The sequence below is a fragment of the Pleurodeles waltl genome, chromosome 3_2 (genome assembly GCF_031143425.1).
Source record: "Pleurodeles waltl isolate 20211129_DDA chromosome 3_2, aPleWal1.hap1.20221129, whole genome shotgun sequence".
NCBI classification, from domain to species: domain Eukaryota; kingdom Metazoa; phylum Chordata; class Amphibia; order Caudata; family Salamandridae; genus Pleurodeles; species Pleurodeles waltl.
In genome coordinates this window covers 45002587-45074675 of record NC_090441.1, presented here as the reverse complement: position 1 = coordinate 45074675, position 72089 = coordinate 45002587, and the positions used below count along the sequence as shown (strand labels likewise).

The following is a 72089-nucleotide window of genomic DNA, read 5'->3' as shown; positions in this document are numbered from 1 at the left end:
GTGCCCTCAACAGCATGAGGTGAGTCTCCTGTAGTAGTGCTATATGTACCTTAAGGTATGAATAGATAGAGTACCTGCACATGAGTGTGTGTATGCCTCTCACGTTCCAAGTGAGGACGTTAGTGGGGGCCATGGTCGAGGGAGCAAAAGATCTTTGAGTCTACTACTTCTCAAAGCAACGAGCATGACAGGATGTTCTATGAGTCTCTGGTGGGGATGAGTATAATAGGGATCCAGATACCAGTCAGTAACCAATTAACCTAGTAAAAAAAAATCAACAGTCGCAGTTTTAACACAATGAAATACCATCCGAGCAGAGGGACAACAGGTATTCGCCCAAACCATCTTACTCGCCTATTCAGCACAACTAGCGTGTTAAAAGAAGGTACCCGCAAGTGAAGGGGTAAGAGGGGGCTTTTGCTAAATCCAGTAGGCCCTGCGGCAGCGCCCCATTGCTTCTTATGTGTGGATAGAGGCCGGGCAGCTGCTCAGCGTAATTCACAGTTGCTTCACAGGAGACCCCCTGGGGCAATGCGTTAAGTGGGAGAGGACGAGTCCAACCCAGGGACGCAGCAAAGCCGCAAAGCGCATAGCACGTCCTAAGCCAACAATTCCACAGTACAAGAACAGTAAGTGTCAGAAAATACAGAATACAGCATCACCCGAAGTCTAAATCACGTCCTATGCCGTCTGAGGCGTAACGGTAGAGGAGGCCATGGACCCCATGTCTGAAAGATTTCCATCGAAAAGGTCACTGTCTGCATCTGATCCATTGAGTTTTTTGTCACTATCTGAGATGGTCATTGGCTCCCTGATAGCCGCTGCTGTCTGCAGAGCGTGTCGTTGTTCCTGAAAAATCTGTTACAAGTCTGGGGCATGGCCTGTCACCCAGGGGATGGTCTGCGGCGTCGGTGGCTCCTACGTCTGCGAGGTTTTGGGTTCCATTGTTCCGCTCGCTGTGCCGTAAACAAATTTGGTTGACCAACCCCGTTGATTCTAGCCATTCCCACACTGCTTCGGGGGTATTGGAAAAATGTGTTTTCTCTTGTACTGCAACCCTCAGTCTAGCAGGGAAGAGGAGGGAGTATGTCAGGCCAAGTGCTCGTAGTTTACGTTTCACAGGCATGTAGGATCCCCTTTGTCTTTGCACTGTAATAGTGTAGTCTGGAAACATGATGACCTTAGCATTGTCTTTGGAGGACAGGGAGCGAGTGCACTAAGGGCAGAATGTTGTCTCTGCCTATGAAGTGCAGCAGGCGGAACTGGAATGGTGTCAGATCTGCCCCCAGGGTCTCATCGGAACGCAGTGGGCACATTCGCCTGAAATGAAAAGAATGGCATAAGAGTGTCTGCTGGGACCAGATCCCATATCCATTTATCTACACAGGAGACAGCATCGTCACCTTCAGTTCCCTCCGGAACGCCCACCACGCGAATGTTGTTCTGCCTTGTGTGTCCCTCTGCGTCTTCTGCTCGGCGTTCCAGTGCCGTGACCCTGTTGATTAATTCTCGCGGTGAGGCATCTATTTGATTAGTCTTGGGGTAAGATCGGTCAAGGTACCGTCCAGTAATTTAGTTTTGTCCACCAATTTACGGTGATCTGTATATAATAGATTGAGGTCACTGGCTACATTGTCTATTTTAATTTCCAGCAACGTTCACGTCTGATCAAGTGCTGCATTTATACGCTCCACTGCTGCCGGTACCACATCTAGTTTGTGACCAGTGGAGACAAGTGCTTCAAGTCTTGATGCCTGTGAGCTGCTCACTGACCCAGAGCGAAGGCGGCCCATTGCAATGGCAACAGGGACCTGGTTGTCCCAAGCTGCAGTATCAGATGAGCAGTGATGCAGCAGAGTTGTTATACTTTGTTGGGTGTACAGCCTTTACCACTATGGGTGTCTCAGCCAACCTCACTAGGGTCACTGCGTTATGGCAAGTCGTGCACAGGTGCTATTTCACTGCGGGTGCACTTCGTCAGGGAAGGGGGGCCCCACAGTACAGAAAGTCTAGTATGCTGAGAGCCCGCTTCTCTGTGCCTCATGGTCTTCTGCAGGCACAAAAGCACGAGCAGCTCCCCACTCCAGTGGCTCCTGCGTCCAAGCGGCCTCCGCCGTCTCTGCGCTGTTCTCTCCCACCCAGGTGGGCGCGCGACCAAGGCTCACCTCTCACCGCAGTGCCAGATATCGCCAGGGGTCCTTCTTCCAGGAGCCATTCTCACCGGACCTGGAGCTTCCTTAAGGCTGTGGTAATTTTCTGGGGTGTTTTGTGCCTCTTAGCCGCCTCCAAGTTTGTGCGGCTTGAGGTTCATTCTGCAGGGGAAGGGGGGGAAGGTGTATCGAGAATGCGGCACTAGGTCATGGCCGGTAACGCGGTTATTAGCTGCCCAGCCCCTCAGGGGCCTCCTGCTGCATTGGTTCATGAGGGAGTGGTGGAGAGGTGGGGAGGAAAGGGGGAGCGGAGGCACGGAGCCTGCATGCGGGACCAGGAGCATGTCACGGCTCCTATTTCTGACAAGACCCCAGCGTGCAAGTCCCCTCGTAGGCTGCACCCATCCCGCACTACCACAATCCCCCAGGAGTCCACTCACTGGTCTTCCAGGGACCTCCGGCTGCCCGTCTCACCGCCACGGGTCCTGGGAAGGGTCCCCGTCCAGCCTCCACCTTGCAGTTGCCCAACACAGTGTCTCCCATTGCCTCTGTCGGCTGCACACATGCAGGCCTCACCGCTCCTTGCAGTCGGCGGTTGTGTCTAGCGTCTCCCGCCTTCGGCCGGCCACAATCTGCTACCTGGGATATCGCCACACCTGTCTGTCCTGCAGTGCCGCGCAGCCCACTGGCCTGCGAATAAATGTTGGATTAGTGGGGCGCTACCGCGGAGCTCCTTCAAACTTCGACCGCCATCTTGGCCAGCCAAGCCACGTCCCCCAAGTCAGTCTAAGTTTGAGGGCATGACTATGGGAGAATGCCTTCTTTTGGTGATGGTGTGTTGCGTGGAAGGGTTGGACAGGATGTGAGTAGTGAATGACATGTATAAGATAGCATTGCCAGAGACAGATGGGGGTCAATACAAGGTGTAGTGAGGAATTTAAAGATGAGGATTCACTTAAGTGGCTTCTAATGGGTGTGGTTAAGGAGTGAGTGAGTGTTTAGAAGTGAATGGTCAGAAAGAAATTGACTAAAGACCAATGATTGTGTAAGGTTATTGACACTGACATTGAGATCACCTAGAATGACAATGGCTTTTGGGGAACAGCGGTTCTAAAATGGTATAAAGCCCAACAAAGAATATTTTAGTTACTCAGGGTAGTGATGCTAATGGAATGGAATTTTCAGAATGAATGATGAGGAGTATCTTACAGAGGTGGCGTGGTTGTGGCAGACCTTCTGGAAAGGAGGCCATCTCTACTGCCTTTGCTGATGTATTAATGTATTTAGAATCAATCCTTGTTTCTGTAATACCTGTGAAGTGTAAAGCAGGGGTGAGGCTATCCAAGTGATCAGTGATGAAGGTGTTTTTGTTGCATATTCACCAAGCCTTCCATAGGCAGAGATATACACTGGCAAATAGTAAAGGGATCTAAGTGAGGAAGCATATTTGATAGACAGTGAGTCGCTGTGGAAAGGTCATTTCATCTGGTTACTTAACAGCTTATTCTAACAGTGCTTTAACTTTTTATGTGCCTCTGAGTTGTAGTCTCTGTTGGACATGACCTGAGATATGACCCAATTGGTCTGGTGCCTTTGAGGTTGACTGAGCTGTGCATTGCCCAGCATGGGAGTGGGTAACTGAAAGTAATGTGCACTCTTGTGGAGCTATGATATCCCTGTTTGTCTTGTTTGGACCCTGTTGGGTAAATGCCTGTGTTCTTTTGGAAGCTGATGTATAGCTTGTCGAGAGTGTATTCTGCCGTGAGCATGGTGATACCCCGCAATGCAACAACTCTGTGTAGTGCTTGACGTATGTGCGGTGTTCTGTCGAATGTGTTTTCTTGGATGCCGATTTTGCATTTTTTAATGGTCAGTATAGTGATAGAGATGGTCCATGGTGTGGGATGTGAGGGCAATGATCTGTCTTATTTGTTCTGTTGGATTATACAAATTAAGTAAGTGGTGGCAGCACTTTATACTGTATTGCGGATCTGGTTATATTAAGTATAGAGCACTGAATGAAATACTGTGAAGTACAATATTAGTGATATAAAGAGTTGAGACATTATGGGGCTCATTCGGACTCTGGCGGGCGGCGACCCCGTCGAAAGACCGCGGGGGTCATTTCGACTTTCCTGCTGGGCCGGCGGGCGACCGCCAAAAGATCGCCCGCCGGCCCAGCGGGAAAGGCCCTGCAACAATGAAGCCGGCTCCGAATGGAGCCGGTGGAGTTGCAGGGGTGCGACGGGTGCAGTTGCACCCGTCGCGATTTTCACTGTCTGCAATGCAGACAGTGAAAATCCTTGTGGGGCCCTGTTAGGGGGCCCCTGCACTGCCCATGCGAGTGGCATGGGCAGTGCAGGGGCCCCCAGGGGCCCCACGACACCCGTTCCCGCCATCCTGTTTCTGGCGGTGAAAACTGCCAGAAACAGGCTGGCGGGAAGGGGGTCGGAATCCATGGAGGATTCCCCCAGCCGGGGGAAAACCGCCGGACCCGGCTGGGCGACAAGCCGCGGTCTGAATACTGAATGAAGCACCGCCAGCCTGTTGGCGGTGCTTCAGCCGGCCTCCATGACCGCCAGGGTCAGAATGAGGCCCTATGTATTGCTTTCAGCAGTAACAGTTCAATTTATGCAGTTCCTTATTTTTGACAATTATCCATCTTCTGAGGATTTGTATTACCAAGGAAGAATGTCATACTTCAAGTATTCCCTTGAAAGAGTAAAAATGTTTGTTTAGTATGTATATGTGCTTACCTTTAAAGTATGCATGCGTTTACTCCCACTGTAGGCAGAGATGTCACCTTGAAGTTGTCCTGGTAGAAGTATAACACATGAAGCATGCCCTCAGGTTTAAAATGCCATTTCTGTCACAGTGGGAAGACACCAAAGACCTGGGCCTGTAAGTACGATAAAGTATCTCTAGGGTCTCTCTGCCACTCTCTTATTTACAATCCCTGGGCACTCACCAGAGCTGGAACTCAAATATGTTGACACAAAATCTGGAACAGCTAGCACAAGCCAGACAAGCATACACCACAGGCGGGTGTGCTTCTTCACCCTCATTGATGCACACCCTTATTAGCCTGAGAGATATGATCACCCCTCATGTTGGCATACCAAAGTAAGGGACGGGGAAAGAGGCAGGATGGCACCAGTCAGTTTAAAGCAAACACCCTTATCAGTTGTCAGGTGTACGAAATTGGGCTATTGGTTGAGGGAGTTGCAAGCCCCTCTCAGGTACAACCATAATTCCTTGTCGAGGTGAACCACAAGTCACAAAATTTACCTGTGCTTAACTCTATGGTAGATTGGCACACAAGCAGTAAGGTTTAACTTACAGGCAATGTGTGAAGTATTTATGCAGCACACAAACAGTAATAAAGTACATTTTAATACATAAAATTATACTGAAATGACAAACGTCCCATCAGTAGGACTGAAGATAATGAATTTTAAAGTTTTTAGTACAAATTGCACCAAAAAGAAGAAAGCACCACTCACGGTTCAGGCTGGACTTTGGGAGAGTCACAAGTTCAGGCCGACACAGGCCAGAGCAAGGGACCAGGTTAATTCCACTGAAAATGTACCTTCTCAAGTTCTGGCATGAAGAGTTCCATTTGTGCTGAAGACGGCCATAAGGGGGAGGCTTTCGGCACAGAGAGCAGGTCGATCACCGCAGATGGTTGTTGCTGTAGTGCGAACAGCTGATCACTGCTGGAGCCTCAAAATAGCCGACTGGCGCAGATGGGTGCTGTTGGAGCTAAGTGCAGACCTCGCATTACTATTCATTGCAGACAGTTGGTGAGAAAAGCAGGTCTTACCAGAGGTTTGCATTGATGGTTGTCATGGGAGGCAAATGTTTGGCACAGATAAGCCTGCTCGTGGGTGCAAAGAGTTAAATTTCAGGATTTTCACCTTTTTGCTAAAGAAAGAGCTATCATTGATGACAGACATTGGCCAAAGGCATGAGGGGCTCCTGTTGGAGATCCGAACTCACTCTAGCAAAGGCAAGCAGCAGAACTCATGCAGGTCCTGCTCCAGTTGGTGCTAGTCAGCTGGGCATTTGCAGGGAGGCCATTGGAAGCTTGTTGTGTCCCTGTAGCTCACACAGGAGGTCAGGCAACTGACCCTTGGAGTCCCTCTGGGTAGCCTGAAATCAAGGCAAGCAGGTCCACACTTCATTCTTCAGACAGCAAGGCAATCCTTCAAGCAGCAGGTTGAGCTTTCTGACAGCAAGACAATCCTTCTTCTGAATCTTCCAGGGGACCAGAAGCAGTGGTTCTGAAAGTTATATTTTTATACCTAGTGTCAGCCTTTGTGTGGCGGAATTTCATCACTTGCCCCCAAAACTGATTCTGGTTAGTTCTTCCCCGGGTCCAGTCACCAAATTGTGTAGGTTGACAAAAGGCAGGGCAGGCACCTTTGAGTGTGCTCGAGATAAAGCCCTGTGAAGTGTAAGTGAAGCTGATTATAGCCCTTCCCTAGCTATCCTGTACAGAATGGGCAATCTTGCACACCTAAGCCCCCTTTGTCTCATTGTCTGAAAGCAATATACAAATCCCAACAGGAAAGCCTTTCACAGTCACATAATCCAGGACACTGTCAGAAAGGCACAGATGGTTTGGACAGGGAAATACCAGCTTTCTAAAAGTGCCACTGTCAGAATTGTGAATTAAAATTCAAACTTACTACTAAAGAGAATGCAATCAATTCATGCGAGTATAAACAGCATATATCTTTCTGCTATCAGTCTGTAGTTAGCACCTATTACATTTAATAAGGTGCCCAGTGTTAGTCAATGGGAGAGGTAGGCCTTAGAGCAGTGAAGAAAGACTTTAGAGGTTTTCACAGAAAGGACATCTAGAATTTAAACCCACATGTCCTACTTTTTAAATACCATGCACCATGCCCTAGGAGCTTTTACGATCTACCTTAGGGGTGACTTATAGGTAGTAAAAGGGAAGGTTTAGGCCTGGCAATAGGTTTATTTTGCCAGGTCGAAATGGCAGTTTAAAACTACACTACCAGCTGCAGTGGCAGGCCTGAGAAATGTTTTAAAAGGCTACCTTAGTGGGTTCCACAATGAATACTGCAACCCACTAGTAGCAGTTAATGTACAGACCCTGGGGACATGTAGTACTATATATTAGGGACACACAAGTACATTAAATGTGCCAATTAGGTGTAGTCCAAATTTCCCATGGTTGAGGGAGTGAGAATAATCACTTTAGCACTGGTTAGCAGGGCTAAAGTGCATAGAGTTCTAATGCCAACAAAAACGAGTTCAGCAAAAAGCAGATAGTGAAGGCAAAACGTTTGGGGGAATTCCACAACAAGGATTTCAGATCTAACATCAGGCAACAAGGTGAAATCTAAATATGCTGTAAGGGTCTACCTACAATACTTCTCAGCAGTCTGCTGAAGCTGGAGTTAGAGAGGAAGAGGTTTTTGCCTAGTGCAAGTTTAGCCATTTATCATATTTTACACTTACCCTTAGTGACTGTAGTGAAATGTGATCATCTTGTACATGCCTCTCACAGGGGAGTATCAGCAGTAGATGGAAGGACTGCAGTGCCAGGTGTGCTAGTGTCCAAGCTGATGTAAGCACAGCATGCCTTATCCTTGACCCTCAAGTCTCCTTGTGTCATCATTGCAGAGGACCTCATGTTGAGTGAGCCGGAGCAGTATCCCTGGTGGCGGATGTAGGGAGGAGGGGAGTTCCACTCTGAGCCATTTCAAATGGACCTGTGTCTCTGGGCCCAGAACTCCCACATCATTAAACGCTGGACTCTAATTGTGGGCTCAGGGATACACGACCTGCACTTGTGCTGCAGAGGCTGCAAGCAGCTGCTGTGCCTGTCTCCTGCCGACCCTAATTCTGCGCAATGGGTTGAGCTGCAAATACTCCCCCCAGCTCTCGCCTGTACTGAACTGCCTCTAGCACCACCCCCACAGATGCAAAAGGTCCAGCAAAAGGTCCAGCAGTCATCATGAAGTCACATGAATGGAGCTTCAAAAGATGGTGTCTAGCAGGCCCGCATGGAGTCTAGCAGACCCCTAGAGCAAGCAGACACTGAGCATACTTAATAAGTGCAAGTTGCAAGCAGCGACAGCAATTAGCATACAAGAAGAACAAACAAACAGGAGCAGGGAGAGGAAAAGCAAGGGAAAATAAAGGTTTAATGCAGTCCTCGAGCAGATACAGAAGACAGTACCCGGAGCTTGCATAATAGATGGAGAAAGTTATCAAGCAACATTGATTCCACTAAGGATCATACTTTGGAAAGTAAAAGCAATGAATGACTGGAGGTATGTACCAGGGACTGGCCATAAGCAGGAGGTTTTAAGTCCCATTAGGCATTCTTGCAGGAGGAACAGTAACCTCCTGCACTTGCATATCATCTTTAAAGATGGCCTCACCTCCCTGGTTTTAACACCGCTCACACGGGGGAGCCACCTCTGGAGTTCACTGTCCACCTCTTTTTTCATCTCCACCCCAACCACAAACACCTGTCATTGGTTGTGAAACGCTAACAAGCCAAGAGCCATTGGGTCGTCTGTGCCTGCTTTGTCTGTCGTGCAGCTAGTGCTTCAAAAGGTGGCACCAGAGCTGTACATCACCATGTACAAAACCTTGACCATGAAAAAATGGTTTCTCAGAAGTCGGTATTGAACTGATCGCCAACCTGGATAAATGTATTAAAAGGGTCTAGATTAGGAACTGACAGGAACATTTAAAAGGATAACTGCATGTTTGTCAAAATACTGTGTTCTGGAGAGACGTCAGACAATATTACTTTGTATAAGTTCCCTTTATTAGGAAGTATCTCTCAAGATAAGGCCCACATACAACTGCACTGGCAGAACATCCAGATTCTCCCGTGACGTCTGTCTCCAACTCCCCCCTCTACGTTCCATAACCTCATATTAAATACCACTACAATGTTCTACTTTCTATATGATTACGTCATAGTTTACGCTCAGTGAATAGTATGTGTGTACAGATGAATATGTGAATGTATGAGTGTCGTATGTATGACTGTGTGAGTGTCATGTGAAAATATGAAATTGTGTTTATGTTTGATATACCTACGTACATGATACTGGCATCAATATTATCATGGGCAGCCATGGACTAAATCATTCAGACCCTCTTTACGAGTGTCAGCGTTCCAGCTGCAGCGATACCTGCACGTTGAAATCTGGTATTTGCAATTCTGTCTGGCCCAGTTTCTCTGGATCCAGAAATCCACCAAAGGACAGAAACACAGCCCGCCCCGCCCAACTCCAGCAGCCTCACTGGGGGCTATACAGTGCTCCTACTTTAAAGGCTCTGGATCCACCCCCGTATCCCAGCCCCCACCCCACCAGCCCACTCAGCCTCCATCCCCCCTGCCCCATTTAAAAAGGACAGCCCCAGGCCCATTGACACAGCCTTTGCTTTACTGTGCCATGACCCCCAACGCAAACCTGCCATCTCACTGACTCTTTCTACCTGCTCTGACCAAGCACAAAATATCAGCAGTTTTCTTTCAAGAATCGAGCATAACCAAGTGGTTATGCTCCATTCTGGGGAGAAAACTCAGAATCACTGGATTTTGGTGCAGAGGTACCAGCTGTACCAAATTCTGCTGAGCTCGTAACGATGGTTTTAGTCTCAACGATCTGTGATTTCCTGGCAAATCACTTTGACCAAAGAAATAAACACATTCATAAACACTAAAAGATGATTGGAAAACACACACCTTTGGAATTTGTGTCAAACCTCACTCCCACCCATTTTATGCACTTATGCAACTAAACAAGCAACAATAAGGGTCTGTTTTTTCCCCTAGGAAGTGGTCCACAGATCCTTCTGGAGCAGCGAAGGTCCTGCCTCAAAACACTGCAGCAGACTGCTCGACCTACTTAGTGTTAAGCACTGCAGCGGGCGCACTCTCATCAGCAATGGACTCCAGGAGGACCACCATGTCGTAGTGCGGCACTCAGCAATTTATTTCTTTTAAAAAACAAACCCCAAAGGAGAGTTTGTTCCAAAAAAACAAATAAATCAAAAACAAACAAAAAACAATGATTCTGATGCTCACAGAGTTTTTTACCTCCATATGGGAGTCATTGTTTATTTTGCCTTCCAGAGTCCACTGTGTCTTCCATCGAGGCTTGGATAGTGAAAACCTGCATTGAAGGGCTGTGCTGAATAGGTTGGACCTCCTGAGGCACTCAAGGCAGTGGTCCTGTGGAAGACTGGCTGACGCCAATGACTTCACTTAGGAGGACAGGAAGAGGCTCCACTGGTGCATATTAAGCTGTATCCTCGCATCTAAATAGGGCAGTGCAGCCATATGTTTAAAAGAGTGGAAGTTGCACCGATTTATGCTGGAGCTAAGGCTTAGACAAGCACTATACGAGCTCCTAGGATCCCTCCAACCCATGTTAGCTGCAAAATTCTAGGAGCTACTTAAATAAAATGTTCAAGACTGTTGCCCTCTGACATGTACAAAGCAATTTTCCTGGAATCTCCTATTGTGTCCCTTTTCATAAACGTTTTAACAAATCATTAGTTTTGGGTGTGATAGCGACAGATTTTAAAACACTATACTTCCAACCATGTTATACAGTGCTCAACATTCAACCCCTCGGACACAAACAACCAGAGACCAATATCAAACATTGTAGGAGGCTGGCCCTCTATTTAGAGTGCAAAGCTAGGCACACTGTGCAGAGGGTCCGGTCAACCACACGTTGGTTTACAGAGCTAAAACTAGACCACCTAATGTTCTAATTTTTAGGTAGCTTGCTCGAGCAATTAGGCTTATCTTAGAGAAGTGCAAAGCATTTGTTGTACTCACAGTATCAATAAATGAGACCACACACTCAAAGAATAACTTGGAACAAATTTACAAAAACACTTCAAATTTTTATAACATTTTTAGAACCAAGATCATCAAAATTGGGTAAGTACTTTTTAAGTTATACATTTTTGAAGTTTTAATAAAAGTAGTTTTTTTGTGCGTAATTACACACTATAGGAATCAATGGAGAAAATACTTTGAAAAAGCACATAAAATCAGGCAATGCTTTTATCAATGTCTCCTTTCGCAGGCATGCCGAGGACGTTGGTGGGTACTACTGACCAGCTGGAGAAGTTCAGCTGACTCCAGGTTTCAGCAGTGGCAGCTGCAGAAAGTCATTGGAGCTGGTTCCAGGCCACTGCGTGGTAGCACGTGGAAAAGCACTACACAGGTGGACTTAAAGGTAAGTTCGTGGGTCCCCTTGGAGTGTCGAGCTTGCAAGGAGTGGGGGACCCTTTGGGCACTGCTGGGTCGTTGGTGCAGGGCTAAGGGCGGCTGGGTGTAGAGCGAATCAGTGAGCCAGGAGCTGTGCGCAAAGGTGCCCTTGGAAGCGGGAGGTAGGTCTCTTTGAGGGTTGCTTGCAGGTCAGCAGGGGCACTCTGGTGGGAGGTCCTGGTGGTTTCTGAAGTTCCTCGACTGGGGTTTTCTCCTGGTACTTTTTCAGTCCGTAGTAGACTGTCCTTGGTGTCCTGATGTGAGGTGACCAGAACCTAGGGCTACTGCACAGTTCGGCCACTGGAGGGCGCAGTGCCACCAAACTTGGCACACTTGAGGGGTTTGTCCTCACAGTCTGTCGGGTGAAGTTTGGTCCGTCTGTGGGGTCCGATTCCTTGGTCAGCAACCGTAAGTGGCCTTCACTGGGTCTTTGGTCTTGGGTTGCAGGAGAGTGATGCCTTCACTAAGGAGGGAGATCTCTGGCAATTTTCAAAGAGTGGAGGTCCTCTGGGGGTTTGGAGAGTCCATCTAGTGTCCAAGCAACTCCTCAGCTTTCTTAAGTGAGACTCCCAACCCATAAGCTGCGATTGTCGAGTCCTGGGTGCAGCAGGCAGGATTTGGTGCCTTTTCTTTGTGCAGCAGGACTTTAGTTCTCGAGCCTTGGGTCTTCTTTGTTGCTGGTCTTTTGTCCTTGGAATCTGAATCTATGTTCTAGGAGTGCCCACTAAATACTGTATTTAGTGGGTGTTTAGGGGAGTACCTAGTAATGACCAATGGGGCATCTACCTTAGCGTTGCTATGCCTACTAAGTGACCACTTCCTGTGGGCTGAGGTCACTTCCCTATACCCGACTGCCTATTTTTCTTCCATGTAAGATGGAGGAAAATGAAATGGAGGGATCACCAGGCATGCAAAATCTTAGGGATGGTGCAAGCTGGGGATGACCACTCCTGCTGTCCTTTGTGTGCTTTCCCGCCATTGCTTCTGCCAAAAGTGGGGGTTTGCAACTGGGAAGGGCATCTGCTGCTAGCAGCAGGCTTGGGAGTTGAGTTTCAAGGGAAGTAAGGCTTTTGAAGCTCGTTGGCTGGGCACATTCCTTTGGGAGGGGCCTTATACCGGTGCCCAAGAAGGGCTTGGTTTCTGGACCCAGAGAGCAGAGGCTCCACCACAGGGCTCCAGAATCTTGTCTGGTGGTGGCAGGCTGGTTGTGAACGGCCAGCAACAATGCCAGGGTTAGTTAGATTTGCAGGGGTCCCCTCCAACGTGGCCCCTGGGTTCATTTTGTAATACACTTACAATGTCCCAGGTTTGGCAAGGGCACAGTAGGGGCATATTGCTCATGCATTGATGCCCACACATATAGTATAGTGCAACCTGCCTGGAAGGCCTGCCAGAGGAGTGACTTACCTAAATTGCATGCAGTGTGTAGTGGGCAGGGCACACAGGCTGTGGGCCATGCCGAGTTTGCATTGTAGGATTGCACCAGGACACTCAGCCTGCAATGGCAGTGCTAGGTGCATCTGGATGCATGGCCCATAAGGTTGGCACATTCTGTGCTGCTGCCCTCAGGGGCCTACCCTTAGTACCCAATCCCTGGGAACCCAAGAACCATTTACTAGGGGATTATAGTGGCAGCTAATGATGTTGCCAATTGTATCAATACCTTTACAATTTTAGGGAAAGAATACTGGCACTGGGGACCTGGTTAGCAGTATCCCAGTGCACTCCAATCCAATTTGCATCCAGAAGCCAGGCAAAAGGTGTCGGGAGTACTGTAACAGGGTGCCAGTTTCCCAAAAACATTACATTTTCAGAGACACTGCTCAAAGAATATAAACTATATAAAATTACAAGAATACATGAAAAAACACTAATATGTCAGACAAGTGTTTTGTTACCCAACAGAGGCACTAAATCAATGCTAATTTCAAACTGTAATGACTTTACTGGTCAAGCAGAATCAATTGAGGCAAGCATTCTAGTAAGATCCATTTGCTGCATTTGACACCCTCACCCACCACATGAAACACGTTGAAATAATGGATAAACCACACAATGGTTACTTTGCTTCCTCTTGGACAGAGCCCACAAACTAATATGTGGTGAATCACATGGATCCACAATTTCTCTGAAACTCCTCAACATTTACTTTAGACAACAGCCTTGTTAATTAGATCATTTGTTCATTATAATTAATATGAATAAGAAAACACTCTTGATCAATCAAATGATGTGTGACAATTCCGTTAAAAGCTACATCAAGTCAAAACTGGAGTGATGATATGTGATATTAAATTGCCTCACTGGCCAATAGATACAAATCAATGACCCAAGAACAAAATGTTTTCTGATGAACACCGACTACTCAAGGATCCCACATATTAACAAGGAAGTAAAATCAACTTCCCTCAACTCAAATACAGACCTGCCTGTTCTCTATCCTAGCATCCCTACAAAGACACACTGTAGACGTACATTTTTCTACTGAGACTGGACAATGCATCTTGAATATACTTAGATCTCCCTTCTAATACTTTAGAGAACCGAGAGGAAACACAATACAACTGCATGACTTCTCCTGTGCATGAAGCTGTGGACGTTCATTAGGCCTGCTCCTAAATCTCTTCATTTCCTCCTAATCTTCCGCTGACACACTATCAAATATCCCTTCAGAGCAATACATAAAACTAGCCCAAGATCCAAAATTACTACTTACAAACCAAATTGCCACATAGGATCTATTACCTAATGGCGTCTCTCTGTTGCTCATTACACATCTGTGACGGGCTGGAACCTGTTCGCCCGCACTCGGACTTTGCTTGTGCTGACGCTGCCACTGGTGGGCCCCGGCAGCCCAGTTTACCTTTCCGTGATTGGCTGGACGCTTTGGAGTGGCGGGATGTCAGGAAGTTAAAATCACCGCTACCCGAGCGTACGCCGTTCGGTGTTTGTGAGGAAGGAGTTGGAGGCGAGAAAGGAACCGTGAACCATTTCCCAAAGGAGGAGTCTGGAGGAAATAGGACGGACGCCGAAAGCAGAGGACGGAGCCAAAGTAATAACCAGAGGCATTTGAAGCATTCGTATCCTGGAAGAGACGGCTGGAGACGAGCATCGGATGCCCCGAAACCCAGCAACCGGGAGGACGAGCCGCTGCATCCTGCCACGCTTCCGGAGAAGCGTGGCAGTACAGGTGTGTGGGACCACGACCCTGAATCCGAGTGACAGAGTGGAGAGAGAGAGAGACAAATAAGGGGCACAAGCACAACACAAAAGAGGGGAAGGGGAGGGAAAGGATCGGAATCGAAGGGGAGGGGTAGGGTCAGAAAACTTACCACTGAACACTGTAGACCACCATAGTAGTATAGGTCACCGAAGACACCGTGCACAGGATAACGAGCACTGTAGAAGGAATAAAAACACAGAAAGCATATATGATTAACCAGAAGAATCACTCGGAGAACTAGTACCTTGAAAAGAATAGTGGGATAAGACAGAAACAAAAGAAAGACTTATAGTAAGAGCAAATAGACAAAAGTGCCTAGTCCACTTACCGCTCCTGTTCTCTTCTTTCCACATGTGCCTCCCGGGGAACACCCTACGGAAAAAGAACAGAAAAGAGGAGAGTGAAGACCAGTCCACGGAAAACACCCCACCACCCTATACCCAGCAGTTAAAGACAAATAAATACGTACCTGCACTTGTTCACATCTATTATTCAAAATAAAACTTCTTTGTTGTCACAACTGGAACTCTGTTGGAGTGTTTCATCCCCTACGATCCGGTCACAACATCTTAACAGGGATAGCTCCTTTTTATTTAGTCAAGGCAACAACATTTTAGAACTCATTTACAAAACAGCAGGATGTCTCACTTTTTACAAATCACTCAAAACAAGGCCTTTCCCACCCAAGCAATAATGAAAATACTGATCACACCAGGTCCACAGAAAACAAACAGCTTTTTTTAAATGAGGTTCCCAACTCTATAGCCAGCCTCAAATCACGGTCTTGTGAAATAATTGAAGGATCCAAACAACCTTGGAACATCCATCAAACTCCCAAAAGAAAGTTTAAGTTTATGTTTATTTTTGTGTATTATGTAATACAAAATTAATTTTATGGCAAGCCCGGAGGCTCCTATTATGCATTTCTTTTCTTACTTTATTCTATAGCAGCAGTCAAGAAAAAACTACAAATCCCATGGGGCTAACCCAAACAGCCAATGGGATTCAAAACGTAGTCCAAGACATATCAGCCAATAGGGACACACATAATAGCATTATAATGTCACTTGACTGCAAGCAGCCCTCTTTTCTTGCTGCTGCATTCAAGATAAGTTCACTCTTAACGTTTCTCTTCATGTCTTCTCTTCATGTCTCTTCAATACTTGTTATATTTATTCATTACATTTTTACCACGCTGTAAGCCTAATTACCTCGCTTCTTTTTCAGCGCTCACTTTACATTCTTGTTGTCGGCAATTTGCCGCATACCTTAGATATCAGGGCTCCCCTCGCGCGCGTGTTAAAATCTTTCTAGTCTCATGCAGCAACCGTCATTTGCGTTGCTCCTGAGCCGCATTCCTTGGATGCCGGCGCTCCCCTCGCGCGTAGGGTGCCAGCATTCTTCTCTAGCCTCAGGCAGCAACCGTCATTCGCGTTGCTCCTGAGGCGAGGGAAACTCCTAGGAAGCGCTCTCTGCGTTCTCCCTTTGTTTATCCTCATTCCTCGACGACGCTTGACCGGCTTTTGTTTCATTGTGCCAGCGCGTCGTGTTTTCAATAAAACTCTGCCCAGGGGAGGAGTTTTGGTTTCCTGTTTTTTTCTCTAAGCTTTTCAACCCGTTGTTGCCTGTTTTCAGTGTAATAGAGCTTAGAGCTTTGGGTTTCCTGCACGTTTTAGTATGGGAACAGACACTTCTGCAATGGAACAGGGTGTTCCTAGCGATTTGGAAGATATTAGACATGAACTCTGCACATTTATTAGGAGTTCTGTACATCAGGCAGTGTCTTCTTCCATTCAAAAATTATCTAATAACTTAGAAACTTCCTTTTCAAATCTTTTGTCCAGATCTTTGGCCCAAACTGCGGGGGAATGCAGTCAGTGCCTATCACCCAAAAAGGCAACTATTTTGGCGCAAAAGGATAGTGAGCTTGTCTCACACATGACAGAGGACGCGGCTGCTCATAAGGCTCCTGCCAAGGAGTATAATAAAATGGCTCCTTCCAAACCACCTTTAAAACGTAAATTCAAGGCGCATAACATTGCTTTACCTGTTGCTGTCTCTGCCATCCCTGATACGGATGACAACATGCCTGATGTGGACTCAGACTGTTATTTTTCTGACAAGGATGATAATGACTCATTATCTGTTCCTCTTATAAAGAAACCTAAAGCTTCCTCCGCTGTTTCCCCCCTTTTTGATGCGGAGGGTTTCCCCATGTTTGATCCGGCACATATTTTTCATCCCAACTCAATGGAATGGTCCCCCGCAGCCCATGTGGGTAGCTATGTTGCTGCAAAACTATATTCGCCTCTGGACAAACAAACAAGAGCCAAGTTAAAGTCAGAGGGCCTGATTCAGACCCTGGCGGCCGGTGACCGCCAGGGTCACCGGCCACGGGAGCACCGCCGACAGACCGGCGGTGCTCCAAAGGGCATTCTGACCGCGGCGGTTCTGCCGCGGCCAGAAAGGGTAAACCAGCGGTCTCCCGCCGGTTTACCGCTGCCCTTGGAATCCCCCATGGCGGCGCAGCTTGCTGCGCCGCCATGGGGGATTCTGACACCCCCTACCGCCATCCTGTTCCTGGCGGTTCGCCCGCCAGGAACAGGATGGCGGTAGGGGGTGCCGCGGGGCAATGGCATGGGCACGGCAGGGGCCCCCGTAAGAGGGCCCCACTGTGTATTTCAGTGTCTGCCTAGCAGACACTGAAATCCGCGACGGGTGCAAACTGCACCCGTCGCACATGCCCACTCCGCCGGCTCCATTCGGAGCCGGCTTCCTCGTGGGGAGGGGTTTCCCGCTGGGCTGGCGGGCGGCCTTCTGGCGGTCGCCCGCCAGCCCAGCGGGAAAGCCAGAATGGCCTCCGCGGTCTTTCGACCGCGGAGCGGCCATATGGTGGTTCCCTCCAGGCGGGCGGCGACCGCCGCCCGCCGGGGTCAAAATGACCCCCAGAGTGTCCTCGGCCGGCTCTTCCTCATAAGGCTACCATCACTCCTGCCATTGATCAGCCTTTGTCGACCTTTTTCACCAAATTGGGCAAAGACCCTCGTAAGGGGGTTGACAAAGCTTGGTCGTCCTGTCAGGACAAACTCTTGGACGTCATTGGTCCGCTTACGCGGATCTTTGACCTGGTGGAATCGGCCAGGTTGGAGGGTACTTTTTTAGATCTGGAAGAATTGTCATTGTGGGTCCAACGCTGTTTTTGTCTCCTGGGGAACGCTAACTCGTCTCTCATCCATGAGCGAAGGAAAGGACTCCTTCTCAAATTCGATCCCAAATTAATCAATCTGGCAACCGTCCACCCTCATTTGAAAACTGAAGGACAGCTTTTTGAGGAATCTTTTTTTAAGGACTTGAGTAAATACGTAGCCACATTCACTTCCTTGGACAAGGCTCAGCAGTCCATGAATAAAATGTTTAGCCAATGTGTTTTTGCCAGAGCTGATAGAGGCAGGGCCGCTTTACCGGCAGCGGATTCGTCAATCAAGGCTCCAGGGGATTCTACAACTCCTCTCATCAAGAATTCAGACCACAGTTTTATCCCCAGCAGGGTAGAGGTACCCGCTCCAGGTCCTTCAGGAATTCAAGAACCTCCAATCCAACAGGTAAGCCCTCATGTCGGTTCCATTCGGATAGGGGGTCGTATTTGCCATTTTCTTTCAAATTGGTAAACAATTACCTCAGATTCTTGGGTTCTAGACACTGTTCAGGGTTACAGAATAGATCTTTACTCAACCCCTGTCCAAGTAGACACTCTTCCTTCTCCCCATTTTTCCTCAGAAATGGTCCACCTCATCTCTCTCGAAGCAGACTCTCTGCTATAAAAACAGGCGATTTGGATCGCCCATCCTCACCCGTTGGTTTTTACCAGCCCAATTTTCTTAGTTCAAAAGAAAAACAAAAAGATGCGACCAGTTATCAATCCCAAACACTTCAATCGGTTTGTGGTATACCGCCATTTAAAAATGGAGACCATTCTTCACCTCAGAGATATCCTGCTCCGAGGCGACTGGATGGTCCGTCTGGATCTACAGGATGCATATTTGGTGGTTCCGGTTCATCCAAGTTTCAGAAAAATTCTTCAATTTCAATGGTTGGATCAAACTTATCACTTTACCTCTCTGCTCTTCGGACTATCGTCAGCTCCTTGGCGCTTCACCAAGCTCATGAAACCCATTGTAGCTTTCCTGAGAGCACAAGGGATAAGACTTCTAATTTACCTGGACGATATCCTCATCTTAAGTCAGTCTTCCCAGACTCTTCTTGTTCATGTAAAGATTACCTGCTCTCTCTTAGAGGACTTACGCTTTATAATAAACAAGGAAAAATCCCTAATTCCCACTCAAGCCATAGAATTCTTGGGATTCCAAATCAATTCTCTCTCGGCAACTCTTCTTCTACCTGCTGCAAAAATAAAATCCATAAAGTCAGAAATTCTCCAAATCCTTCGCAGCTCCCTCATTTCACTCAGGTCTTTAGCTCGAATAGTAGGTCTTCTATCCTCCTCTATCCAGGCAATTTTCCCTGGTCCCCTTCATTATCGCTCTCTTCAAAGACTGAAGATTCAGCACTTGAGAAAGGGGCTATCGTATTCAGACATCATTCCTCTAGACCTCGAGTCCCGCACAGAGCTTCAATGGTGGATAGACCATTTAGATGCTTCGAACGGGAAAAGTATTTTTCCATCAGCCCCAGATCTTGTGTTAGAATTGTAGGAAAGTACCATCTTGCCTGGCATGTTACCCCCATTTTTCACTGTATATATGTTGTTTTAGTTGTATGTGTCATTGGGACCCTGCCAGCCAGGGCCCCAGTGCTCATAAGTGTGCCTGAATGTGTTACCTGTGTTATGACTAACTGTCTCACTGAGGCTCTGCTCTCCAGAACCTCAGTGGTTATGCTCTCTCATTTCTTTCAAATTGTCACTAACAGGCTAGTGACCAATTTTACCAATTTACATTGGCATACTGGAACACCCTTATAATTCCCTAGTATATGGTACTGAGGTACCCAGGGTATTGGGGTTCCAGGAGATCCCTATGGACTGCAGCATTTCTTTTGCCACCCATAGGGAGCTCTGACAATTCTTACACAGGCCTGCCACTGCAGCCTGAGTGAAATAACGTCCACGTTATTTCACAGCCATTTTACACTGCACTTAAGTAACTTATAAGTCACCTATATGTCTAACCTTTACCTGGTAAAGGTTGGGTGCAAAGTTACTTAGTGTGTGGGCACCCTGGCACTAGCCAAGGTGCCCCCACATTGTTCAGGGCCAATTCCCCGGACTTTGTGAGTGCGGGGACACCATTACACGAGTGCACTACATATAGGTCACTACCTATGTGTAGCTTCACAATGGTAACTCCGAATATGGCCATGTAACATGTCTATGATCATGGAATTGCCCCCTCTATGCCATCCTGGCATAGTTGGCACAATCCCATGATCCCACGGGTCTCTAGCACAGACCCTGGTACTGCCAAACTGCCTTTCCCGGGGTTTCACTGCAGCTGCTGCTGCTGCCAAACCCTCAGACAGGTTTCTGCCCTCCTGGGGTCCAGCCAGGCTTGGCCCAGGATGGCAGAACAAAGGACTTCCTCTGAGAGAGGGTGTTACACCCTCTCCCTTTGGAAAATGGTGTGAAGGCAGGGAAGGAGTACCCTCCCCCAGCCTCTGGAAATGCTTTCATGGGCACACATGGTGCCCATTTCTGCATAAGCCAGTCTACACCGGTTCAGGGACCCCTCAGCCCTGCTCTGGCGCGAAACTGGACAAAGGGAAGGGGAGTGACCACTCCCCTGACCTGCACCTCCCCTGGGAGGTGCCCAGAGCTCCTCCAGTGTGCTCCAGACCTCTGCCATCTAGGAAACAGAGGTGCTGCTGGCACACTGGACTGCTCTGAGTGGCCAGGGCCAGCAGGTGACGTCAGAGACTCCTTCTGATAGGCTCCTTCAGGTGTTGCTAGCCTATCTTCTCTCCTAAGTAGCCAAACCCACTTTTCTGGCTATTTAGGGTCTCTGCTTTGGGGATTTCCTTAGATAACGAATGCAAGAGCTCATCCGAGTTCCTCTGCATCTCTCTCTTCACCTTCTGCCAAGGAATCGACTGCTGACCGCGCTGGAAGCCTGCAAAACTGCAACAAAGTAGCGAAGACGACTACTGCAACTCTGTAATGCTGATCCTGACGCCTTCTCGACTGTTTTCCTGGTGGTGCATGCTGTGGGGGTAGTCTGCCTCCTCTCTGCACTAGAAGCTCTGAAGAAATCTCCTGTGGGTCGACGGAATCGTCCCCCTGCTACCGCAGGCACCAAAGAACTGCATCACCGGTCCCCTGGGTCCCCTCTCAGCACGACGAGCGAGGTCCCTTGAATCCAGCAACTCTGTCCAAGTGACTCCCACAGTCCAGTGACTCTTCAGTCCAAGTTTGGTGGAGGTAAGTCCTTGCCTCCCCACGCCAGACTGCATTGCTGGGAACCACGACTTTTGCAGCTACTCCGGCCTCTGTGCACTTCCGGCGGAAATCCTTTGTGCACAGCCACGCCTGGGTCCACGGCACTCTAACCTGCATTGCACGACTTTCTAAGTTGTCCTCCGGCGACGTGGGACTCCTTTGTGCGACTTCGGGTGAGCACTGTTTCACTCCTCTTCGTAGTGCATGTTCCGGCACTTCTGCGGGTGCTGCCTGCTTCTGAGAGGGCTCCTTGTCTTGCTCGACGCCCCCTCTGTCCCCAGACGCAATTGGCAACATCCTGGTCCCTCCTGGGCCACAGCAGCATCCAAAAACCATAACCGCACGACTTGCAGCTAGCAAGGCTTGTTTGCGGTCTTTCTTCAGGAAAACACTCTGCACGACTCTCCACGGCGTGAGGGATCCGCCCTCCAAAGGGGAAGTTCCTAGCCCCTGTCGTTCCTGCAGAAACCTCAGCTTCTACTGTCCAGTAGCAGCTTCTTTGCACCCACAGCTGGCATTTCCTGGGCATCTGCCCGTCTCTGACTTGCTTGTGACTTTTGGACTTGGTCCTCTTGTTCCACAGGTACCCTCGACTGGAAATCCATCGTTGTTGCATTGCTGGTTTGTGTCTTTCCTGCAGAATTCCCCTATCACGACTTCTATGTCCTTTGGGGAACTTTAGTGCACTTTGCACTCACTTTTCAGGGTCTTGGGGTGGGCTATTTTTCTAACCCTCACTGTTTTCTTACAGTCCCAGCGACCCTCTACAAGGTCACATAGGTTTGGGGGTCCATTCGTGGTTCTCATTCCACTTTTGGAGTATATGGTTTGTGTTGCCCCATCCCTATGTGTCCCCATTGCATCCTATTGTAACTATACATTGTTTGCACTGTTTTCTAATACTATACTGCATACTTTTGGTATTGTGTACATATATCTTGTGTATATTTGCTATCCTCATACTGAGGGTACTCACTGAGATACTTTTGGCATATTGTCATAAAAATAAAGTACCTTTATTTTTAGTATATCTGTGTATTGTGTTTTCTTATGATATTGTGCATATGACACTAGTGGTACTGTAGGAGCTTCACTCGTCTCCTAGTTCAGCCTAAGCTGCTCTGCTAAGCTACCATTATCTATCAGCCTATGCTGCTAGACACCCTATACACTAATAAGGGATAACTGGGCCTGGTGCAAGGTGCAAGTACCCCTAGGTACTCACTACAAGCCAGTCCAGCCTCCTACAAGAATCAGATGCAAGCTGTCTGGGTTGGGGGGCCCGTTGTGGTCCCATCTCGACTGGAGGTATTTGGTCATTCGAGGAGTCCAAATTGCACATCAATTGTTTAGAGATGCTTGCTGGCTCCTGTGCAATCAGAAGTTTAGCAAAACACAAAGTTCACTGTGCAATCCTTCTCAGGATGGACAATATCTCAGCGGTCAGGTATATAAATCACCTCGGGCACAAAATCCAAACCCCTGGCGGATTTAGCCAAGAGCTTCTGGGAATTTTGCCTTTCAAACCATCTTTCGGTTCATGAAGAGTATCTGCCAGGTGCTCTCGATTCAGTAGCAGATTGGCATTCCCGTTATCTTTGAGATGCCAGCGATTGGAAACTCCATTCATCGATTTTCCACAAAATTCAGTCTCTATGGGGTCCTCTGTCTACAGACCTGTTTGCATCCCGTCTGAACACCCAACTTCCTCATTTTTACAGCTGGCGCCCAGATCCCTTAGCCTTGGCATCAGATGCCTTTTTACAGGATTGCTCTCTTTCCCTCAATTACGCTTTTCCCCCTTTCATCATGATCAGCAGGGTTCTAGCACACCTCAGACGTTAACACGCCTCTTTAATTCTGATATCCCCATTTTGGCAGTCCCAAGTCTGGTTCCCCACTCTCTTGGAACTTTCTGTAGACTTTCCCTTGCTCCTTCTGTCCTTCCCAAACCTATTGTTGGACCCTCTTCATCATCCCCATCCCCTTATTGTGGACAACATCCTCACCCTATCCGCCTGGAAGATTTCGGGAATTCACAATCTACCCCTCTTATTTCGTCAGGAGCTTCACAATACAAATTCCTGGGCCCCTGGCACCAAGAAGGCCTACAAATCAGCCTGGTCTTTATGGCACAGTTGGTGTTTGGGAAAACATATTGATTCCCTTTCAGCAGATGTAATATTTGTAGTTAATTTTCTGGCCACAGAGGCCAGTAAACGTAAAGCTTTCCGAACTATCAACCTTTACAGGTCAGCCACATTTTCTAATCATACCCATGTCAACGATAAACCAGTAGGCGAACATCCGTTGGTGTGCCGACTTTTAAAGGGAGTAAAATTTTCCAAACCTCCTTAACCTAAATACAGTCAGTTGTTGGACGTTAATGTTGTTTTAAAATTCCTGATGTCTTGACCTGATAATTCAGTTCTATCCTTGAAATTGTTATCTGCTAAATTAACAATGTTATTATGCCTGGTTTCCATCAAATGTTTATCTGACGTCAAAGCTTTGGATGTCTCCAATCGGCAATTCACTCCTTCTGGGGTGTTATTCTCGGTTGTACGATGAACTAAGACTAACTTATTGTCAGTTTTCTATCCTTATTTTCCCCCACATCCGAAATTATGTGTGGGTCAATGTTTAAAGGTTTATGAACAAAGGACTGCAGATTTGAGAACATCCTCTTTTTCCCAACTCCTTATCTCCTTTAGGAAATCTTATAATCCTGTTTCTGCCGCTTCTTTAGCCCGTTGGGTTAGGTGGATCATGTCCTTAGCGGGTATTGACACTTCCAGATTTGGAGCTCATTCTTCCAGAGGGGCTATGGCTTCCAAAGCCTTTTAAGATGGTTCCCGCCTGGAGGATATTCTGAAATCTGCAGATTGGTCTAATGCTAATATATTTAAAGTTTTTTTATTGCAAACCTGTTGATTGTTTTCAGTCAATGTAATTATTATGCTTTAAACTTGCATAATAGGAGCCTCCGGTCTTGCCATAAAATGTAGATTTTCCTAGTCTATGACGGAAAGTCTTAATTTTATTACAGACACGTAGGCGAGTATTATCCCACCTCTGGTATCAATTTTTGTTTTCTCCCACCCTTTCTTCCAGCGCCAGTTTCCACCAATCAGCCGGCGGCTTAGATGTCCATCCTGCTCCAACACTATCTTCCAGCCGAACTCTTCGATCTCTTCAAGTTCTGGCATTTCCCCATCTGGAATTTTGGAGCATACTTACCTTAATGGAATTTTGGATTTCTGTTCTGATGTGTTTGCCTTTGTTATGGCTTTGTTTATCCTGTGTTCCTTATTCCCGTTATTTACCTCTGATTGACTTTGTTCGCAAGAAGAGAGGGCTGCTTGCAGTCAAGTGACATCATAATGCTATATGTGGGTCCCTATTGGCTGATATGTCTCGGACTATGTTTTGAATCCCATTGGCTGTTTGGATTAGCCCATGGGATTTGTAGTTTTTTCTTGACTGCTGCTATAGAATAAAGTAAGAAAAGAAACGCATAATACTCGCCTCCGTGTCTTTAATACAATTAAGACTTTCCTTCATAGACTAGGAAAATCTACATTAATAAGTAATCATACGTCAAAACAAAATTATTTAAGAAATAGAAAATCCAACCAATCTGGACAGCTGATTCATCACCATAAAATGAAGATACTTAACAAAGCGCCCAACTACCCTTGAACTTTCACCACCAAGAACAACACAATACCGTATAGTCCAGAGAAAGGTATTTTTTCTAAAAACAGTAGTCTTAACTATTTCCTTCTCTGCAGGTGTAACAAGGGGCAAGTACATATCAGATGGGCAAACGTCTCCTTACCGTGCCGTCAAACGCGACGTAACCCTTTCTCTAACCTTATTAGCCATTAAGGGTGCTCCCAACTCAAACATGTGATACACATGGGGAGAGAGGTACCATGTTCCTTATGTTTCACATGTCCTCAGGCACAGTAATACTAGACAAATGCTACTCAGGGGATGTCACAGATTTTACAAACACCCATAGCACTGGATCTGCTCGCAATGCTATTGGGCAGCACGGGTCATGAATATAAACCCACAGTGACCCTACGTGGGACGTTTTGACACAAATGATACTAGGAAATAAATGATAAAAAACACCGTTTTGGAAAGTCCCAAACTCACCTCCTATAGGCCTTTGGTCATGTAAGCTATCCACACAATGGAAAAACTGACGGCTATCAAAAGAGGTTTACATCGAAATGTGAAAGGGAGGCAGAAAGAACGGATGAGTCAATCTGACAGGAGCTTGTGACGCACGTCAATAAAAAGAAATCACCTAACGATCTGTGAACTTTATGTGATTGCGTAAAGCACGTCCCTCTGCCTCCTGTCCCTGCGCTTCCCCCCTCTGTTACAGTCTCTGATTAATGTCCCTGCACCGGAATGGAAGGCGCAGCATGGCCGTCCGGGGCTGGGAATATCGTTCAATCCCATCAAACGCCTCGTTGTGGGGCCGAGTTGATGACGCATGAAGGACGCAGCAGCTGTGAAATGCGTCACAGACCTGAAGCAGGTAGCATTATATAAGACAGCAGTCGGTTGAACAGGATGATGGATGATTGTGCAGCGTTTGTTTTTTGTGTTATGCATGATGAAACCGTTCAGTCATGGCTGTAATGTATGGTGGTCGACATGCTGGTTTATATTCCCCAGAATCGTCTCAGATGCAGCTTCTGTGTCTGATTCATGAGGAGCTTTTTAAGTGTTGAAGAACACAAAAGACTGGAGGGTGGAATGCTTTATTCTATGTCAGGACCGGAGGTTTTGGATTATGCTTCTCCTTTGTGGTTTATTAATCTTCAAACAAAGCAGCCAATTAAAAACAGACTTTTTCATAAACTACAATACCCATAACTTTTAAATATGACACAAGAACATCAGTACCAATCACGGCGCACCAATCCAGCTATGACGATGAGGACCAATAAATTATCCTCTTTCTTTGCTGCTTCGCAGAAGATGAGTATTTGTCTTTAACGTTTTATTCAGTATTATATTTAGAGTAGCTTGATTTTCATTTGTGGCTGTTAGGATTGTACATGGTGTTACTACCTACGCACGTGACCGCTTGAGCGCATGTGATACCCATTTTGGCAGTACCACATCACTGAGTGACTCGAGCGGTCGGATTACAAGGCCCGGTGTAATCTCTGCATTTCACTTCATGCGACAGACCATAATTGATTGTTGCACCCAGCAGGGGTGCCGGGAGGCTGGGGGACAGAGCGCATTAGGGCGAGGACCATAGTCTTCTTTCTGGCTCGCTACCTGCGTGCACACTTAACGCCAGAGGTCAGTTTCCAGCTTTGAATTGGAGTGTGAGTTCATTCTCAGACTTGGCAGGCATAGAGTCGGCTCCCGCTGTGTCAATTAGGCGGTAGAGCACAGCGTTCCCCACAAACCTGTGTGCATGGGCTGTAATTTGGCTACCTCAGGTTATTTCTTAGGGGGAAGAGAATTAAAAGACAGACACTTCCTCCAACTGTGGTATAGGAAGTTGCCTGTGCCTCCCAAAGCGGTCTAACAGTTTCTGGAGCCTCACCCCCTATTGCAAGCATTCCAGAAGGCCTATTTTCCTAAGTTAATTATACAGGAGTGTTATTTCACTATTTCATTATTTCATTACTATGGCAGACAGGTAGACCCCTGACGATGCCTCGCAATATCAGGAGCACAAGTTTCTGCTCCTCACAGAAGATATTGTGCACACCCCAGATGCCTCTTTTGCACTGTCTGTTAACAGGGCTCTAGCAGCAGCGCTCCAGCCAATTGCCAGTCAACTGAAGAGGTATGCCTGACGGTCCCTCCCTATAGACAGCCCAGTCCCTTACCTCTGACTTCCTGGAAGGACAACCGATCCTCTCCTACATCACAGTGGCCCCATAAAGCTGCCATGACTCGACTGTCCCAAAATATAGCCACGGACCATGAGTACTCAGCGCAGCACTCCACCAGCATTCAGGCTCCCTCCTTCCCCCCCACCAGACAACGCATAAGACGAGTCATGCTCCCCCCTAATCTGACTCAGACGATGACACATCTCAACCCCAAAAACAAGGTTCTGATGGACTCCACACGACCACCCCAACAGGCGAGGTCCTGGACCCAACATCCTCCCTCACCTTTGATCCAGATGCAATCATCCACACCAAGTCTTAAGACTGTACTCCCTGCCCGCAGTTACAGAATACGTCCAAGCGCGACTTAGAAAAGCCTTAGACAAGAACGTTAGGGACCATCTCCGTTCCGAGTGTCCCCGCCCTGACATTCCTGGCAAAGTGGCCCTCACCCCAGAGCTATATCCTATCCAGGCGACTTTCATTAAAAGATCTACAGAGGACCCTAAGACTTGGCAGTAGCTGCAAAAGAGTCTGACTCCATTATTGACCCAGAAACCCTGGCAGGATGGGCACAGTGCGCATTGTGCATTTCGGGCAATGCAAATTGCGCAATCTCTATTGAGAGAAGGCGATTGATTTTATTGCGCATTGGCCCTAGACAAGGCCCAAACTTCATTGAACAAAGTATTTCAACAGTGCATTTTTGCCAGGACCAGCAGAAATCGAGGGCGTCTGGCTGGCCGCTCCAACACCTGCAGCCCTCACACAGACTACAAGATCTGAGACAGGGGATACATGTATCAAGCCAGAGACACTTTCAGCCTTGCCAGAGCGCGAACAGAATGTGCCTTTTTCAACAGCGGTGGTTTCCGCTCACAGGGCAACTACAGATCTGGCTCCAACTCTAAGGTAAGCCTGATATCACCCTTGTCAGTAACACTAGGGGGCAGAACCAGACAATTCCTACACAATTGGTCCATGATAACCTTCGATTAGTGGGTACTGGAGACAGTAACAGGTTTCCATCTAGAGTTTTTTGGGACAACTCACTAGACATGCATACCACAACCAATCCATTTTTCACTACTAGATCGCTCCTTTATTCAACAGAAAATAGACCAACGTTTGAGTAGAGATGGAAACGTCCCTTGCCAGACCAGTCCCTCAGGATTTTGCATCAATATATTTGTTGTGAACAAGAAAGGAGGGGGTTCCCCCCTAGTAATCAATCTGAAGGTCTTCAACAGCTGTATCCTGTATCGTCACTTCAAAATGGAGGGAATCCACCTCCTCAGAGACATTCTCAGGGAGGGAGACTGGATGGTATGCTCGGACCTCAAAGATGCCTATCTCTCAATCCAGATATTTGCCCCTCACAGGAAGTTCCTGCAGTTCAGATGGAACAATCACTGGTTCCAATTCAAGGTCCTTCCTTCGGACTCTCCTCCGCCCCTTGGTGCTTCACCAAGATTATGCACCCAGTGGTGGAGAAGCTCTGCTAATGAGGGGTTCGAATGATTGTCTACCTAGACAAAATCCTCCTAATGGCCCGAGATGTTCAATCCCTCACACAACACCAAGAATGGACCATTCAGTTGCTCAGGACCTAGGTTTTCTGATCAGCGCAAAATACATCTGATTTGACCCCTTCCCGTCGGATGAAACATGAACTCTTCTACTTCTCTTCTATCTCTTCCAGCCCAAAAGTTACACTCAGTTCAGAAGGAGATCCGCTCTACTCTCCGCAAGGACAAGATATCCCTCAGGATAGTAGGCCTACAAGCCATACAAGCCATATTTCCAGCCCCCTTACACTAAATGCACTCCAGCGCCTAAAGATCCATCACCTTAAGAAAGGCCTAACATATGCAGAGCTCACAGACCTCACTCCAGAGACCCACTGCAATTCGCAGTGGTGGCTAGACTACATGTCAGCTTGGAACGGCAGTCATCTTCGGTTCTCGACCGGATGTCATTCTAGAATCGGATGCCAACAGGTGGGGCTGTGGCACCACGTGCAGCACCATTTCCACAGGTGGCTGATGGTCTTGCAAAGAATCTCAATTCCACATAAACTGATTGGAGCTTTTAGCAGGCTCCTTTGCGATAAAGACCCTAGCCCCATGTTTCAATTGATGTGTACTTCTGCGCATGGACAGCATCTCTGCAGTCCGTTACCTCAACAAACTGGGAGGGGACAAGGTCATGAGTTTCAGTGGAGATACCAAAGCCTTCGGGCAATACTGTCTTCAGAATCAGATTTCAGTGACGGCAGAATATCTACGGGGCCAGCTCAATGTACTAGCAGATTGGAATTCCAGGTATCTCAGAAATCCCAGCGAATGGAAACTCCAACAGTGAGTATTCCAAACCCTTCAAATGAGATGGGGCCAATGTCACATAGACCTATTTGCATCCAGTCTGGGCAGCTTCTTCTCTTGGAGACCAGATCCAATGGCCATTGATGCCTTTCTACAACAATGGACAAGGCCTCTTCTTTATGCCTTTCCCCCGTTCATAATGATTCCGGGAATAGTGTCACAAGCTTTGCAACAGAAAGCAGAACTGATCACTCCGAAATAGGGAGCTCAACCCTGGTTCCCAGTTCTGCTAGAAATGTCATGGGACCCTCCAGTTCAAATTCCCTCAACCCCAGATCTCTTGTTAGACCCAGCAGGTCATCCCTACCCTCTCCTCATGCAAAGCAAATTGCAGCTCATGGCCTGCTGCATTTCCACCAATGTTGGTTTTTGCCACACCTTTTAAAGCAATTTCTCACCTTTATATCTGCTTCCTGGTCAGATTCCACTCATAAACGCTATGCCTCCTCCTGGCGTAAATGGGTGGGTTGGTGCAACACACGAGACCTGGATCCTTTGGGGGCCCCATTATCTCTGTAATCAATTTTCTGGCGGAGATGGCATTAGAGAGTTTAAGTTATTTTTCTGCCAATAATTATCGATCAGCTATCTCAGCAGGTCAAATGCCCATAGTTGGGAAACCAGTGGGGAAACACCCTTTGGTAAATAGGGTGATGAGAGGTATTCGGTTAGCCAACCCTACTCAGCCAAAATATTCTTATTCATGGGATGTTAACATTATCCTAAACTTCCTGCGACTATGGCTCTGCAACTCTGATTTGTCCAGCAAGCAATTGTCTGCAAAATTGACCATTCTGCTATGTCTGATATCTTGGAGGAGAGTCTCTGATGTTCGCGCCGTAGACATTTCGGGCAGAGTCTGTTCTCCTGATGGTGTTACCTTCTCCATCTCAAGGAGAACTAAAACCTTTTCTAGATAAGTTACCCATCCTAGTTTTCCTGAAGATCCTACGTTATGTATTGGACACTGCTTAAGAGAGTATGAAGATCACCCCAGGGAATTACAACAGTCTCCCAGTGGTCAACTCCTGATTGCCCTTCAGAAACCTTTTCATCCAGTGTCTTCTGCTACTTTAGCACGTTGGGTGAGATGGATTCTGTCTGAAGCTGGCATTAACATTTCTAAATTTGGAGCTCATTCTGTGCGAGGTGCCATGGCCTCAAAAATGTTTACTCTAGGGTTGCAACTGCAGGACATAATGAGAGCAGCAGATTGGTCAGCAGACTCTACATTTAAAACGTTATCCTATAAACCGATTTTGGATGCAGCTTCCACTGTATTGCAACAGTTTTAAAGAAGCATATTCCAAAACCTCTGATCCTGACATAGAATATAACATCTTCTAGCATACACGTCAAGTATTTTCAGTTCTAATAAGGACACAGAGGTGAGGATGCGTATGCTAGAAAGTATTATAATCTCAGCCACTTGTAATTATTCATGAGATCACTGGGCGTGACCATACACAACGTCGAATCCTGATTATGTCACAGAAAATGATGAAACACGATGTGCCACTGAAATGTAGGACACGCCTCATGGAAAGTGACAACACACAATGATTACATTGGAGATAATAGAAAATGAATAACATAACACTACCAATCACATTAATAGGCATTCCCCATTTAGTGCAAAATATGGGCAAGTGCACATACCCAAACTTTTTTTTAGGAATCAGTTGTTGGTGCTGCCAGGTGCTGGGTTTTCCAAACGTCAAGGCTGCCCTTAATTCCTCCTCAAGGTTCTTTCTTCCTCCACCCTGCACTTTTATGTCTCGTTAATCCACTCTTGCAGATTTGTTTTCATCACTGCTTTCCCTCTTTTGTTACTGTTTACATATCTTTCTCTTCCTCCATTTTGCTCCCTATTCTGCCCTTCTCCCTTTTGTCTTTTGATGAAAAATAAGTTCTGGCTCTCAAAAATGACTGCCGATGCCATCACCACCAGCCGTGGGACAAAGTAAGCACGGCCAGAGTACATAATAAAACATTACTGTATATCCAAATTTACAAAGTATTGTAGGAAATATGTGCAGGTGCCAAATTTATGTTAAAATATATCCTTCCGACATCTATTGTGTCACTAATCAGGCATAATCATCAGGAGATCTGGCCTAGTATTGCTCCATAATCCTCCAATAGACATTCACACTAGACCCCACAAATTATCTTCCCAAGGGCTGTCCCACCTGCTTATGACAAAGTGTGCAGGGGTTGATCATGGTAGGAACGATTGTCATGAGGCACTGATCACACTTTCACTCTGCCACACCTAATAATGATTTACTCGAGGACACATTGGTGCAAGAGTGGTTTAACACCCAAAATGACCTGCTCCGTCCCTCCAACTAATCTCACTATATGTTGCTGATTCACCGGAGAGATGAGATCATCTAGACAGATGCTCTCCAAAATGTGGTCATAAAAGATCAGCCGTTTGGCTTATGCAGACGACCTGGTACTTATATCTCTCACCCAAACTGGGCATGAGGGCTAACTACTGGAACTACAGGAATTTAGAAATTAAAACAGACAGAAGTCTGAAGACTAAAGGTCAACCTCACTAACACGAAAATCATGGATTTTTCAACCCAAGATTTAAAGGGGTCCTTGATCCCACATTGCCCATACTTTGATCTAGAAGTTGATATTAAATTAAACTGGAATGTGCATATTGTGAACTTGGAGAACAGAAGCATGGGCGTTTCAAATAAACTAATATATTTCATGAACAAGTAACGGGGAGGGAAATTGAACCAATATCACTGCTGTCACTACTAAATTAGTTCCCGTTGTAAGCTATCATTCATTGGGATTTACAACGAGGGCTATCATTGGGTTTGAAAAACTTACGTTTATTAAAAATATTCGTCACATAGGGCCTGATTACAACTTTGGAGGACGGTGTTAATCCGTCCCAAATGTGATGGATATACCACCTACCGTATTACGAGTTCCATAGGATATAATGGACTCGTAATACGGTAGGTGGTATATCCGGCACATTTGGGACTGATTAACACCGTCCTCCAAAGTTGTAATCAGGCCCATAGTAAGTCTGTGACAATCCACCATCTCAATCAAGAGTGATGTTTGAATTAGGTTTTGCTTTCTTTACTGCAGCTGATTCCATTAATTTTGTTCATTATTTTGTGATTGTATGAAAGCAGACACGAACGCTTTAAAACTTCTGATCTGAAGTGAGGTTATGACATCAACACACTAAGAAAGAAGCCAATCTGCCAATCACTTAAGAAGCACACAATACCTATATTTGAATTACTTTCTTCCATGAACAATCTACAACGCAGTCTTAATTGAGAAAAACATAAAAGCTGTCCACTTTATGAAAGATCTACTTCTGTCTTCAGCTTATAGAAACTCAAAGTATGAACAAAAATACCTACGCAATGAAAAGACAATAGGACTAAGAGTGCAATCTTGAGATGAAAGCGAAACAGTCCTGCTTAGGATGCAGATCACTGTGTATCTTTATTCTCCAAATCGAGGAAGCACGGAACAAGATGGACAAAGAACATAGACTCTCTTATCCACATGACAAACATAATGAGACAAATCCTTGATATAATCTGTGTTCCCTAACCTGCTTGGTTAAGGTGAGAAAGATCTGTGCCCTCTGTTTCGCATGCGCCTGAAGTGCAGGGAGCATGCTGGTGCATCCAGAACCGCGGCTTCCATTTCACCAGCCCACAGGCACAATCAACAGGTCTTCAAACGCAAGACCAATCTGGTGGGTTTTGTGTTTCTTCGTGACAGTGTTTTGCTGCTCCACTTCCTTTTCATCTTTATGTCCTGTGTCTGTGGACTGATACACTATTTCCATATTCTGCAAACCGTCAAGGTCATTATGGTCTCAGAGCATTGGTGTCTTCCACTGTAGGCTTTTTTAAGAGGTTATTTAAGAGAATTAGCTTTAATGTATACAATGCTGTGTCTACTCTTATCCATTGGAAAGTGAAACTGCCTGCCATAATAGAGGTGATCCGTGTATTTTCACTTTTCTTTGTCTATGGCAGTGGTTCTCAACCTTTTTACTTCTGTGGACCCCCACTCTATCAATATTGGAACCCGGGGACTCCCACTGAATCATCATTGGAATCCCGTGTCATTACTGAAAGCTGGGGAACTAATCTGTTAATATTATATAATTTTCTGAGCACTCACGGACCCCCTGAGGAGGCTTTGCGGAACCCCAGGGGTCCCTGGACCACAGGCTGGGAACCACTGGTCTATGGTATTGGTGTAGTGCTTTCCATTTTTTTGCTCAGTGGCATAGTGTTACAGTAGACAAACCGATCATCTCTCATGACTCTTATCATTTTTTGCTTGAATCTTTTTATTCATTTTTAATACAGAGAGATAGATATACAAAGCGTATTCAACAATCATAATTGGAGGACTCGGTATTGCACTGTCCATAGCATAGTACACACGTCAACCATTTTAGATGACAAGGAAATTTGTGTCAGTGTACTGGTAAGTTGTACAAGAGACACCAAGGAGATGACCTGTTAGGACTATATAATAGCCCCGTCTCCAACCTGTGGGGTTTTATCAGCTTGGAAGGCATATTGCATCTTACACATTTACACAACAGGTGGTTGTCGTATATCATACATTGAAGCAAATGAGATTCAACGTGTTTCACTTATACAATTACGTAACACCACAACAGTAACTTTGTCCGAAATCCAATCCCCAGCCGCCCCCCCCCCGCCCTTTTACCCACACCCCACCCTGTGTCAGTTCCCAGTCATCAGGTCACAATGCATCAACACGCAGCCCCAGGTCTCCGCTTGGTTTGTGCTGCTAAGCACTCCGCCATTCTGGTGGGACGAGTAAAAAGCCAGGCCCATCATCCAAGGGGGACTACATTAAGCTACGACATTCAGCCTACCTGCCTCTCTGCCATCAGCACAGCATTCACATGCACCGCATCTCATGACTCATTTCATTGTGCTTAGCTGCATTTTTAATAATAAGGATTGCATTTCTCTCATGAATATCATGTGATTGTGGCTGGAGCGTACCATATTAACACATTATCTTTGCATTGCAAGACAGGTTGTCGAAGCAGCGTTCTAGGGCTAAGATTTTTAGGGGGAAAGTTGTGAGGATTTCTAGCAGTCCTGGCAGACAACAACTGTCACAGAATTGCTTAATTTTCTGATCAGGGTTAATCAATAAAAACCGTTCTGAACTAATTAAAACAATATATAGCGAAATGACTGCATTCATATTATTGATGCAAGGACTGATGGAGCGTCTTTGAAACATGTGGGTACATCACATGAGACTAGTTGCATTAGTGGTGTGTCCATCTTTTTTTCTGTATGCTGAGTACCCTGTAAGTAAAGACAGCAACCATGTCCTAGGCCCTGGTAGCACCTGCACACCATCAAAGAGGTGCTCTAGTTCTAGCCAAGGGTGCAAAAGGAGTTTCAAGAGTTAGTCCGACAGCTGAGTTAGGATGACTTGCATCAATGGTTGGTGGCTTTTTGGAAGTTGGCTAAAGGGGAGGTGTTTCTTGAGGTGGAAACGTGTGCATTTTACTTTCACTGAAGAGGGTAGGATGCAAATGTAATTGTGCTCTCACGATCTTCTCTCTGGATTTCTTGCGAGCTCAAGCTTAAATTTTGTGATCTTTGCTCCTTCTGCCCCTTATACTTACTGCCAACCCGTAAGCTGGGTTCAGTGATGATGGACAACATGTTCTACCTTCCTGAATTTTAGACATGTACTACTGATTGTTTCTTTGTTTCAGGGCACAGTTATGTGCCCAGTCCACTGGGACGCCAAGAGTTTAACATATGTGCCTATATTAATGTCTAAGGGGGTCATTTAGCGATGGGCTTTAACAGAGCATTTACCAAACATCAGTAAACGTCCGAGCAGCCACTGTGAAATTCCCCTGCCCTATTTTGGAATGGGGAAAGCTCTAAATTTACAAAGGTAGCCCCTGAGCATGCCTTTGTAGTGGGCTCTCCACCACAGGACCCCCTAGGTCTATGGCATCCAAAGGTCAGGCCGAAATTGGGCCTACTTTTGATGCAGTTTTTAACTTTCCAGAAACTGGGCAGTAAAAATCATTAAGGACCCCAATGTGCTGGGAAAAAAAACATCGAAGACGTCATCCATAATGCCTTTTTAATGTTTAGACGGTAGTTACTGGTTCACTTCTGATCAAACATACGCAGTAGTTACTGCATCACTTCTGATCAAACCACGCACAGAAGATCCGGGATGAGATGCGAGGGCCATTACAAAAATAGTAGAGCGACTTTGCAGAAGTCTGTTAGACAGAAACCTAAGACAGTAGTCTGAAACCATCAACCGAAATAGTAGGACACCCTTGAGGGCCGCACAGCACCATGAACTCCATAAACAGGTTAAGCCACAGAAGGATTCTGTACTGTTTCAGACTGCCTCTGTGCAGAGCCTAACCTATCTAAAGCCTAGTTGGAGCCTGGAAACAAGCAGATAGAGCAGAACTCTGAACAGGTGCCCAGCCTTTTGGACTTGGGTGAAGTATATCCTCATTATGCGACAATGAGTTGATATCAAAACATTAGTGCGGTCCAGGCATCCAAATGCTAGTTTCAAGCCAAAGGTGGAGGCCAGATATGAGATGCCTGACTCTAGAATAAGCACCGCATCTTCTTCTCAGTACTCGCAACCAAGCTAATGGGGTGTGTATAATAGTCACTACCCTTGTGAAGCTCCTGGTGTATTAGGGTGCTGCTAAAAAAAATACAACAAGCAAACAAGAGAACCTGACCAGAACAAGAATCTTCCCAAGAGCGCTCACTAGATGGATAAACTCTCTAGTGAATCATGATTAGATGAAATACAGACAGAAGCAAATGGGAAGGATCTGGAACATATGGTTTCAAATGGGAAGAATGAATACTGAAGCTAGAATATCGAGGTATAGAAATATTGAGAACAAAATAGCTAATCCAAAAAATCAAAAGGTAAATAAGCATAGATTTTCTATTCCTAACTCCACAAATATGTACCTTGACAATATGTATATCTTCTAGGTACGTAGATGTGGAGTTAGGAATTGTAAATCTATATTTCCTCTATATGCACTTAGCTTTCAATATTTTGTCCAGGATGCTCTTGTATCTCGATATTCTTAGCCTCAATATTCAGTAGTGCAGTCGAATGAAAGACAGCATAAATCTTCCAATGTGATCCAAATTCAAACGAAATTTGACTGGCAATGTGTGAATAGGAAGAAAATGAATAGACAACCAAGCTATAACTCCAGAGAAGAGGTTGTTCTTTCATTAGACTGGAAATAATAGTCAGAGGAAAGATCTTGCTAAACTCCTATTGCCTAATAGAGCCTTCAAAAAACCTGAAAGATATTGAGTTCCACTATCAGAAATAATGATCTGAGTTAATCCATGGTGATGAGAAATGTCTGTCAAAAAACACAGAACCATTTCTTCTGCTGGAGGTAACCTGCATCAAAACCTTTTTTAAAGATGTCTACTATAAGCACTATTTCAATATATCGTAAGGTGGAAGGTCAATTAGAATCTGTAAGTTCAGGAGCCATTACTAATGTATGTAAATATCCAAAAGGCTTCAAATTTGATCATTTATGTTGGGCACAAATGGGACAAGCAGGAATATATTTTGGGACATCAGAATGAACAGTTTGGTGCGCCTCACCTGATGCCTGGAGCAGCCTTGTTAGTTTGGGTCTCCTCATACGATCCCACAAAGGTGCTGCTAAACCGTATTTCTGTTCCTTGTACGGCACATGAGCCAATTTTTGGAGATGCCTGGCTCTAAATAGCAGTACCCCACTTGTGGTACCGGTCAAGTACTTTTAGATTGTTCTATTGGTTTTCTACTTTTGGCTTCTCACGCTTATTTTAGTTTGTTTTACCTTACCAGTATACCTATTGTGCAGGGGAGCCTTCACAGCAGGCAGGAGTTGCTAGACTCCATTTCCGTTATTCTTCATCCCCCCTATTTTCAGTGGGCATTGTTACTGCCTAAGCCGCTTCCCCTTTGAGGCTGGACTTTAAATCTGGCATGCCGGCCTGTCCATGCTGTCATTTGGTGCTCCTCACCTGATGCCTGAAGCAGCCCTATTATGCTGGGTCTCCTCATTCGATCTTCCGAAGTTGGTGCTGCTCCGTCCTTCTGTTCCGTATACAGTGCATGCACCAGGTTTTGGAGTTGCCTACTCTACATAGCAGCGTAATACTTGTGGTGCCTTCACTAGCAGGTAGGAAATGCTGGACTCCAGTTCCATTAATCTTTATCCCCTTATTTCTTTATGAGGGTATTACTACTGTGTAAGCCACGCCCCCTTTGAGGCTGAGCTTTAAATCTGGCATGCAAAATGTATGCCAAAGGGAAGCCCATTTGCACTCAGATGGTGCCAAGGACAAGGTTCGGTGCCAGTTTGGAATCAGAACTTACAGCTCCCACTGTGCTACAGTACTCTTGGGCACAGTTACAAGAGCTACACCCTTTTTGGTAAGAGGAATGTATGAAATTGAATTTAGTTAATGAGATAGGAACTCACACTGTTCTAATTGTTACTTTCAAAATGTGTTGGGAGGCCCTCCGCTGTTCATTTTGGAGGTAAAGGGTGGGATTGAGGGCACAGGTAAGAGCTGAGACGAACACAGTGAGATCTCATGTGCTTTAATAAATGCCCACTCTCTTATTAAACATAAAATTGAAGTCCACAACTTCTATCTTTACTTTTTGACTGTGTTAGAAATGGGGTCTCTGGTGAGCAGTCAGTTTGCACTCTGTCCAAGCAGGGATCCTCACTCTAGTCAGGGTAAGGGACATACCAGGCTCAGATAACCCCTGCTCACCCCCTTGGTAGCTTGGCACAAGCAGTCAGGCTTGTCTCAGAGACAATGTGTAAAGTATTTGTACAAACACACACAGTGAAAACATCACAAAAGCACTCAACAACAGTTTAGAAAATTAGCCATTATTTATTTGAGTAAAACAACTCCAAAACGACTAAAATCCAACATACACAAGCAAAGATACATATTTTCAAAGCTTAAACTTAAATATAGTGCTTAGAAACACAATAGCTCCAATTTGGGATATCACAGCGTCTTTGACAGAGTTGTTCCCAACAATCCGATGCCACTCGAGAGGAGGGTGGTGCCGATCACGTAGTTGCACGGACCCCCAGGTACAATACCTTTGGTAAACGAGGAAACATGCCAGTTCACGGAGTCGGGGAGGTGAGGCGTCTCTGGATCAAGTGAGGCGTCAGTTCCACTCTGCAAAGCAGGGGAGTTGATGTGGCATCGATGCGAGGCATCAGTTCCTGACAATCCGGCGGGGTAGATGAATCCGACTGGTCAAGACGTGTTGAGCGACCTTACAGGATCACAGTCACGCCATGGGGCTACGGGCGCAGCTGCGGAGTCGGGTGTAATGGAAGTCAGTGACACAGCACTCGGGACTCACAAAGTCGCAAAGGCTGCGGCGGCGGCGGGCCTGCTGTGTCAGTCATGGTCGTTACACTCCAGTGGGGACTACGGCTTCGGGTGCAGGCGTTGTCGGTCTGGGGGTCGTCGGGAGTCAGTGCACCTGGTTCTTCCTTTTTTTAGGTCAGCTTTCACTCCCAAGGGCCCAGAGTCTGGAATAGGCACAACCTGGCAAGTTAGGATCCACCGCAGCAAACCCAGAGGCTGGCAGGTGAAGCCCTTGATGTCCCTGAGACTTCTTAATAGGAGGCAAGCTCAGTCCAAGCCAGGATTTCAGAAAGCAAAGTCCAGTCCTTTCCCTCTTCCCTCTTGGGCAGACGCAGCAGTAGGCCAGCACAGCAAAGCAACAGGCAGAGTGGCAGAGGTTCCTTCTGATCCTGAAGTAATCTGAAGTTGTGGGGTCAGCAGTCCAATATGTATACTATTTTCTGCCTTTGATGTAGGCAAACTTCAAAGGAAAGCCTTTGTTGTGCACAAGACCCTGCCTTTTCCTTGCCCTGCTCCAGACACACACTAGGGGTTTGGAGACTATATTGTGTGAGGGCAGGTACAGACCTTTTAAGTGTTGGTGTCAGCTCCTCCCTCCCACTCTAGCCCAGGAAGACTCAGTAGGATATGCAGGATAAACCTCAGCTACCATTTGTGTCACTATCTAGAGAGTATTCACAAACAGCCCAACTGTCAGTCTGACCCAGTCATATATTCAGCAGCCAGGCAGAGGCACAGAATGGTTAACCATGCAAATGCCCACTTTCTAAAAGGGGTATTTTCAAACAGACAATCTAAAACACAACTTTACCAAAATATGTATTTTTAAATTGTGAGTTCAGAGACCCCAAACTCCACATCAGTATCTGCTCCCAGTGGGAAACTAAACTTAAAAGATATTTAAAGGCAGTCCCCATGTTAACCTATTGGAGAGATACACCTTGCAATAGTGAAAAACGAATTTGGCAGTATTTCACTATCAGGACACACTAGTACATGTCCTATACCTTTTAAATACACTGCAACCTGCCCCAGGGGCTACCCAGGGCCTACCATAGGGGTGACTTACATGTAGTAAAAGGGAAGATTTGGGCTTGGCAAGTGGGTACATTTGCCAGGTCAAATTGGCAGTGCAAAACTGCACACACAGACCCTGCAGGGGCAGGTCTGAGACATGTTTACCATGTTACTCATGTGGGTGGCACAATCAGTGCCGCAGGCCCACTAGTAGCATTTGATTTACAGGCCCTGGGCACACATGGTGCACTATACTAGGGAATAACCAGTAAATCAGATGTGCCAGTCATGGAAAACCAATTACCAATACAATTTAAACAGAGAGCATATGCACTTTAGCACTGGTTAGCAGCGGTAAAGTGCCCAGAGTCCTAAAGCCAACAAATACGGGTCAGAAAAAATAGGAGGGAGGAGCCAAAACGTTTGGGGATGACCCTGCAGAAAGGGCCAGATCCAACAGATGTTGGTTTAAAACTAAATCATGGGCCAATTAGGATTCTGGATCCGATTTGGTTATGGCAGTCCTGCCGGGCTAAGGTATTTCGAGATCAGATCATCTTGGTCGAAGGAGGGGCAGACTGACGACTAGATTCCTTTAATTGTACCCTGGAACTGGTTGCTAAGCCCTCATTGAATTTGTGTCTGGTGTCTCTTTTGTGATTTGAATGTTTGGCTAGGACTGTTTTCTCTGAATTGTTGATGTACCATCCACCCGGTCCACTAGCAAACTTTTCGGCTGCTTAGTGTCAGATTATGGAACCATTTCTTGTTCACCCCAGCTTTACCATTTTTGGTGATTTTAATTTTAATTTGGAAGATCTTGCTAGTAGAGACTACTCACTGCTCAAACTAATGATGAATTTTGGATTCTCCGACTTGGTAAAATCACCCACTCATATGGCAGGTCATACCTTGGTGGTATTTTTACCAACTCCAATGCCCTTTCTATTGAGAAGTTACTTCCCCTTGGTTGTGTGGACCATCAGGCGATTATTTTCAGTGTCCATCCCCTGCAGTTATTGCTAGACGTGGGTTCAGGCCAATGTACACCTAAATCTGTATCCGGCAGGAATTTGAGCATGATTACCCCCGAAGGTCTGGAACAGGCACTCAGTATCTCTGCAACCAGTAATGATGTCCTTTATAGCCATACAGCAGAAGGTATTCAAGGGTGAGTTAAGGCAGCTTTAGATATAGTGGCAAATTTGAAAGTCAAACTTTGTACCAGAAGGAAACCTATGGTGCCTTGGTTCTCGGAAGAACTTAAAAGTCTTAGACAGCAATGCTGCTGACAGGAGTGGAGATAGAGAGCAAAATCGTGTTCACACAAAAAAGGAGAAACATTAAGCCCTTTTACTCCACTAGAAATGTGCTATAGGTGAAGCTAAATCATCCTTTTATACTGAGAAAATTAGATTAGCAAGTAACTCATCTAAGGAGCGCTTCAAAATGGTAAAAGAGTTGTCTTACCCACCTACTCAAGGCTCCACGGACACTTTGCAAAGTTTCTGCGATAAACTAGCAGCGTATTTTTGAGATACAATTCTTAATATATACTCAGAATTGAATCCTGTAGTGGCTAGGGACTTTCCAGAGGAGGCTCTTGCCACCTCCACCTGTTCCTTGTTGTTCTCTGCTTTTCAACCTATTTCAGCTCAGCAAACTAAGGAGCTTCTGATGAGCATTAAATCATCGTCCCCTGACGACCTCTGTCTGCCTACAATTTTGCAGCTGGTTGCCTGACTGTATTGCAGAAAATTTAAGAGAAAATGCTTAATCACACATTGGAAACTTATTCTTCCCAGATCCTGGAAGGAAGTCATAGTGTCCATTTACAAGAGAAACCCAACGTTGACGGTGATGATTTAAAAAAGTTCTGCCCCATCTCTGTGCTACCCTCACCTGCCAAAATATTGAAGAGGTATTTGAACTAGGAACTGGTGAAATTGACAGACACTCACAATATCCTGGTCCAATCACAGAATGGGTTTAGGAGTGGACATAGTACAGAGACGGTGCTCACTGCAGCAGCAGACAGTATCCGGTGACAGGTAGATCAGGGCAGGGCACGACTTGTCTGCAGGATTTGATACCATCTCACCCTTCAGCATTGTCCAATGATTACAGCATGTTGGAGTGAGTGATACTGCTCTTAATCTTCCTCATTTTTTTCTCACAGATAGGGTGTAAACTGTCAGCTGTGGAGGATTCAAGGAGAAGGCATTTAGGGCCAGATGTATCAAACAGTTTTGCCCATTCTGTGTCCATGGGAAAATGTGTTTGTACATATGGCCCCCAGTCTTCTGTGTAGGGTGCCACAGGGCACGCCTTAGGCCGACCTTTTTTTTTAATTTGTATGCCTCTCCTCTTGCAGAGGTGGTATGTTCCTTTGGATTTCAAGTTCTATCCTACCAGACAACACACAGATTGTTGTGTCTGTTTCTGACAATCTGCCTTTTGTGGCTGACGAGCCATTTATTCCTAACTACCCAGAAAGTTAGATGGGGAGGACACTCCCTCTCGGTCATTGCAGTAAAACTTTGGAATACACTGCCTGTTCATACTTTTTCTTTAGAAAACATTTGAAAACATTACTTTTCTCTTTATAAAATCTGCCTCTAGGCTTCTCAGAGTCTGCTGGGATTGTTACTTTTTGGCTCAGCACTTTGATACCTTTGGGTTTAGCACGCTTTGCAAATTTGGTTTTCATTTCATTTCACTTAACCACCAAAAAGACTGTAAAACTTGATCTAGGATAGTATGCACCCACCATAGGACCAGCTCTCTCATCACATCAGCAAAATGATTCTCACACTCACATCACTATCCAGCCACAGCCAACCTTCAAAAGTGCTATGTTAATGCTGTTGCTATATCTCCTTTTTTTGTAGATCATGACCGGGACAACTTTGTCCAGGCAGAGACCTGGTTTACACCCCTCCATCACAGCCAATTCTAGATCTTTTACTAACACGTTATTACATCTGGATAGAATGGTCAAATACAGAGGTGGCATGGCCATCATTTACAGGGACTCCATTTCATGTAAACCGCTAACTATTGCCGCCTGTTTCAAGTTCTTCTCATTGAGATCTGCGAATTTCTCCCTCCACTTATCAGACTATGACCCAGATTTAACTGAAAATAATGATGCACAGCGCTGCTCCAAATGTGGCAGCGCCACGAACCGCCATTTTCTAAATGCAGGGATGTGCCGTATTTACTAGAATACGGCGCACACCTTTGTTTCCCCCTGCACGAGTGCTAAATTTGCTGCCATATGCCAACGCATCAACCCTTGCACCTTAGTACAAGAATGGCTGCGTTGAGGGGGAGATTGTTTTTGTGCAGGAAGGAGCACCTTCCTGCACAAAAACAATATTAAATGGTGATTTGCTCTTTCTATGTGTGCTGCAGAATGCAACACACATAGAAACAGCAAAAAACAAGGAGACATTAAAGCATTTCTCCTCCTTTCACCATGCTAACGCCACCCCTGGGGTGGCATTAGATTTTGGCGCTGCCTCAGGTTTACGAAAACACGTAAATCTGAGGCAGTATCCAAATGCAATGGGTGTTCCTGTTGCACACCCACAGCACCACCCATTTAACACCATTCCATGCATTTGCTGCATGGAAAGGTGTTTAATGCCACCTTGAAAATACGGCGCAGGGCATTACGCCACCGGAGCGTCACGAAAAATGGCACTCTGGTGGCACTAGGGGTTCTTAAATATGCCTCTATGATTTTTGTATCATTCCCTTGGAAAAATCAATGTTTTCATTATTGAGCTCAAATACTATATGATAAACCAGCTTCTCTCTTCCTGTGTACACAACTTTGTTAGGAACTTAAAAATTCCATGGGGGCAACATAAGGAATTCTAAATCCTTCCTTGGTGAAAACTTCCTCTCTCAAAACTGTACATGTCCATACTCACTAAAGGCGAAATACTTGACTTTCTGGTTGCAAAGACCAAATTTGTCAACAGAACAACCCTATAAAGGGGGACTGACAGGATCACCATCCCATTCTTCATCTGCATTCCCAACCCGGCGCCTGATTTAAAAAATGAAAATCTCTATCACCTAAAGCAGTGGTTCCCAACCTGTGGTCCGGGGACCCCTGGGGGTCTGTGAAGTCTCCTCAGGTGGTCCATGACTGCTTAGAAAATTAAATAATATTAACAGATTAGGACCCCAACTTTCAGTAAAATGCGGGGGTCCCCAGATTCCAGAAAGATTCAGTGGGGGTCCCTGGGCTCCAGTAATGATAAAGTTGGAGTCCACATAAGTCAAAAGGTTGGGAACCACTGACTTAAAGGGATGTAGCAAACAATGACAAAGAGGTTTTGCCACTATAATTCCAGCATGTTTCTCTGTGAGTGCATGAGTCAAAATGATCTAGTCACTTACTAAACCTCTCCATCTTTGAGGGATTCTAAATAAACTTGCCCATGCCAACACCAAACCCAAGTCAATTCACAGCTGCATGGTTCAATGGCGACATAATCAACAAAAGAAACACTCTCCTCTCAGCAGAGAAAAAATTGACAAAAATTCCCTATCAAAATGAAACTTTCAAATCACTGTGCTGAAATATGATTGTACAAAACTTTACAAGGCCAAGACCTCTTTTTTCATCAAGAAAATGTGTAATGCTGTAAAATACCCAAAAGATTTATTTAACAATCTATGGCAATGATTCCACTTCTATCGTGCTGATTTAGCTAATCGCTTTGTAAAATAAATACATGCTGTGAGAGACACCATTGACCATGTCACCCCATGCTGTGATCAGGGCATGTTTAATTACACCAAGAATCCTAATGCATCCAGAGATCATAAATTACAGTATGTTCCTCAGGGGCACAATGGGTGTTTGTGCCTGATGCTTTCCACCAAATCCACCAAATCCCACCCTTCTGCAGGGTACTTTGTTGTTATATAAGGGGCTGCAGTTGTTTGTGCAGACATTTCTATAGTATGAATCATGCTGGTGCACATTTTACACAAGTGCGATCACCACAGGTCATTCCTTCATTTGCACAGAGGGATGCAGAAACACTTCTTTCTTCTCAACTGTGCCTGCACTGTTTTAAAGATGGGCACAGTGGAAAAGAGATTGCCACTGACTATGTGCCATCCATCATGTACAGCTATTGGTAGACAGGCTTTTTAGGTCAAGCCTAGACAGCACTTGTACAGTTGCTTAGCCACCTGCTGAATATGCTTTGTGGGGTTCAACTCCACCCATTGCTTGCTGGTGCTTTTCATTTGTCTATGTCAGTGTCCTTTAAAAATCCTTGCTTGCTAGTAGTCAGTCCTGTCTCTTTGTCCCTCCTTTTTCTCTTCCGTTCCTCCGATGGAGCAGGGGCTTACTACTGTATCATTGAGCTATGGTTGTTTATCTGTTCTTTGGAGGACTGTTTTTTTCTTGCCTTGGTTTCCTTTTCTGTTACTGTTTGCCTGTGTTCAGCTCCGCACCCATAGGTGCATACATTTGTTCCTCTCACCTCCTCCCATGTTGCTGCATGTCACCCCCACACTCCTTTATGCCTGATGCACCCGTCCCCGTCATTCGTCCCTCCCTCCACATCACTTGTTTTGTTAGGCACAGGGAGATTTGTCCATTTGCCCAGAATCACAGGTTGTTGACTCTGCACCAAGACCTGAAACTGGCTTTTCAGCCACAATGCCAATGAATTCCTAAGTGCTAAGTGGTATAAAGATCCATCCCTTGCAAGCTCTGGAATGAGTTGTACATTTGGTAAAGAAAGAGGAATAAAAGGGGAAATATTTGTCCTGGGCTACGTAAAATCTGTCAGCTATCTTGGAATAATATCGAAGGGGCTCAATAGTGTGGTTGGAAAAGCTGGTCAAGACACTAAACTCATTCTATTATGGTTTTTACATGCAAAACACATGCCAACTATCACTTTGTGGCACATAAATAGTAACTCTTATTGTCATTTAGAACTAAAATATAGCCCACCGTTATTCTGAGTTGTTGCAAGAGCCTTTCCGTAGTAACCTTTTGTCACTTGCTAGAATGTGTCAGCCTTTAAATTGAATTCAAATGCTACATTGTATTTTATTTGGCTCTTTTAGGGACTGAGACACTTTACTGAAACCCTAAAAGTGTGTCTCATCAGATAAACGGTCATTGGCATCAGTCTCTCTTCTATTTCTTCATCTATGGTTGAGTGGAAGCCAGCGGTAGAAGTAGGCATGTCCATCCTATGCTCATCCCCTGGTTGGCTTGGCTCTTGCCCCACAGTCTGTCACAGTTGGCGAGAAGCTGGGTTTGGTGGCTGCTCCTCCCAGGAAAGAAGGTGAGCTAAGAGGGGCCTGGAGAAGGTAGAGCGCTAGGGGCTGCTGTCCAAGAACAAGGGTCCCTCCGTGGGGAGCCAGGAGCACAGGGTATAGCAGTACAGGGCTTGTAGTGCTCTGAGAACCAAGTGTTAACCTTAGAGGAATCCGAACCAAGCATTACAGGTCTCTGCTGCTCCCTTTACTGTTTTGTACCCAATTACACTTTCATGTTCTGAGGAGGCCTGCAACATTTTTCTATATATTATAGCGACTGAATTTTTAGCTGCCCGCACTCTGGCCTGCCTGTACCCCTTCTCCCCTCCTTTCTCTCCCCCATACTACTAGTCACCTTCCTACTCCCTGCTTGTGCTGTTCCAGTCCTGCTGTCCTGCATCTTCCGTGCCCACTTCCCAAGTCCACCTTTTGTTCCTACCATTCTGACCCAGCTTGTGTTCACCCGAGAGCTTCAAGTGGTGCAGGACGTGCAGGTCTCAGACTGGCAGTAATTAAAAGCTGGCTGTGAAACGGGTCCCTATGACCAGTGTTTTGTTGCAGAAGGAGATGAATGGGCATTAGGTAATATGGCCTTCTCCAGTATTCGGTGCTTGGCAGCTTATATCAGCCTCTGATACAGCCAGACTTTGGGATGTCCTGCCTGGGCATCAGGTCTGTGAGGTCGCTGCTGGCACTGGACAGTTGAGTACCTGACTGCCATGTAAATTGGCGTAAACCTTCTGCTGATGCAAAGGATGCAAAGGGCCTTCAACTATGCGGCAAAACGTGTCACTGCGTTTTTAGTAACTTTTGAACTAATTGTGCTAGAAACAATTTTTGGTTAAAATCAGCAGATTGTGTGGCAGATAAAGGATTATGTGGCAAATACAGCAAATCTATAATATTGCAAAAATCACTGGGGCCACACGATCACATAATTCGTTTGGCCCTGCATATACTGCTCTGGTGCTAATTTTGTCTTTAGTTAAACATTCTACAAGAGGTTGTGTGTTTTCAAGCTGTCTCCCTCCTGTGCTTCTCTGCCCTGCCATCTTCATGTTGCTATGTCTCACTTGAGCATCCGTCCCCATCTCTGTGTTGCTGTGTCTTGCCATGTGCTTCTGTGTGTCCCCCGATCCATGGGTCTCACCATGCTGTGTGTTTCTCTGCCCCTCCCATGTTGTTTCCGTACCCCATGTTGCTTCCCCATATCCATATAGCTTTGTCTCACTGTGTGTTTGTGTTGCCCATCTTCATGATGCTCTGTCTTGCCATATGGTTCTATGCTTTCAGCAATGTTGGTTTGTCTCATCATGTGCTTCTCTCCCACATCCATGTTGTTTCTGTTCACCATGTTGGTTAACCCCTCCTCCACCTGCCTCCCCCATTTGGTCTGCTCACTTCCCTGGCATTCTTTCATTTTAGTTACTGATCCAACTCAGATCTGTAAAAAAAGTGCTTGGTACATTTTGTAGCCACGCATGGGTGGTGCGCACACTTACAAAATGACGCCACCATTCAAGCCCTAAAGTGTTTTTTTTATTCTTTGGCCATGCTACATAGGATCAGGGATGCTATGAAGCTTGGCTAAAACCACTGGCAAAGTCCCTAGGTCCCAAAGGTGAGACTCTTCCTGTCTCTCTCATGTGGTGGACTTCAGGTCTTGGAGCGCAGTCTCTTTCCCATGCCTTTTCAGAGTTTCCGCCCCTCGATCCCACACTCTCCTCCTCTTCTTGGGGTGTCTTCTGCATACACAGGTGCTCCCTCTCTATGCGTTTGTGGCCTGCTCTCTCCTTCTTCCTCTCTTTCTCACACACTCTTTCTGCTCCTCTATCTGGAGTTTATTCACAACTTCGTGCACAAACTACCTATTCCGCTCTCTCTTCCTTTCTATCTATACTGTGCAGCTCTCACCCCTATCTATTCACTATGCCACATAATTCTACTACACAAATACACTCCATACCACACAATTCCAACCCACACAATTCCAATACAACCCACATAATTCTACTCCACACCACAAACATCCACTACACTCCAAACCAAAACACATAGGTAAAAGGCATTGTCATTTACATTGCCAATAGCTCTAACTCTGACAAATGCAAGACCTATTGCATTGCAAATGCTTTTTCCACATGCCTTCAAAAAATGATGTAGTGAGCATAGTAGGCAACACACGTTATGATAATTTTTGTGAGTTGCATTCCATTTACTGGTCAATTTCTGATCTTTTATCGGATTTGTGTTAGTTGAATCACAGATAATATGTAACTGTGCTTTATTCAGTCAAGTTCTGAGGTTTCTTTCATAGTGTACTGCATTGCCCTGTCATGTATTGTTCCAAGGGGTGCACCACCCATATGCAGCGGGATCTGGCCTTAGTACTTTCTACATCCAGATCTTGTAGCCACCCACTTATTCAATCTAACAGGTCCTTCGCCCAACCGTAGACTTATTTGTTTCGCATTTTTCATTAAAAATCATGAATTTAATACGAATTGTGATTTTTGTGGTTTGTGATTTTTCTGAAAATCACAATATTTGATATCTGCTTCTAAGTACAAAATGATGGCCAAGTAATCATGATTTTCTAAAACAAAATTCCAATTTCCCACACCTCTGAGTATCCACCTCTGATATATATCTCAAAGCTAAGAACTCTGGGTAGTTCCTGAGTTTAGTTTAGGTGGATAGGTGCTTCTGTTAAAGAATTTATCTAAAAACATAGGATTAGCGTGCTGCCAAACTGGAAAAGCCACAATGTCATTTTTGCTGCAAAGTATGTACGTACACACACAAAGATATATATATAATGATGTGATTGACTCCTCATATATTATATAATAATTTCTTACTATCAATATGAATTATGTAAAATACGGGGTAAAATTTGAGGATTTCCGCACAATTGGCATGTGATACTAGTCACTTTAGCACTTTGGCACTTTAGAACCTAGGCGGGTACGAATGCTTCTTTTTAAACTCAAGGATGAACAGCTTACCTTGTTGAGTTACTGAGTCACTTTAGCCCTTTGGTATGATTTTTCATTTTTAGACTCCAGGATGAATCATTCACCCTGTTCAATTTACACTTTAGCGCCGGGGCACTTTTGGGATAAAATGAGTGTTACCATCATAATAACTTTGAATGATTTGTGAAATGCGATGCAGTAGTGCTTTTTTAAGATAAAGAGATATAACTATGTAATCAACCCGGATCATTTTTTTCTAGGGATCATAGAACATAATGAATGTATGTTCTATTAATTCGCATTTGTATGTATATTTATCTGATGGGGATGCTTCCAGCCCTTTCCCCCCACCCCCCCCCCCGTACCCTGGACACGAGGTGTACTCTCGTCCTTGCTCTTCAGCACACCATCCAGCAGTGCCAGGCAGTTAAAGGGCATCCTATCGGACCCCGCCTGAGGTGTTCCCAAAAGGCCCGGTTAGAGTTGGTTCCTGCTCCCCTCCTCTAATGTAGGGCCCTCCTCTGCTTTCCTTACAGCCTTATGCACCCCTTTTGTATTTTTGAGAGTCTTGTCAGAGCCTTAAGAGAACACAGCCAGAACAGTTACTAAAGACATAAGGCGCACCATTTGCCCTGGCAGACCTGAGCACACATAGGGCCCAGGCAAAGGGGCTATGGGCCACCTTAGCTGATTGAAAGAAAGGGGGCATTATATATGTACAGTTATGAAATCGATTCCTAGTACATAAAAAGCTGCTAGAAGAGTTTGTCTCGCTCTCTTAAGCCAGCTCAGTTGGGCAATGTGCCTGCTGGAAGGAACTGATGGCAATACCTTTTTGCCAATTTAAAAAAAAAAAATTAGTGATGTATCGAATTTTATGTACTCATAATTTGCAGACATTAACACAGTGTTATTGTACACCAAGGAAACACGTCTGGCACTGGGAAATTATGATTATGATTCTTGCCATATTGAGAAAATGTATGCCAAGGAAATATAGTGCCCATGTCTGGTTTAGTACTACTGGCTTTGGCGTCACAGTGGTAATGGTTGTGGAACCTGTAATATGCTGCCTCGTTTTCATTGTCACAAAATGTTGGCAAGTCCACCGCCTGGTGCTGGATGGGGGCTGCACGTGTGAGTCTGCCGGCCTGCTCATCCCCTCTTCGGTGTGTTATGACTTTTGGAATATGTAATTGTGTATGCCGCCTAAAACCCTTGCTTACAAGTGTAGGTAATTACCTATATTAAGATATATACTGATATCACAGCATTGCTGACAATGCATACACTAGCCAATTAAAATTATAATATTTGTGTTAATGTGTACATTTTTGAACTTTTGCAAAAGATGTACAAAGATGAAGGCACAGTCCCATTAAAATGTAGCATAATTGCTAACAAGGGGCAGATGCTGTCCCGTAGAATGTATAACTTGGCTAAGTCCTATTGATGCCCCTTTGAACACTAACAAAGACTACAGTTGTAAGTACTGACTAATTAATTAAAGTGCAGGGGCTTGTAAGACCTGTGTGACGTGCGCCTTTAGAAAATAAAGCACCACTGTAGGTAAATACAAAGGCTGCTCCATTAGGTATCCGCATTGTTGACCGATGCAGCCAAAGGCCCTTCTTGAGAAGCTCAGATACCATCTTTTCATTGAAAGCAGAGGCCTCGGGAAGCACACGCAATTGTAAGCACTCGAGGAAGCAAACACATTCAGACAAAGAAGGATGGTGTCTGCTAAATCTATATACACACCAGTTACTGCCATATAGTCTTTATATCCTGTACCTCGATATTTTCTGCATTTTAACTCACAAATGATGTTCTATGTAGAGTTTCTGGTACATGGATTTTGATAGCTACTGATGTGCTGAGGAATATTCATTTGACTCTGGTCACATTTCATTACTTATTCCTAATGTCAATTGTTTTTGTTGGTATATGCTGGCGTTTACTGCTTTCAAATTGCTGTTTTCATTTAGCAAGCAGAATTCGCCTGGGATTTTCCTGCTTGCCGTTCGCAATTTGTAACAGGTATCATGAACAATCATGTTTTGCCATTATTTACTCACCAAATGTATGTTGTCTCCAGATTTACCCTTGCAGTTTTTCCTGCACAATTCCTTCTTTGCAAATTAGGACCATCCAGTGCCCAGCCTGCTCACACTGACAAACTCTACATGGTCCCCGGCTCCACCCTTCCTTCCTTGAGCGCGGATTTCACAAGCACCACATCTTTTGCTAACTGGTTTAGAAGAGAGAACGAAGTAATGTGAGAAAGGAAAAGAAAGTAAAAGGGAGGCAAAGGGGATGCGGGGTGAGAAAGGGAGCGAGGGACGGTACCTAGAGAAAGGGAGGAGAAAGATGGAGGAAGAGCTATGACGATCCAGGGAGATGGGGGATGATAGCGAGACGATACAAATCAGGGTGTGAGAAAAGAAAGTGATGAGAGCAATGAAACAGATACCGGGAGAGAGAAGAGGGGGAGGAAAGGAAGAAGACGGACGTAAAAGCAAGAGTAGTCATATAGGTGCTATGGGTAGAAAAAGGTGATGAGGATGAGAGAACAAAAGAGGAATGATCTGAAAAGGCGATGGGGAAGAGTGCATGATAAAAGATGCATAGTACTAGACACCGTTTACAACTTTATTTTTTAACGTTTCTGTGGTCAGAATTCTACCTAAGCTCCTGTTAAAGTTGTGAGAGCTCAGTGCTGTAGGAGGCTGGACTGGCTTGTAGTGAGTACCTAGGGGTACTTGCACCTTGCACCAGGCCCAGTTATCCCTTATTAGTGTATAGGGTGTCTAGCAGCATAGGCTGATAGATAATGGTAGCTTAGCAGAGCAGCTTAGGCTGAACTAGGAGACGAGTGAAGCTCCTACAGTACCACTTAGTGTCAAATGCACAATATCATAAGAAAACACAATACACAGTTATACTAAAAATAAAGGTACTTTATTTTTATGACAATATGCCAAAGTATCTCAAAGTGTACCCTCAGTGAGAGGATAGGAAATATACACAAGATATATATACACAATACCAAAATATGCATTAATAGTCTTAGAAAACAGTGCAAACAATGTATAGTTACAATAGGATGCAATGGGGACACATAGGGATAGGGGCAACACAAACCATATACTCCAAAAGTGGAATGCGAACCACGAATGGACCCCAAACCTATGTGACCTTGTAGAGGGTCGCTGGGACTATTAGAAAATAGTAAGGGTTAGAAAAATAGCCCACCCCAAGACCCTGAAAAGTGAGTGCAAAGTGCACTAAAGTTCCCCAAAGGATATAGAAGTTGTGATAGGGGAATTCTGCAGGAAAGACACAAACCAGCAATGCAACAACGATGGATTTCCAGTCGAGGGTACCTGTGGAACAAGGGGACACAAGCAAGTCGGAGATGGGCAGATGCCCAGGAAATGCCAGCTGTGGATGCAAAGGAGCTGCTACTGGACAGTAGAAGCGTAGGTTTCTGCAAGAACGACAAGGGCTAGAGACTTCCCCTTTGGAGGACGGATCCCTCACGCCGTGGAGAGTCGTGCAGAAGTGTTTTCCCGCCGAAAGACTGCCAACAAGCCTTGCTAGCTGAAAATTGTGCGGTAAGGGTTTTTGGACGCTGCTGTGGCCCAGGAGGGACTAGGATGTCGCACATTGCGTCAGGAGAGAGAGGGGACATCGAGCAAGACAAGGAGCCCTCTCAGCAGCAGGTAGCACCCGGAGAAGTGCCAGAAACAGGCACTACGAGGATGCCTGAAACGGTGCTCACCCGAAGTCGCACAAAGGAGTCCAACGTCGCCGGAGAACAACTTAGGAGGTCGTGCAATGCATGTTAGAGTGCCGTGGACCCAGGCTGGACTGTGCACAAAGGATTTCCGCCGGAAGTGCACGGAGGCCGGAGTAGCTGCAAAAGTCACGGTTTCCAACAATGCAGTCTGGCGTGGGGAGGCAAGGACTTACCTCCACCAAACTTGGACTGAAGAGTCACTGGACTGTGGGAGTCACTTGGACAGAGTTGCTGGATTCAAGGGACCTCGCTCGTTGTGCTGAGAGGAGACCCAAGGTACCGGTGATGCAGTTCTTTGGTGCCTGCGGTTGCAGGGGGACGATTCCGTCGACCCACGGGAGATTTCTTCGGAGCTTCTAGTGCAGAGAGGAGGCAGACTACCCCCACAGCATGCACCACCAGGACAACAGTCGAGAAGGCGGCAGGATCAGCGTTACAGAGTTGCAGTAGTCGTCTTTGCTACTATGTTGCAGTTTTGCAGGCTTCCAGCGCGGTCAGCAGTCGATTCCTTGGTAGAAGGTGAAGAGAGAGATGCAGAGGAACTCGGATGAGCTCTTGCATTCGTTATCTAAGGAATCCCAAGAGACAGAGACCCTAAATAGCCAGAAAAGAGGGTTTGGCTACCTAGGAGAGAGGATAGGCTAGCAACACCTGAAGGAGCCTATCAGGAGGAGTCTCTGACGTCACCTGGTGGCACTGGCCACTCAGAGCAGTCCAGTGTGCCAGCAGCACCTCTGTTTCCAAGATGGCAGAGGTCTGGAGCACACTGGAGGAGCTCTGGACACCTCCCAGGGGAGGTGCAGGTCAGGGGAGTGGTCACTCCCCTTTCCTTTGTCCAGTTGCGCGCCAGAGCAGGGCTAAGGGGTCCCTGAACCGGTGTAGACTGGCTTATGCAGAAATGGGCACCAAATGTGCCCATGAAAGCATTTCCAGAGGCTGGGGGGGGCTACTCCTCCCCTGCCTTCACACCATTTTCCAAAGGGAGAGGGTGTAACACCCTCTCTCAGAGGAAGTTCTTTGTTCTGCCATCCTGGGCCAGGCCTGGCTGGACCCCAGGAGGGCAGATGCCTGTCTGAGGAGTTGGCAGCAGCAGCAGCTGCAGTGAAACCCCGGGAAAGGCAGTTTGGCAGTACCAGGGTCTGTGCTACAGGCCACTGGGATCATGGGATTGTGCCAACTATGCCAGGATGGTATAGAGGGGGCAATTCCATGATCATAGACATATTACATGGTCATATTCGGAGTTACCATTGTGAAGCCACATATAGGTAGTGACCTATATGTAGTGCACGCGTGTAATGGTGTCCCCGCACTCACAAAGTCCGGGGAATTGGCCCTGAACAATGTGGGGGCACCTTGGCTAGTGCCAGGGTGCCCACACACTAAGTAACTTAGCACCCAACCTTTACCAGGTAAAGGTTAGACATATAGGTGACTTATAAGTTACTTAAGGGCAGTGTTAAATGGCTGTGAAATAACGTGGACGTTATTTCACTCAGGCTGCAGTGGCAGGCCTGTGTAAGAATTGTCAGAGCTCCCTATGGGTGGCAAAAGAAATGCTGCAGCCCATAGGGATCTCCTGGAACCCCAATACCCTGGGTACCTCAGTACCATATACTAGGGAATTATAAGGGTGTTCCAGTAAGCCAATGTAAATTGGTAAAATTGGTCAATAGCCTGTTAGTGACAATTTGAAAGAAATGAGAGACCATAACCACTGAGGTTCTGATTAGCAGAGCCTCAGTGAGACAGTTAGTCACTACACAGGTAACACATTCAGGCACACTTATGAGCACTGGGGCCCTGGGTGACAGGGTCCCAGTGACACATACAACTAAAACAACATATATACAGTGAAAAATGGGGGTAACATGCCAGGCAAGATGGTACTTTCCTACAAGTGCCCTCACTCAGTCAGTGCAGCCGATATGGCATAATATGCCAGGGCTCCTCTTGGTTCCCAGTTTAGCTTTGCCTGGCCTCAGAGGTGTGCCAATAACACAGAAGTGTCCTGCCCTTTTGGGCATCGGTGCCACCTTCCTTTTTGCATGTTTTTTAAATTAGAAATGGACATTTGTTGGCAGCTGAGGTAATATTTTTTTAATGTAGCCTGTGTCTCAATGTGTGAACATGTGTGTGAGTGGGTGAGAGTCACTGGCAGGTAGTGAGTGAGCATGAGTGAGGCAGTGTGAGTAAGTGAGTTAAAGTAAGTAAGAATATGTGTGACTACAGGCGAGTGAGAGTGAGTTATTAAGAATGTATGAGCTAGATTGTGAGGGAGTGTTAGAGATTGTGAATGATACTGAGTGAGTGTAACCGCGAGGGAGACTGAGTGAGACAGTGAGAGAGAATACGTGAGTGTGATTTAGAATAAGGCACTGAGTGTAAGAGAGAATGTGATTGTGGATAAATTCATAGGAATATATGAGAGTTAGTGCAAATGAGTGAAAGTAATAGCATGCAAGAGTGAGATAATGAAGTGAGTGAGAAGGAATGAGTGACAGTGAGTGTAATGAGTTAGAATGAATGTGAGTGAATGCAAGTGAGCAAGATTGAAAATTTGGTGTCCTGCTTCGCTTTTGAGATTGGCCCGGCAATACTCAAAGAAATTATTGGTTTAGAGTGGCACCCATGGCAAAATACTTGTGCCAGAGTACTTTAAGCTATCCTTATCAGACAGGCACCTGTGATAAAATACTGGTGGTGGCATACTAGTGGTAATTCATGACCTACTGGGCCCAGTGTAAAATACTCATGGTAGCCTACTAGAGGCAATTCTTGTTATATGGGGCACCTGTTGAAAAAGTCTGGCGTTGGCATACTCGGAGAAATAATTGGCATAATGGGCAGCCATGGCAAAATGCATGTGCTAACATTGGAGGTACTATCTGACATAAGAGAGGACAACAGTGCCATATGGTAGAAGGGGCAACTTGACACAAGTGTCAATCATGCTATATGGATGGCATTAACAACAGAATTCTGGCTCTGGCTAGTTATATGTGATTTTTGGCCTATGGTGTGATCTATACATATGAAAGAAAGTCATGACAAAATGTAACCTCAGCTCAATGGAAGTTATTTTAGATATATGAGGCCCCACAGCCCATTTCGAAAAAATGGGTTTGGTTGGCTCAGCACACCATGAAGGGATATAAACATTTAATGAGTGCCCTTTTAGAGCCTATGACTTCTAGCTGGTTTATCTGAAAAATGCTCTTTGAAATGCACTATTTGACCCAAAATTTAAAAACATTCTCCCAGTTTGGGAACCCCCCAATCCACAGACACCCTAGAGGAGGTCTGACTTATTTGCTTCACTCGCTGCAGTTCAGGGAAAATACTATTTCCAACCACTTTCAATGATTATGTCAGTACCATAACATTGGTAGTATCTCAAACAGACATTTGTTTGTGTTGTATTTTTATATTAATCACAGTTATTGCGATGTCAATTACTGTGATGTCTTCAGGGTTAAGGTCATGTGACATCACCTCTTGGAAAGATTCAGGGGAAAAGGTAAGATGGTGTGACTTCCTGTGATGTCATTAAGATTAAAGGGTGTGTCATGTCACTTCTCCCACCCCTGGCATTTTGGTGGACCAACGTACATGGTTGCAGATAGCTGTACTTGAACAGAAGATGCTTTTCGTTCATCAGACTTACGCTTGAATCTGGTGGGGGGGGGGGCTGGTCACAGGACTTGATAATTGTCCTTGAAAAAGTCTCAAGCCAAGGACTGCATGCAATTATGATGTAGGAGATTCACTGTAAAATATAGAATTACAAAGTCTACAATGCAATTGGAGACAAGAACGAGAGACAGATTTATCAAAGGCAAGAATGACACTGAAGCATTTTAAGGCCACTTTGATGGAATGCAGTCACTTTGTTGTGAGTTGGATTTCAATTCTTGCCTCCTAAGGGGAAAGAGGCTTCACAATGAGGGAGGCGCTCTTGTGCAAAAAAGGATAGTACTGCACTGGTACTCAGGCATTTTGCCTTGAAAATGATAGTTACTTCAAAACTACATTGCTAAAATACTCAGAAGAGGTCGAAATAGAGAGAAATATTTATCATGAGTTGGAGTGAAGCTAAGTATAAGAAAATGTTACACCATAAATGAGCCAATCAAAGGTAAGAGTTGCATGGACGTAAAGTGAGATTAAATATATTACCATACAACATGACCAACTAGTGTGATGATAATGCACTAGAACTTGAGTAAGTGTGCCATTAAGCCAAAGACTAGATGGAACAGTTATGTTGGATATTAAAAGCAAAATGACTCCAGCTCCTTTCCCTTCACAAAAAGACAATCCTGAGCAGTTGCTGCACGATGTGAACAGTGTGTGTTCTAGTGCACCTCTGGCCACAGTGATGCACACTGTAAGCAGTGCAGGGACCAGTGCACCTCTGGCCACAGTCGTAGCCAAACTGTAGTAGAGAGATGGCACTGACACATATATTTATGTCGATATGTTGATCTTTATTGGAGCTCTGAGTCACCACCTCCCATGATGGCCAAAGAAACTGTCCCGCATGGAACTTTTACAATTCAAACAATACATAGAATCTCACATTGGTGAGATTCAAGCGTATTTACATCGTGCAACCTGCAGACCAACATCACACGACCTACAGCAATATAACAGGAGGCTAGGCGGGCCCCACACGCTGCAGCCTTTTATGCCTCAGCCCAAAGCCCCCCTGATGCATTTCTGGATGTCCAGAGATAGCTGCGCCCTGTGCTCTGTACGTTTGCATAGGATTTCGGGACACCAGTTGGTGTTGAAATATAATGAAGTTGGGAAGAGGCCCCCTTCCCACACAAGCTATAGAAGTCAAAGGCTAGGCCATGCCGACCTTGAAAAGCAGCAAAGACGGTAGAACAAATGCGCCAACTGTAGCAGCAACGAGCAAGAGAACAGGGCCTTGGCCGCTGCAGCTCTAGGCGTAGGTGGCCAGGGGCCCCAGGCTGCAGCGGGGGCTACAGCCAGAGGTGCAGCTCCACAGCTGGAACAACAGCCGCTGTGGCAGCAACTTCAACTTCTGCCGCAGCAGAGAGTCCATACCCGGCAGCAGCCTCCAGTGACACCCACACTGTCACTTGGTAAGGTCTGTTGATTTGCAGAAGGATGATTACCAGAAAGTAGTCTGCAACAACAGCACCTGAATGCACCTTCAGTGAAAGCAACATCATCGTAAAGTTTAACTGCATTGGCCGAGCTAGGAGTTGGAATGAAAAACCTTGTCGCCAGAACTTCTGGACGAAAAAGGGATATGATCTTGCTTTCCGTTTCTGTTCTTGCCAATGTGGGTAGTGTAATTTAAAAGAGGATACAGACTGAAACACACCTCAGAAGAGTTTAAGGTATGACCCCCGAACAAAAGCATTCTGTATATAGGCAGAATTCTTAAGAAAAGGGCATAGCTAGTGGTGGTTATGGTCTACACTCCCCTTGTGGTTCTCCTGGACAGTCTCCTTCTTCTCTTTACTCAATCCTTTTGCCATCCCATTTTTAGCAGTCCCACCAGTTCGTGCTACTTAGGAGAGTTTTTAAAGAACGCTCTCCACTCAGAACCTCACAAGAAGGACATGGCTCCCTCTGGTGTACTCAGGAATGCCCATTATGATAATGCAGCCTTTGCCCCTGTCCAGTTCCTGAGGAGACTCTGCCTTTCAGAGCTTCTTGCCCACAAAGCACAGCATAAGCTGAGCACTTTCCAGTTCAAATGGAAGATGATGCCCAATTAGGACAGGGAGAAGACCTCTGAAAATGTATTCTTTCAACACTTAGCGCAAGCCTCAGGAATGTTGCAAAGTGTGCCCTGTGCCACCATGTGCTCCCAGCCAATCAAACAATCAATCAAACAGGATAGAGCACAGCTAATCCCCCGTAAGGGTCTCCGGGCGCTGAGAACCTAACTGCTTAGGAGCTCAGTTGAACAGCCAAGTTTTGAGTCCTTTCCTGAATTCCAGTGATGAGCAGTTTCCATTAGTAGACAGTACTCTAACCCTTAGCCCATCAAGACATAATGAAATTGATTATGATGCTCCCTGTCACCTTCAAGGAAGGCCTATGCATCTGTATATGGTTTGTGTAGACTGTTTAGAAGGAGTTCACCAAATCACCTTCATCAACTGTTATTCCCGACGGGATGGAAGCTGGTATCACTTGGGGACTACGTTTACCCTATAATATTTTGGCAGCCTCTCCATGTTGTCAGGCTCCACTAAACTGTAAGCACTGTGGGAAGCCTAAGGTCAATGTCCGCGTTGGAATGCAGCACTTCTCCGAATATAGCAACGTGCAGCAGTGCCTGCATTGTGGCAATCTAGCCTACCACTTTGTCAAGTGATTACCTCATTTAAGGTTCTAAAGGCTTACTGATGAAAGCTCGGTTTCTAATAATGGCTATTTTTAGGTACAGCTACTCTGTTACGTAGCTTTTATAGCAACTTTTCATCAACAAAAGTAAATTGTTTTCTATCTAAAAAAAGACTTTTACGTTACATACTAGTATGTTGCAAAATAAAACTTATAAATGGTATCAGCTGATCCAGATTCAGATTCCTCCTAGATGAAAAAGTAAACTATTATATGACGAGTGAATGTAAATTGGTGCCAGAAACATTTAAAAAATAGTTTCTATTTTTTTGCCATAACGTTTGCAACACTAGACTATCATTTCCCCTACTTACCTAGAACGTTGGAATACGGTTCTGTTTTAGCAGTATTCAAAACATGATATAACATATATACCAAAAAAACTGCAAAATATTGAACTAGAAAGTCCACGATGAGATTTTATGTTGTGTCATGTGTATCTGTAAAGTGCACTGTCACCTATGAGGGTATCCTGGAGTGGAGCATGTGTGGGAGGCCAGAAAGCAAGTAGGACACATTAAAACCATGAAATACACCTGAAGATTATTAAGGTTGGTGATGCAGTGCACCTGTATTGTGTGTATTGCTTTCTTTCTTTAAAGTAGTACGTGTGGTCAGTTACACTACACACTCAGATGTTTAATATGACCATGGTTAGCTGCACAATAATGAATAATTGATATGCAGCCTAGCCCGTGCATACATATTAGAAAGGTTTCAAGTATGCGGACTGCGGGCCCTATTATGAGTTTGGCAGATGGGAAAGCCTGCCTGACAAACTCCCGACAGGGTGGCTGCCGCCTACTCAGCGACTTACCTGCCAGTGTTATTAAGAGTCTCCTGCTAAGTTGACGAAGTGGGAAACAGGCTACAGCATTGTCTCCTGCTCGTAATTGAGCCTGTGGCAATGCTGTATCCTGCAGGGTGCATCAGCACCCTTGCAATGTTCACTGTCTACAAAGCAGACAATGAACATTGCGATGGTGATGGCCAGGGGGGCCCCTGCACTGCCCCCTCCTGGGCCCCCCCCCGCACCCATTCTCCACCAGCCTTTTCATGGCAGTACTACTGCCATGAAACCGCTGACAGAGAAGGGGGGTCATAATCCTCAGGGCATCGCTGCCCTGGCGGATTAGGACCACCACCAACCTCCAGACTACCAGGATCTCAGATCCTGGCGGAGCTGGCGGTTCCCTGGTGGCCCGACTGCCAGGGTTGTAATGTGGCGGTTGGACTGCCGCATTGGCGGTGGTCCAGATCACCACCACGGGTGTTGCAGTCTAGTGACCGCCAAACTCGTAATCGGGCCCTTAGTGTGGTAAGCAAGTAAACCTGAGTTTACAAACCCTTGTCTTATTACTGCGCAGCTAGCGGCTAGCAAGAAAATGTGGAGTCGAGAGAGAAAGTCAGAGAGAGTGTCTTGGCATCAATGGTTAACACCGCCCACTGGTGAAAGTAGAAGAGAATGAAAGAAACTCCCACCCATTTTTATTGAACCTACCATGGCTTGGATAGATGAACAGCTGTTATTTGAAGATAAGGGTCTCTCCACCTTCTGTTTTTCTGGGTTTTCTGTTTTACTTTAAGAACGTGGCATGGGTGAGCTGTGTTTTCATTGACAAAAGTGCAAATAATGGTCTGTGTCGCAACATTTGTTACACTTCTTACGGAGAGCGGGTTTCTAGACAGCCCCATTCTTACATGGCTAGTATACAGGGAGCATCCGATGAACCTGAAGTAGAGTCTTCTTGGCAATGTAGTGTTGAAGCGGCTGACATTTTTAGTCCTTGATGTCTGTGACATCCAACAGAGTGGCCATGGTGACCAACAACGTCTTCCCACATATCAGGTTTCAGCATCCCTCCTTTGCTGGAAGACATTTATGTCTATGTATTGTAAACGTACTGTTATTTTATCTTTTTATCATTTATAATTTCTATGGTATAAGAAGGTTCCATGACAAATCCAGCTTGTCTCTCTGATGCCTATTGAATAATCACAAACTAAGGAAACTTCAGTGTGTGGAATCATCTTGGGACACATCCCCTCCAAATCTTTAAAGGTGAGAATATTGCACCAGCCACCCTCATAGGTAATCCAGCAAAGACCCTTTTTCTGCAGCTCAAGATTGCCCCAGATCATTTAGCTTTATGTACTGAGCAGGGTTCAACTGTGGGCACCTTGTATGCCAACCATTAATTGCTTCCAGCCTACTCTCACTTAGAACTTTAGTTTTGTTAAGTTGAGCAGGTGCAGGATTACTGCCAAAAACAATAGCAGTCCCGTTTGCCAAATTAGGAGTGGATTGATGTCAATTAATAATAAAAATATTATTCACATTTGTAAAGCGCACTGTTACTGTGAAGGTGCTCTGGCACTGAGGATAGCAAATCTGCCCACAAGCAAAAAAGACCCAATGTCAATTTTAGCAAAATGATAATATCTGGCAACAACATGGCCATTGATTCATAAACGTTTTGAGGAAGTCACCACAGAAAAATCCAAGCAATAACTAGGTGTGGATTCTATGATTGAGGAAAATCCCTTTTTAATTGGAAATTGGAAATAGCAGACAGCATGTACTCTGAAAGGATTTGGCCAACAATGTACTTTAATCCACTGTTTACTCCATCTCCATCTATCTCATCCCCCAAAGGATTTAGATAACATGTAATATTCTTTCTCAAAGCTGTGGCCTAACCTGCCTCCATGCTAGTGTATGCCATCGATTTAGTACTGTTCGACTCCACATCTATTGGATTAGAGCATCATTTGACTAGACTAGACAAACCTTCTAATAAGGATAATTTAATAAGTATACTTTCATGAACAGTAATCTCTGAAAAACTAAACCTGTGTTTTTTGGTAAAAGCAAGACGTCTTTCATTTGGAATATTAATGGGTACAAAACAGATTGAGTACAATATTATGAATTTTGAGTAGGATCAGAGATAACGGATTGAACTGCAGAGTATAAATATATAAAATAATATTAAAATGTCTCAAAGTGGGGAGTATTGAATTACAAAATGAAATCACACCTCACAGATCGCTGTTTCCCTACTTTCTGTTGTAAAGGTGATTACAGCAAAAATTACGTCTAACCGTAGGTAATGATATTGTGGTAATAGGAGGATGTAACATTTTTAAATAGAATTCAAACGAAAATCATAAGATCATTTTTTAAGATTAGAACTTGCACACCTCAAGCAGTCATCCAGCTTGAATTGGTACATGTTACAAGTAGACATACATTCATTAAACTTTGGTTTGCTCAAACAAGCTTCTAGAAACGGTAATGTAAATAGAAAATATGACATAGGTATGCCTGAGATGAACCCTAAAAACTAAGAATCTGTTTAAAATGTTCATATTGACTAATCAAGATCATTTAATTTTGTAGCTCATATGGCCGATGTAATGATCACTAAAGTAGGAAGAGTAATATATTTTAGTTAACCGTCTCCAGAACTACAATTTTATGAAGTCATACATCTCGGAACAATGTGCATTTCAGATTGCAATACGTCCCAGAAAAAGTGGATATAAGTGATATTCGACCTAGCAGCATTTAGAATAGAAAATGGTCATCTATGCGGCCTACACCATGAATTATTGGAATTTTTTATGTGTTTGTCTGAAGATTGAGGGTTCTTCGAGTGTAATGTTAAGAAAGGTTTCTATTAGGCATTGCATAAAAAAACTGATTGACACATTAGCCTCGTCAGGGGGAACTATGAGTCTGTATGAAAACTGTGAATTTTATGGACACAGTGCATAGAAGATTATTAGAAAACATGAGGAATTAAACTATTATTTACAATCTGCATTACAGTTCCCTTCCTCTCAGAAAACAGTTTTTAGAAAGTTAAGATATTTATGTAATATAGTACATATTTTCTTTGTATTCCTGAATGTATGCTTTTGTTAAAAACATTGTATGCTATTGCATAATGGCGTATATACTGAATGATAACAGAAAAGTTATTATTTACTGAACATTACAATTGACCAGAAGTATCCTCTTTCAAAATCAATACCCCATGAATAAATACCTCAAAAGCAACTATTACTATGTGAAAATTGTATGCACTCAAATGAGGATACCAGACAGTCACATTGTTCAGAGTGGAAAACCACAGCTAGAAACCAGATGTACTTGAGTTACCTCCAGAACCTCACCCTGCTAAGAGTATCGCAAAGCAATGTTTTCAGAGAGGGTGCCAACATCTTAATGATAAAAAGAAGTCTGAGTTTACTACATCAAATGAGTACAACAAACAATCTTTTTCTAATAATTAATTAGTTTAATGTTTCATAGTACAGGAGAAAATTAACACAAGATCACAATACAAAGTCAAAGCAGCTACCTGCATGTTTGTCAGATATTATTTTTCATTAACATCAATACTGACCTACTTCTGACCTAAATGTCTGGGGAGAAAGATAGCCATGCTAGTAAGTGAATTGCAACACATACAGCAGTTTAGATTTGCTCCAAATGAGACTGTACTTTCACAGCCCGATTCATATATATTTGTGCGTAAATGTACATTTACAGCCATAAATACTCTATTTGTGCCTGCCAAAAATTCACAAAGAGATTCCTGGTGGGTGTAGATGGATTTACTACTTTGAATTTCTCAACTGCAAAAAAATGCACAACTGTAAAATCCACTCAAGGAGTAGGAAGTGGCCATTCCAAAGTCTGGTTATTCAAGGAAGTTTGAGAATGCTTGTATAAAGATATACATTTGTTGGCATTTCCAAACTTCAATCGGACTAATTCTCACCCTAAAAATGGACGGAGATTTAATCCAGCCAGGGGCTTCCAGAATGGAACTGGGAAAGAATCACCCCAGGATTTGCTGAGGTGTAGGGTTAGAGCTTTCACCAGGGGGAAACATGTTTGCCTGTGGAAATAAATATTCTGCTTTTGCACAGAATACTTCCTTCAGCCTGTGCAGAATTATATGCAGAATATGGCACAAAAAGAGGACCCAGTGGGCTATGTTACATGAAATTCCCAACAGTCGGACAGTTGATCAGTAACAAAAAATAATACATCTGCACCCATATCTAGGCATACTTTTACGAGTGCTGATTTACTACTCTTTTTATGAATAGGACTCACCCAGTATACTGTTATTTTGTAAATATATTCTTCAATTTCAGCCACAGTGATCAAGTCCCCAAGCCAAGTGAATAGGTAACTCCATATTCAGTGTTGCAGTGGGATCTTACATTGAGTACACGTGAGAGATTACACTATCCAGAACCATAGAATGACAATCTTACCTGGAACTGGTAATGAGTTAGGGTAGGAGGCTGGCTAAAAATGTAAAAAATAACCTTTAACTTTACATATTTTCACAGATCTCTGTGACACCAAAAATATGTATTTGGCTGTGAATTAACCATACATGCGGATGCCTCATCAAACAGTATGCAATAAAAGCAATGTCCCCAAGCAAACTGAAACAGAAACTCATAACCTACCATTCATTTCTTATTACACATTTTTTATATTTCACATGAATTGAACGGAGGTGGCAAATGTCCAATGTACATTATGAGGTTGTGACACTGCAGATTCTACCTATAGTGTCTGCCAGTCTACCTCAGCATCAAACGCATGGGAGGCCTATAATAGGTAATCTATGTATCTATGTAGCATCCACTAAAACTAGCTCTTGTTTCAGAAAATACATTGTTTATCATCGTCAGAGAATGATTACATGTGTAATCTGTTGTACTGAGATAGCAACACAAACACACACAAACACACTCATGTGTGCTTGAAATGATGATATAAATGTTATATTTTTCTCTTCTAAAAACTATTATTTTAATCAAAAGTTGAAATTGAACACATGAACAGTTGTGCTTTGTTACATATTTCACCCTTTCTTAATAATTTATTGTTAAAATGCCTGGTCAAAAGTAATATTTGTATGTCACAAAAGTACTGTAGCACACCCAAAAGCCTCCCCTATGCACTTCTAACTGTATGAAAGTGTTGGGTATGTAAGCTACTGTTACTTTAAGGCTGGTATCCCAAGAAACACCTGAACAGATGACAAAAGAGAGAGTGGCCAAGGACAGTTAGGCCAGAATGAACTTCGTTCCAGTAGCCCTAAGAAAGAATTTTACTAAAACAGTGTTTCTCAAACTGTGGATCGGGTCCAACTGAAGGGTCGCAAGCTGATTTTTGGTGGGTCACAAAAGTCTATGTAAGTAATATGTAAAATAATCAAACCTGCTTGTGCACCATTGCAAACATGCTGTACAATGTCCCTCAGTCCAGTTTTAAAACAAATCCTTACAAATATTCCCAAGCAAAACTTCAGGTGAAGCTTCCAGTATTTGTTCCTGTTGTGTTTTTTTACTTCACCAAGCCACCCCAACACCTTAACAGAGAATGTGATCACCATAGGAGATTGTACACAACCATACCACTTGTGTATGATTTTCACACATAAATCAGTGGTGTAACATTGGCCTCCGCAGACCCCGCAATTCAGGAGGGGGGCCCAACCTCCAGGGGGCCCCCTCAGCCTAGTACACTGAGTACACTGAGTAGGCCTTGGAGGTGTTGGGTGGGGTGATGGGGAGGAGGGGGTACTCTCCATGTACTTTGCAGGGGACCTCCCCTAAGTTTTGTTACACCACTTACATAAATTGGATGGGTGTGGCCAGAGCTGGCAACTTTGGATCTGGTTTGTGTCCTTGCATTGGCTCAACATTCTTAACATACTTAATCTCTAGACATCAGCCAATTATCTCTGTAGGTGAATGTTGAACACTACTAGCAAAACTGTAAGCATATCAACTCTTTCTTTCCAAACCTTTTAATATGAAAAGCTTCAGTGGTAATGAAATTGGAGTTTATTGGCACACGGGTAACATAAATTTGTCTGAGTTTAATTTAGTTAACTAAAAGGAAAGTGCAAGATGGTTGGTATTCCTGTGTAACATGGAAAAGGAGCATAAGTATTAGTGCTGGTAAATACACAGTATTTTTGTTTGCTTTAAAATATCTCAAATAGTAAAAGACTTTTAGGACTTAGAGAAAGTTTGCATCAGAATTAAAGTATATCGGTTACAAACCGAATGAACTTCAATTATTAACCGATTTGTAAATAATCATTGCAGGGCTAATGTTTTTCAGTCACCATAAGTAATAGCACAGTATTTTACATCACTGGTGTTCCATGTGATTTAGTCCATAGCAATGTACAGCCTTTTGGATGAACTTTCTATGTGAGTATTAGTGCTGCTTGTGTTATTGTTTTGATTTACTTGCCATGGAGGAGGCGCTAAGTAATTTCCTATTGCATAACAACATATTTTGTATGCTCAGGGTTCAGGTTGATTTTTCTGTGCATCAGGCATGAGAGTGAGGACCCTGGCCTTTTAATACCCATATCCCCAAGCTTCATATAAAGCTACGTATAAAGGGGACTGTCATAGGTATGGCTGGGAAGGTAATTGTCTTGGTATGTAGTGGAAGACAGAGGTAGCGCATCTATGAGAGTGTCAACTACTGCCAAATACATGGTAATTTTAGTGTGTGTCTTTTTCATATAGTTCAGTCTGCAAAGTGAATCACCTCCATCCCTAAATTTGTAACAATTTATACAACTTCTGACAAGTATGTAAAGTGTCACCAACATACTCCACGAAGGATCATGAACAGATTCCAGGCAACAGTCCTCTGAACTTCACCAACACCGCAGCATTAGGATCACTGGTATGAGGTTAAAAACTGACAAAGAGAAAACCAATTCTTTAGTCTCGACCTCATTGTGGCCTGGCAGCAGAAGAAGCAAAGGCCTGCCAGAGGTGAGTTCAGTCATTTCTTCTGCTCACGCAGCCTCATGTTTTGAAATTTCTTTGCACCTCACTTATAGTTACTGCCAACTTACCATCCATACCAAGACTAGAAAGTAAAAAGGGGGGGCGAGGGGGCAGTTATATGGGAAACATTAGTATCCTTTTGATTGTGTTGGGATGGAATCCTCCCATATCCCCCTGACACTGTGCTATAATTTCTTCACAAGATGTTAGGGGCCTCTATGTTTTACAAAGTGGATGCAGAGTCTGTGACATAGAAGCATTCCCTAGTTAGCCAAAAGTTTAGATGTTTTCCTCACCAGATGTGGGTTACCCAAGGTGGGTCTCAGGTGATTCTAATTTTAAGGGAGAGGTTAAAAATAATTTATCACACAATGGAATTTAATCCTGTGTTAGTAAGCTCCTCTCTTGCTCTGAACACAGGCAGGAATTCCTCACTTGCGCTGCAGTGGAATCTCACTTATGACATGTAGATAGATCTACTGTAGAAGCCGATGCAGGATCTTTGACTGGGGCAAATTATAAGAAACTATCTTTAAGGCTCAGTATGATATCCTGATCAACATACACTTGGGTCAGCTTTGTGGAGACATGAGGCTTCCTTTCTGGTACAAAGAGAACTCCTGAATTGGGAAATGGGGCATTAGCTTTCTAAGTTGAAGCTTACCAACACAATATTCTGGCCATTCCTCTCTAATCACTGTTTGTTCGGCGTGCCCACACTCTACACTCACACACAATGATTGGAACTCCCTTGCACAATGTAATCATACAAAAAGTGATCAGGAATCATTCATCCTGTACTAGACATGTCAACAAGCATTCTTGTTTCTATAACAAAACATTCTGCTGGTTCCTTCCCAGTATTACTGAACCAGCTACACAGCGGCCTCTCACCCCTACAACAAAGTTTTCTTTATTAAGTGATTTATGTGGATGTAGCCTCAGTTAATTAGTAAAATTATAAAAAAGAGAAAGAGTATAAACCGACGGTTATTAACAACAAATCTACAATTTTTAGGTTTCAAGTTAATCTGGAAGGCAGAAGTTCAAACTTTAGAAATCGCAAAAGGATCAAAAGAACAATCAGAGGAATAACACAGCACAAGAACCTCTCTTGCAGCTCTTACATTAAAAGCCCCAAACAATGGAAAACACCATTATTAAGGGACACAGGCTGATTTCAACCACATCATCCTGGCATCTAGACAATTTCCAGATGGACACAATGCACTGCTCCATCTTCTTGTCCCATCATCTATTGAGAGAACCTCCCATCTAAATCTAATATAAAGTGATTGAACGTATGGGGGATGTGCAGCTGCTGAATAGTGCTCGGAACCCCTGGGTGAGCGATAGCTAATACCTTTAAGCTTTGATTAAAGAAACTTCAGATTCTGAACTAAATCCATCCACGGAAGCGAAGTTTAACAGATTGTGTATCACTGGCATTTACATGTCCTGAGTGAGCCTCCTCTTATGGAGATATAGATTACAAAACAGGGAAGGCCCACAGGGGGAGCGCTAGCGCTCCCCCGTGGGCTGGGTGCAGGACGAGCTGGTCCGCAGCACCGAGCGGGTTAAAGTGTTAAATTTGGAATAACAGTCTGTTTCTGCTTTTCACCTGTGCTGCTTGCCACGCCCTCTGCTCCTGGTGGCATTTTATGACAAAATAAAGTTATCTACAGTTTCCTTAGTTTCACCGTATCTGCTTCATCTGGATTAAGCACTTTGTTTAAAATAAAGGCCTTTTTCAAATAGATAGCAAAATGAGGTGATTTTCAAGATAACACAGACATGAGAAAGGATGTTTAAGGTCCATTGGTGGATTGTCTTGAGAAAGTTTTCTGTGCCTGAATGGAACTATGAAAGACATCTAGCATCTGGAAGAAAATAATTCACCTCTCTGCCTAGTCGCCGCCAACCCAGGAACCTCTCTACCACCCAGAAGTTTAAGAACCTGCGAGTCAAAATGGACTCCATACTCTGCCCCAAGCAAGTGCAGTGGTTATGTTCATCAATATGCAACTCTCTCGTTCCTTAAGATTTATTACCCTTCTCTGAACTGGCCACCAGGTGGAGCCTGCACAAGCCCTTGGGATAATCTGCATGCCTCATTTACATCAGGTCAGACTTAAAACATTTTTTTTTAATCAAGCCATGTGTAAAGTGGCAATCTCATAGAACCAGTCTGACTAAATACCAGGGGGCATATTTACAAGACCCTAGCGCCACCTTGTGCCGCCCTAGCATCATGTTTTTTTACACTAAGGCAGCATTAGTGAGGCCTTTCTCCTGCACCGTATTTACAAAGTGGAGCAATGCTTGCCACTTTGTAACCCCTTGCGCCACATTATGCCTGCACCAGGCATAATGTATGCAAGGGGGGAGGGCGTTCCGACACAAAGAGGCCTCAAAAAATTTTGCTGTGAAATTTACATTTCACTGTGCCATTTTTTCCATCATTTTTAACACCTGCTCAAAGCAGGAGTTAAAATGACGCACCCATTTAAATAAATGGGCCTCCCTGTTCTTTGCTGCACTAGTGTCAACATTTGTCCTAACCACCGCCATGGTGCGCCGTATTGTAAATACGGTGCAACCAAGGTGCCATTAGGTGGGGCAGGGGCAACGTAAGAAAATTGGTGCATCGGAAGCGATGCACTACTTTCTTGAAAATATGTCCCCAGGACTGTGAGGGAGAGAAGAAAAGTGTGGGGGGGTTGTTGCTGAAAGGAACATGGCCTATATAATTAAGGGTGTGGCTTAAGCGCATACATTAAATTTATGTAATTTTCATAATGTACCACCGAGCAGTATTTTGTTGTCTTGCTGAGCTTTCGTTATAGGATCCATCTATATAGCACAGCTGGCTTACACCTCAAAGCAGCTAGGACTATTGGCTTTGTGAGTGTGTTTTAGCTGCTTAAGATAAATGAGAAAGAACAATGATTTTTTGGTAACGTATTAACATTGCAAAATTTAATTCTGAAATTATGAGACTGTGAATTAAACATTACTTAGGTCTGTGGAAGGGGTCGTGGTCCTCAGTACTTGTGCATCTCTAAAGCTTTGTCATCACGTATAAACAGAATACCAAATTTCACAACTGCAATAAACTGAATTCACTGCCGAAAGATAAAACGCTGATATATGAAACAATAGCGGCATCTAGTGGAATCAGTTGTAAGGACGGCGTAAATATTTGCTTAACTGACATGTTAAGGAAACAACAGCTGCATTAAAAAAAAATGCAATAGGTCTAGCATATTTCGAACAAGTTAATTGTCATCTTTTGACAACAGCGCCCACTAATAAAAACAAAAAAGTGGAAACTGACAAAAGACCACTTAACAAAATAAAATAAATTTAGCTTTAAAAAAACTAAACTTTGCAATTTTGTTTATCCTGCTGGGCACAATTTTGCCAGTCACAAGCCTTTTGTTTGTGGGGCACTGGAAAATAGTACCTTGATCACATCGGAGCACATCTTTCAATTAAGTTGAAATTAATTAGTGCTTGAGCCATGCTCCACACAGAGGAATGGACGTTATGCCAGACATGCCTTGATGAGGCTGTAGAGAAGAGTGCCAAGCAAACAAACAAATAGTGATCAACAGGTGGGCTCCAAGCCCTGTACTGAACACATCAGTGTCTCTCATCTGAGACACATGCGCTAGCGCATGCAGTCACAGGCTCGACCCTAAAAATTGCCGAAGTGTGCTGTGTCCTGAAATGTCTGTATAGTCACCTTTCGGGTTCCTTGTCCTCAGTGCTTAGTTTTTAAATGACAATGACAGTACCAGCGCAACTACTAACCACCACGTCAAGTATGACAATCCAGACTACTGCAGGCCACCAAAAGATTTAATGATGGCTCGGGTGTCAGATACTCTGAGTATATTGAATGATTAAACACCTGGTGCTGTGCTCATCTCATAATAAGACATACAGCGCCACCACGTGGCTGGTGTTGAGAATTAAGTGCTGGTGCCAAGCACCGAAAACCACTGTCTCAAATTAAGTGCTGCTTGTTCTTACACTGGACCTTGTCTTTACACAGGGCTGTACATTACACATTGCACCCGCTGCCTTGGCGGTCCACCCGCTGTTTTTGGACGTTGGCGGGCGGTCCCATTGATGATAGACTGGCTGAGTCCCACCAAATCCACCAGGAATCCATCCGCGTCGAAGGCGCAATTGGAAACAGTGGCTGGCGGCAGGCCTCCAGCCACTGTTCAAGCCGAGCAGATTACGATGTGCCTTCCCGCCAAGGGAACTGTGGCGGTGTTACCTCCACACCTGAGTTGGCAGATTGGAAGGGAAATGAGGTAAAAACCTACCTCTTTTCCCATTCCCATTCCCACTTCTGTTTCTGACTGGACCTGACTGAACAAGACCAGCCATTGCTGCTGCCACTGGACCATGAAGGAAACACAACCCTGTCATCAATGTACTCGAAGGTAAGCACCACACATTACTAGTGAACGTTGTTTGTCACTTAACATTAGCTCGTAACCAGTGCAGTCATATATATGTAACTGTATTTTTATTAGAAACAACTAATGACATGCATATGTCTGCAAAACATCTGTGTCAGACATTACTGGAGTCGCACCTGTATAAAAAATAATTTGATGACATACACAATTATTATTTTGGTGTACGTTCTCATCATCTAATGAATGCTTGCACTACAATAAAAATCACAATTCTAAACTGTGTCCATGTGTGCCTTTTGAAATGCGACCTGTAAGTGGAATGTTGTGCTTCCAGTTGTGAATGTGAGTCAGTGCATGTACATCAGTGGAACGACAATTCCATTCCAATGACACAATGACTTGTACTGCA

General features: G+C 44.8%; 1 pseudogene; it reads left to right on the top strand.

Annotated features, from left to right (window-relative positions):
• The first annotated feature begins 27793 nt into the window (after window positions 1-27793).
• Window positions 27794-59384, top strand: LOC138286348 (headcase protein homolog pseudogene; annotated as a pseudogene).
• Window positions 59385-72089: the final 12705 nt, after the last annotated feature.